Here is a 72089-nt window from a genome sequence, read left to right as displayed (position 1 = left end):
TCTGCCCTGTGCTCCATCTTTGGAGGAATACTCACACACCCTCCTCCTGTGATTGGATCTCCGCCCTTTATATCCTGGGCATTGGCACTGAACCAGTGCCGAGCATAACAAATCCTACCTTGAACGTTACTGTCTCTGCCACAAACCACCCAGGCCTCCTCCTAGTGTTCTACCTCTCTAGTTCCTGAGTATCCAGAGGCCTGTTCCTGTCTCCTGTGCTGAAGCGTGTTTAGCCAGCACTGGTATCTGCTGCATTCTGTCCTAGCAGTGGCTACCCTTGTTTTCCTGAGGTCTGCTGCTAATATCCATGCAGTGACCCGCCTTGGACTTCTGTGCTGAAGCGTTGGTTTCCCCGACATTGCCCTGCGGTGTACTTCAGCCAGCCTGCTGTGTACTTCAGCCAGCCTGCTGTCTCCTCTTGCTGAGATCGGCGTCATGGGCCGAGGCCGCTCCCCACGCAGAAGCCATTCCTGCGCTCACGCTCCTAAGCTGAAGCGGGGAACTCCTGACTACCTGTTGCCGAACTCCGTCTTGAATAACGACGATGCTGCCTTCTCCAATCCTGACCCTGCTACGTACGACTACGAACTGCGCACTCCGGATCAGTCTGTGCGGACTAAGGTCGGTGATTATATAACCCCACCTCAGCCCCGCGGTCCGGTCCCGGTTTGTGGCGAGCACCGGCGTAACAGGGACACAGAGCGGAATCACAATCCAGGAACAAATCCATCAAAAAGGAGTCACTATTGAAAATAGAAGATACTGTCACGCCTGTATGCCCGCAGACCTGGTTAGACCCCAGTACTGAGGTGGGAACGGTATGATACCACACACCCACAGCAGTGGGAGCAAGCCCGGAGTGTGGTATAGCGTTGCTGGGCCTGTTGGAAGAGTGTTAGTATATACTTGCAACGCTTGGGGATGTCCGTAAGAATAGTCGTGTCCGTGTGCCAATGTTCTGGGATCCAGAGGGTAGAGTCGTCAGAGGGCAAGCCAGGTCCTAGGAAGCCAGAGATCAGCGGAGTCGTATGCGTAGCCGGGTTCAAAGGGATACCAGAGAGCAGAGTAGTCCAGGACAAGCAGGGGTCAAAGCCAGGGAAATCCAAGATAACACAGGAGCAGGAAACAGCAGGAACACAGAGGGTGCACAGCATAGCACAGGTACACACAGGGAAACAGGAACTATGCAGAGCGGGAAGAAGTGGACAGACAGGGGTTATTAAGGAGGGCATACCAATGGGAGAGAGGGGAGGAGTAGAGAGAGAAGTGGGAGACGACAGGGAGAGAAGAGGAGGAGACAGAAGGGGCAGTCAGGGGAATGGCCTGTAGGGCTTGGGAGGCGGAGACATGGGGGACAGGATAAGAGAAGTATGTGCGCGCCCTCTGTAAGCTGGGGATGCGCATGCACAGGCTGCAACACAGAGACGGCCCACACGGACCGAGTGGAGGACGAGGGGAGGACGAAGGAGGGGCACGGAGTGCAGAGGAGTAGAACGCGCGCGCGACCTGCGACCGCGAGACGGCACGCAGAGGCAGAGAGGAGGGAGCAGGCAGGTCAGGGAGACCAGAGGAGGAGCGTCTGTGCGCGCCCTCCGTGGGCTGAGGGAGCGTACATACAGGACGTGTCACCAGGCGTGCGGAGCGCCGCGCCGCGGGCACCACACAGGGAGGAGGCAACGGGGTGGACGCCACAACTGGGGAAGGTAATGCGGGCACCGCGGGAGAGAGGGAGCGAGGAGGATCATGGCAGGGACTCAGGGACCGCGTGGGTATGCGAGACCTGCGGGGCACGCGCTGCGGCAAAGGGAGAGAGGTAGAAGGCAATGGAGAGGAGTGGGAAGGAGTAGAATGGGCAACCGGAGATGGGAGAGAGGGACAAGGAGGAGAAGGAATCTCCTGAGTCGTCACAGATACTAATGTCATCAACATTTCAAAATATCAATTATCACAGGCAGAACTTAAAGTATTACATCTTGGTCTGACTTTTGCCCCTAGCAGAGACTTTAATCTTTTCTCTACTATTGTAGATTTGTATAAATTTACTAGAAAATTATCCTTAAAAAGATTTTTCAAGAATAGACAAATACAAATGGGTCATAACATCAAAAGATTCACAGACTCCTATTTGCAAAAATGTCAAACACAAATTGCCAATTTTTGACATCTCAAACCAAATGACATTTCGCGATCAGTGTTTCCTTCGTGACATGATAGAACTATCAGAAGACCATACAGAATCACCTGATTGAACAATTAATTTTCTGGGCAAACAATCATCAGGACTATATAATAAATCCAAATTTTGTCCAGATACTACAAATGATAATGCTATTAATTTGTTCAAACAGGTGGTTGAAAGAGATCTATCACTCTTGGCGAAAGGTATTCAATTTACTGCTTATCCTCAGCACGGTGACAATCTGCGATCAGAACTGCGACATGCTATCTCTTCCCTCAAAAACAACACTGACATTGTGGTCAAAAATGCGGATAAAGGGGGAGCGGTCGTTATTCTGGATCGCACATACTACTGTGCTGAGACGACTAGACAACTGAAGGATCGGCTGTCGTACATCTCATTGGACTCTGACCCAACCAACTCCTTTCTCAGAGAGCTCTACGATCTGCTTGAAGAAAGTAAAATTCTCCAAGTCCTCTCTGACAAAGAGTATGACTATCTACACTGCACTCACCCTATCACTCCCATTTCTCATCACCTTCCCAAAATTCACAAATCCCTTCATGCACCACCTGGACGTCCCATTGTATCCAGCATAGGGTCACTGGGTGAACACTTGTCCACTTACATTGATCACAATTTACAACCACTTGTTTATGCACTTCCTTCACACTTACAGGACACATCTCACCTTCTCACTTTATTTCAACATTACCTCTGGTCTCCCAATTTTTTATGGGTTTCACTAGACATATCTTCACTATACATCATCATTTCAAACTCGGATGGTTTCCAAGCTACCAGACATTTTCTGGAACGAGATTCACCTTCATCACAGGCACATATTTCCTTTATCCTTGACAGCATACATTTTTTACTTAATCATAATTATTTTTCATTTTCAGGGGCTTTCTATCTCCAAACACATGGGACTGTCATGGGCACATGTTTCGCACCATCCTATGCAAATCTTTTCATGGGGTGGTGGGAAGAGTCCCACGTGTTTGGAGAAAAGAACTCTTATCGTCACCACATACACTTTTATCGTCGGTTCTGTTGAACAGCTGATGGCCTTTCTTGACTATGTCAACAGTAACTCACTCAATCTCACATTCACCTCACAACACCATTCACATCACATACACTATATTGACCTCAGGCTATTCATAGGCCTAAACCAAATGGTTCATACGGATGTAGCCAGGTCCCCCCCTGCCTGCCAAGCCCCCCCTCACCTTCCTGGCGATCGCAGGTGCCGCCGAGCCCAATGGCGGTCCCGTCGGCCGATCGGAAGAGTGGGGGGGGTCAGAGTCCTGCTCGGGGGTTGCCGGGGACACGTGCAGCCGGTTGTCAGGGCCGCGATCGCGTCGTTAGGGCTCCCGGCGCTCCTGAAGCAGGGCGGCGAGGGCGCCGCCAGCTTCTAAGTGTTAGTGCATGCGCAGTGCGGATCTTGGTGCGGTGGCCAGCCAGGGACATTGCGCATGCGCAGTGATAGCGCGCGAACCCTAGCCTACCAGGGACAGGCTCTTGGAAGGGACTACAAGTCCCATGAGCCTCAGCTGCGCCCCACGTGATGCCAGGGAGCCAATAGGGCTGAAGTATTGCCTTGCAGGCAAGAAAAGATACATTTCGCGGGTTTGCAGCTACGCAGTCAGTCAGGACCAGGACAAGCTAGGGGAAGGAGGTGAGTGCAGGGGTGAGTGACCCACTGCATTAGGCCAGCAGCCCCCTAGGTCCCAGTTAGGTCCTGAGCCACTGTGTAGCATGTGGTGCTATAGGGACAGGCCCTAGATAGGGACACTGCCCCATTAGCTATTTGGATAGTCAGGGACACAGCGCTGAAGCCTTGCAGCCCTGCGAGGTGGGTTCTGGGCTCGGAACGCCACCAAAGACCCTGAGACTAAGGTGATATTATCTACGCTGGAATTCACCCAACGTGGTGCGGAGGACGACGTCGGATCGGGTGGAATCCCTGTCGTAGTCTGCGGAACCCGGGGTGGGAGCCCCGGGCAGGTATCAATCTTCAAGTGCACCAACAATCCTACATTATACTCACACGGTACCAGTGGCTACGCAGTCACTCATATCATCTCACCCAAAGAGTGCGGGACATATTGTGTGGGGTTATTGGACACGGGGTGGGATCACCCGGTGTAGGTGGGAGCGTCCTGCGAGACGTAGTAGTTAGTGTCTCCTCCAGAGAGGGACACTTGTTATATATGAATACGTATTGCAACAGTAAAGTCATTGGTTATTTAACATACAGTGTGTTGAGTGAGATATATATATATATTTGTTCTGCAAGGAACCACTCCTCCTCTGGTCCTCTCTCCCCCTTTCTCTCCTGTCCCCTCTCTTCCCCCTTCTCTCCTGCCCCCTCTCTCCCCCCTTCTCTCCTGTCCCCTCTCTCCCCCTTCTCTCCTGTCCCCTCTCCCCCCTTCTCTCCTGTCCCTTCTCTCAGCCCTTCTCTCCTGTCCCCTCTCTCCCCCCTTCTCTCCTGTCCCCTCTCTCCCCCCTTCTCTCCTGTCCCCTCTCTCCCCCCTTCTCTCCTTTCCCCTCTCTCCCCTTTCTCTCCTTTCCCCTCTCTCCCCTTTCTCTCCTTTCCCCTCTCTCCCCCCTTCTCTTTCTCCCCCCCATCACTCCGTTTGCCCCCCCCACCCCACATCTCTCCGTTTTACCCTCCCTTCACATCTCTGTCTACCTTTGTCTACCTTAAATGCCTTATTCAATGATAGTGCTGCTGCCCATGAGTTGAGTGTACCAGGGTTCGATTCTTGGCTCGGATGTTTTTTTCCCCCCCATTTAATTCACAGTCGAGTGTAAATAGCTGCTTGGCTATTTCCACTTGAGTGCGAATAACCAAGCAGCTATTTGCACTTGACTGTGAATATCCACTGCCCACTGTCACCCACCCACCCAGTCAAGTCACCCACCCAGTCACTGTCACCCACCCAGTCACTGTCACCCACCCAGTCACTCACTCACCCACCCAGTCACGCACTCACCCAGTCACTCACTCACCCACCCAGTCACTCACCCACCCAGTCACACACTCGCCCACCCAGTCACTCACTCGTCCACCCAGTCACTCACCTACCCAGTCACTCACTCGGTCACTCACTCACCCACCCAGTCACTCACCCACCCAGTCACTCAACCACCCAGTCACTCAACCACCCAGTCACTCAACCACCCAGTCACTCACTCGCCCACCCAGTAACTCACTCGCCCACCCAGTCACTGTCACCCACCCAGTCACTGTCACCCACTCACCTAGTCACTGTCTCCCAGTCACTGTCTCCCACCCACCGTCATTCACTGTCTCCCACCCACTGTCATCCATCCACCCACCATCATCCACCCACCCAGCCACCGTCATCCACCCACCCCCGTCATCCACCCACCATCATCCACCCACCCAGCCACCGTCATCCACCCACCCAGCCACCGTCATTCACCCACCCAGCCACCGTCATTCACACACCCAGCCACCGTCATTCACCCACCCAGCCACCGTCATTCACCCACCCTGCCACCGTCATTCACCCACCCACTCACCGTCATTCACCCACCCAGCCACCGTCATTCACCCACTGTAAGGAATCGGGAGCCACGTCCCCTGCGACGTGACCCCTCCTTACCCACTACTAGTACTGCAGCTGCTGCCTCTGCCCCTCATCGCTACCCCTGCCGACGCGCGGCACTTCCTGCTACTCACGCCGTGGCCGCCATCTTGGATTCTCATGCTGGCGTTACAGAGCGCGCATCTATCCCTGGCACTTGTAACACGCGCACCATGCCTGCCTCTGCCCCCAGCTCAGCCCGGGAGTTCTTGCCACGCCTCCTCCACTCTCAGCTGAACCCTGTTACTCCCAGCCTCTCAGGAGCTGCTCCTCGACACGCCCCCGTCCGGATTGGTGGACACCGCTTTAAATACCCTGCTCTGTCACGTTCTCCTTGCTCTGTCACTTCCTCCTTGCTTCCTGTGTAGCCTGGAAACTGTGTCGTGCTCCTGTTTGTCTTTACCCCTACAGATTTGAACCGGCTTGTCTGACTTACCTCTCTGGCTCCCGACTTCGGCTTACCCATCACGATTCTTACCTCTCATACCCTTGGACACGGAAATTGATTTGACTACGGAACTCTCTATACTCCTGAACCCGGCAAGTACAACGACTATTCTAAATCTTAATTCAGGCCTGGCCACGCTACAACCACATCCCAGACCCGCTCCCTCTGCTGTCGGTGTGTATATTCAACATCCCACCTCAGTACAGGGGAGTGGCCTGGTCTGCGGGCTGCACAGCGTGACACCCACCCACTGTCATTCACCCACCCACTCACCCAGGCAGGCAGTCACATGTCTTTTGTTGAAAATCTAAAAATAAACAGGTTGCATTCTAATGTTTTTTTCTGTATCACAATAAGAAAACAGTTAAGTAAAAGTTGCGCGCTAAAAGATATTTTTTCATGGTAGGTGCGCTATGGATTTGGGGGGGAGGGGTGCGCTATAGATTGGTGGCGGGGGGCCAAGCTCCTTTCATTTGTCCCGGGCTCCATGATTTCTGATGGCGGCCCGGACAAACATTTTAAGCAGGCCCTTCCCCCCCCCGTCGTCGGTATTGCCCGCCACCCACCTCCCCATTTCACACCTCACGAGCCCCCTCTCTTCCCCCCCCCATCCCATGTATTTCTCTCCCTTCTGTCTCACCCCATCTCACTCTCCAGCCTCGCAAGTATTTCTCTCCCCTGCTTCTCACTCCTACTCCCTCTTTTCCTCACTCACCCCCTCTCCCCTCTCCCTCCGTCAATTACCCCACGCTCACTCATTCCAGCCATCCCCCCAACACACAATTCCCCCCACAAGATATATACCAAAAAACTTCCCACCCCAAAATATATACAACCTCACCCCCCCAAATACATACAAAAACCCCACTTACCCAATACATACATGTACACACATTCCCAGTAAGATAGATAGAGATATGTATATCTTACTGGGAATGTGTGTGTACATATCTATATCACACACATTCCTAGTTATATATATGTATATATATATATATATATATATATATATATATATATATATATATCTCCATATCCAATACATATAAAAAATACCCCAATACATATAAAAAATACCCAAGCCCCCCAATATATATAAAAAAAATACCCCAACCCCCACAACGCATATAAAAAATACCCCAACCCCCACAACGCATATAAAAAATACCCAACCCCCCCCAATACATATAAAAAAAAAAACAATAACCCCAATACATATATATATAAAAATAAGACTTACCTGCAAGGGGGGGGGGGGGGCATGGCGTGGTGGCGGTGCTGGGTGCCGATGCTGTGGGGGGCCTATGCTGTGGGGGGTGGCAGTACAGGGGTGTCCCGGCGACTGCGGGAGGTGGTGGGGTGGGCCCTGTCCTGCGTGGTACTGTGATGTGGAGGCACCCCTCCTCCACTGGTAACTTCAGTAGGAAGACTCCAACGTCAGAAGATAGTGAAAAAAGAACACAGAAGCGCACCAAGGCTTAAGGATACTGTATTATACAATGGATATAATAAAATGTAAAAACTTACACATAATGTTAAAAATGTCCAGTAGCGGCCAGTACAAGCATGGTGGATCCAGGAGGATAGGCGCAGGAGGTGTTGCCGGATGTTCACAGTTCAGTCCCGCGCGCTGGGGCTGGCTTGCTCGGCAAGGCTCAGATCTTAGTTCCGGGTTGCGGGTATCGCAGGACCCGTATGGAGCTGCCCTCCGATCGCCTGTGTACTTTACGTCCCACTCGAGCAGGTAAAACCAGATCTAAAGTGAACATGAAAAACATATACATAGACATAAAAAATGGGAATAATAAAGAAAATGTGTGGGGGGATAAGGAACATGAGAGGGGGGAGGTGGGAAGGGGTGAAAAAGAGGTTGAACAAGTGGGGGGGATGAGGAGGGGAAAGGAAGAGAAGGGAGAGGGTGGGGAGGGTGGAGGGAGGAACGGGGAAACAGTGGACGGGGGGAAGAGGGATAGGTGGGGAGGGGGGGTAGAGAAGGACGGGGAAAGGAGGACCAGGGGACAGGGGAAGGTGAAATAAGGGGGAGAAGAAGGAAAGGGGGGAGGTGAAGCATTTATTTAACACCTACAGGGACAGCCTTTAGCAATATGGGATTCCAACACTCCTCTCAATTAATCTACACTAGCTGATATACCCGGCGTTGCCCGGGCGTGGAAGGGCAGGGAGCATGGAGTGGAAGGGGCGGGTGGGGAGGGGCGTCGAAGGGTGGGGGGGGAGGGACGTCGAAGGGCGGGGGGGGTGGGGCAAGGGGCGTAGAAGGGTGGGGAGGGCAAAGGGCAGGGGGGCAAACGGCAGGGAGGGGCGGGGGGGGGCAAACGGCAGGGAGGGGCGGGGGGGGCAAACGGAAGGGAGGGGCGGGGGGGGGCAAAGGGCAGGGAGGGGCGGGGGGGCAAAGGGCAGGGGGGGGCAAAGAGCAGGGAGGGGCGGGGGGGGCAAAGGGCAGGGAGGGGTGGGGGGCAAAGGGCAGGGAGGGGCAGGGGGGGCAAAGGGCAGGGGAGGGAGGGGAGAGTAGGGGGCAAAGGGCATGGGGAGGGGGAGGGCGGGCAGGGGGCAAAGGGCATGTGGGTAGGGGGGCAGGGGGCAAAGGGCTGGGGGGGCAGGGGGCAAAGGGCTGGGGGAGGGAGGTCAGGGGGCAAAGGGCAGGTGGGTAGGGGGGCAGGGGGCAAAGGGCAGGGGGCAAAGGGCTAGGGGGGCAGGGGGCAAAGGGCTGGGGGAGGGAGGTCAGGGGGCAAAGGCCAGGGGGCAAAGGGCAGGGGGTGGGATGGCAGGGGGCAAAGGGCAGGGGGAGGGAGGGCAGTGGGCAATGGGAAGGGAGGGCAGGGGGCAAGGGGCAGGGGGGTAGGGGGGGCAAAGGGCAGGGGGAGTCAGGGACGCGGTAAATAACCCATTCCCCTGCGTGTACTCACCTTGTACACGGCTGCGCTCCTCTTCCTCCGGGTCACAGCCGCCCTCCTCCTCGGGCTCCTCCGCGGCGAGGCTGACATGCTCCGGTGAGGAGGTGCTGCGCCTCCTGCGGGGATTGGCAGAGACAGCCGGAGGAGCGCCCTCGGGGACGGGGAGCGGCCTGTGTGAGGGGAGAGCCGCAGAGAGCGTGCTGAGTGTGTGTGTGTGGGGGGGGTGAGCGAGGGGGGGGGGGTTGAGCGGGGGGTGAGCGGGTGAGGGAGAGCGCCGGGTGAGGGAGTGGCCTATGGGTGGTGAGAGCCGTGGGGAGCGCTTTCGGGGATGGTCAGTTGGGGGAGCGGTCTATGTGAGGGGAGAGCTGCAGAGAGCGAGGGGGGGTGGTGTGTGTGTGTGTGTGTGCGTGTTTTTTGGGCCGTCACTCCGCCTCAGGCCAATGAGAGGTGTGCGGGGGCGGGCGGCCCAAGGGACCAATGAGATTTCCCCTAGGGACACAGGCCATGCAGACATACAGTGCTTTCACAAATATATAGTAGATGTGGCACCTTTGTGTTGTGGATTTCTACAAACACCAGTAATTATTCCACCTCCTTAAGCAAGTGTTTACATACACCTATAGCTTGTCAAATACCCAGAGCATCTAATATATCTTACGCTCACATCTAGGTATTTAAATAATTAATTGGGTAACTAGCTCGGAGTGTTTGCATAAAAGCCCCCCCCATAGGTGTCTCTATACCGCCTGATGAAGAACTGAATAGTGTGAAATGCGTTGCGGAGTATATACAGTACTTGTTGGTGCCCAGACGCTTGGTTTTACAAGTCCCAGATTTATACGAACTTTAGAGCTGATTTTACCTGCTCGAGTGGGACGTAAAGTACACAGGCGATCGGAGGGCAGCTCCATACGGGTCCTGCGATACCCGCAACCTGGAACTAAGATCTGAGCCTTGCCGAGCAAGCCAGCCCCAGCGCGCGGGACTGAACTGTGAACATACGGCAATACCTCCTGCGCCTATCCTCCTGGATCCACCATGCTTGTACTGGCCGCTACTGGACACTTTTAACATTATGTGTAAGTTTTTACATTTTATTATATCCATTGTATAATACAGTATCCTTAACCCTTGGTGCTCTTCTGTGTTCTTTTTTCACTATCTTCTGGGGTAGGTATATAACTCCCGTGCATGGCGGGGATTACTGCAGGCAGCGTAGGTATATAACTCCCGTGCATGGAGGTGATTACTGCAGGCAGGGTAGGTATATAACTCCTGTGCATGGCAGGGATTACTGCAGGCAGGGTAGGTATATAACTCCCGTGCATGGCGGGGATTACTGCAGGCAGGGTAGGTAAATAACTCCCGTGCATGGCGGGGATTACTGCAGACGGGGTAGGTATATAACTCCCGTGCATGGCGGGGATTACTGCAGGCAGGGTATGTATATAACTCCCGTGCATGGCGGGGATTACTGCAGGCAGGGTATGTATATAACTCCCGTGCATGGCGGGGATAACTGCAGGCAGGGTAGCTATATATCTCCCGTGCATGGCGGGCATTACTGCAGGCTGGGTAGGTATAACTCCCGTGCATGGAGGTGATTACTGCAGGCGGGGTAGGTATATAACTCCCGTGCATGGCGGGGATTACTGCAGGCAGGGTAGGTATATAACTCCCGTGCATGGCAGGGATTACTGCAGGCTGGGTAGGTATATAACTCCCGTGTATGGCGGGGATTACTGCAGGCGGGGTAGGTATATAACTCCCGTGCATGGCGGGGATTACTGCAGGCTGGGTAGGTATATAACTCCCGTGCATGGCAGGGATTACTGCAGGCAGGGTAGGTATATAACTCCCGTGTATGGCGGGGATTACTGCAGGCAGGGTAGGTATATAACTTCTGTACATGGCGGGGATTACTGCAGGTGTGGTAGGTATATAACTCCTGTGCATGGCGGGGATTACTGCAGGCAGGGTAGGTATATAACTCCCGTGCATGGCGGGGATTGCTTCAGGCAGGGTAGGTATATAACTCCTGTGCATGGCGGGGATTACTGCAGGTGTGGTAGGTATATAACTCCTGAGCATGGCGGGGATTACTGCAGGCAGGGTAGGTATATAACTCCCGTGCATGGCGGGGATTGCTTCAGGCAGGGTAGGTATATAACTCCTCTGCATGGCGGTGATTACTTTAGGCAGGGTAGGTATATAACTCCCGTGCATGGCAGTGATTACTGCAGGCGGGGTAGGTATATAACTCCCGTGCATGGCGGGCATTATTGCAGGCAGGGTAGGTATATTACTCCCGTGCATGGCGGGGATTACTGCAGGCTGGGTAGGTATATAACTCATGCATGGCGGGGATTACTGCAGGCAGGGTAGGTATATAACTCCCGTGCATGGCAGGGATTACTGCAGGCAGGGTAGGTATATAACTCCCGTGCATGGCGGGGATTACTGCAGGCTGGGTAGGTATATAACTCCCGTGCATGGCAGGGATTACTGCAGGCAGGGTAGGTATATAACTCCCGTGCATGGCGGGCATTACTGCAGGCAGGGTATGTATATAACTCCTGTGCATGGAGGTGATTACTGCAGGCAGGGTAGGTATATAACACCTGTGCATGGCGGGGATTACTGCAGGCAGGGTAGGTATATAACTCCTGTGCATGGCAGGGATTACTGCAGGCAGGGTAGGTATATAGCTCCAGTGCATGGTGGGGATTACTGCAGGCTGGGTAGGTATATAACTCCCGTGCATGGCAGGGATTACTGCAGGCAGGGTAGGTATATAACTCCCGTGCATGGCGGGCATTACTGCAGGCAGGGTAGGTATATAACTCCCGTGCATGGCGGGGATTACTGCAGGCAGGGTAGGTATATAACTCCTGTGCATGGAGGTGATTACTGCAGGCAGTGTAGGTATATAACTCCTGTGCATGGAGGTGATTACTGCAGGCAGGGTAGGTATATAACTCCTGTGCATGGCGGGGATTACTGCAGGCAGGGTAGGTATATAACTCCTGTGCATGGCAGTGATTACTGCAGGCAGGGTAGGTATATAACTCCCGTGCATGGCGGGGATTACTGCAGGCAGGGTAGGTATATAACTCCCGTGCATGGCGGTGATTACTGCAGGCGGGGTAGGTATATAACTCCTGTGCATGGAGGTGATTACTGCAGGCTGGGTAGGTATATAACTCCCGTGCATGGCAGGGATTACTGCAGGGAGGGTAGGTATATAACTCCCGTGCATGGCAGTGATTACTGCAGGCGGGATAGGTATATAACTCCCGTGCATGGCGGGCATTACTGCAGGCAGGGTAGGTATATAACTCCCGTGCATGGCGGGGATTACTGCAGGCAGGGTAGGTATATAACTCTCGTGCATGGCGGGGATTACTGCAGGCAGGGTAGGTATATAACTCCCGTGCATGGCGGGGATTACTGCAGGCAGGGTAGGTATATAACTCCTGTGCATGGCGGGGATTACTGCAGGCAGGGTAGGTATATAACTCCTGTGCATGGCGGGGATTACTGCAGGCTGGGTAGGTATATAACTCCCGTGCATGGCAGGGATTACTGCAGGCAGGGTAGGTATATAACTCCCGTGCATGGAGGGGATTACTGCAGGCAGGGTAGGTGTATAACTCCCGTGCATGGTGGGGATTACTGCAGGCAGGGTAGGTATATAACTCCCGTGCATGGCGGGGATTACTGCAGGCAGGGTAGGTATATAACTCCCGTGCATGGCGGGCATTACTGCAGGCAGGGTATGTATATAACTCCTGTGCATGGCAGGGATTACTGCAGGCAGGGTAGGTATATAACTCCCGTGCATGGCAGGGATTACTGCAGACAGGGTAGGTATATAACTCTCGTGCATGGCGGGGATTCCTGCAGGCTGGGTAGGTATATAACTCCCGTGCATGGCAGGGATTACTGCAGGCAGGGTAGGTATATAACTCCCCTGCATGGCGGGGATTACTGCAGGCAGGGTAGGTATATAACTCCCGTGCATGGTGGGGATTACTGCAGGCAGTGTAGGTATATAACTCCCGTGTATGGCAGGGATTACTGCAGGCAGGGTAGGTATATAACTCTCGTGCATGGCGGGGATTACTGCAGGCTGGGTAGGTATATAACTCCCAAGCATGGCGGGGATTACTGCAGGCAGGGTAGGTATATAACTCCCGTGCATGGCGGGGATTACTGCAGGCAGGGTAGGTATATAACTCCCGTGCATGGCAGGGATTACTGCAGGCAGGGTAGGTATATAACTCCCATGCATGGCGGGGATTACTGCAGGCTGGGTAGGTATATAACTCCCGTGCATGGTGGGGATTACTGCAGGCTGGGTAGGTATATAACTCCTGTGCATGGCAGGGATTACTGCAGGCAGGGTAGGCATATAACTCCCGTGCATGGCGGGGATTACTGCAGGCAGGGTAGGTATATAACTCCCGTGCATGGCAGGGATTACTGCAGGCAGGGTAGGTATATAACTCCCGTGCATGGCGGGGATTACTGCAGGCAGGGTAGGTATATAACTCCCGTGCATGGCACGGATTACTGCAGGCAGGGTAGGTATATAACTCCCGTGCATGGCGGGGATTACTGCAGGCAGGGTAGGTATATAACTCCCGTGCATGGCGGGGATTACTGCAGGCAGGGTAGGTATATAACTCCCGTGCATGGCGGGGATTACTGCAGGCGGGGTAGGTATATAACTCCTGTGCATGGAGGTGATTACTGCAGGCAGGGTAGGTATATAACTCCCGTGCATGGCGGGCATTACTGCAGGCAGGGTATGTATATAACTCCTGTGCATGGAGGTGATTACTGCAGGGAGGTTAGGTATAAGAATTTCTTACATTCCTTGTTACTCAACCCAGATAATGTCAGTTCTAAATATGACAGGAAACCAATGTGGCATATAAAAGAAGGTGTTACATGCCTGAGTGCTTTCCCTGCATTGCAAAATACATGTATGTAGTGGGAGTGAGAGTATAAATTAGTGCAGTGTTTCTGGGTGCTGAGACCCCCCTGTGTGTGTCACTGTGTGTGTGACTGTGCTCCTGTGTCACACACTGCGCTCTCTGCTGCTGGTATATACAGTAATTACAGGACCAGTGCTGGTGACAGATGCAGGTCTCAGGGAGGGGAAGCCAGGAATCCTACAGATACAATGTGTCTAATGCAGGGTTTTCCAACTGGAATTCCTAGCAACCCCTGGGTTCCCGGGCATCCCTAAAGGTTTCCCTGCAATTTTCTGGTGATTTTGAAAATTGTAACATGCAGTAGACTTTAGAATATATCTGATCTCGGACACTATTAGAGAGGGTTGGGGATTCCTCATAATTTCACATAAGGTTCATTAACCAAACAAAGGTTGGAAAGCACTGGTCTAAAGTATCATCTCCTGTCTGTTTAACTGCAAATCTGTGTATCTGTATAGAGAAAGTGTGGGAGGTGTAAGCCCATAAAGATCACAACAAGCAGGGGGAGGGGACATAGAAGAGGGGAAGGACACAGCTAGGAGGGAGGGAAGGACACAGCTAGCAGGGGGAGGGGACACAGGAGGGAGGGGAGGACGCAGCTAGCAGGGGGGAGGGAACACAGGAGGGAGGGGAGGACACAGCTAGCAGGGCGAGGGAACACAGGAGGGAGGGGAGGACACAGCTAGCAGGGGGAGGGGCACAGGAGGGAGGGGAGGACACAGCTAGCAGGGGGAGGGAACACAGGAGGGAGGGGAGGACACAGGTAGCAGGGGGAGGGACACAGCTAGCAGGGGGATGGGAGGGACACAGAAGGGAATATCTGGTTTACAGGAGAGAGCCGAATAAATATGAGATGTCCCCTTCCCAGGTACAGACAGGGCTGTGTTATCATGCAGGAGAAATGAGCAGCTGCTGAGGGGCTGATAAAGGAGGGGCAGAGGATAAACGGGGCAGTAACCCCCATAAGGGTAGTGGGACTGTCCTCTTCTCCTGCACAATAGGAAGCTTCAGACATTCATTAGCTGCTCACATCCCGGCTCCTGAGACCTGCAGTCTGGGCAAATAGCCACTAATGTACTGGGCAGCAGGGGACTGGGACCAGTGAGGGAGGAATACAGGGAGTAATCACAGGCCGGCAGGACTCACTCACAAGCAGCAACAAGGTAATCATGAGATAATAGTAATATATCTGCTTAACCCCTATTTATGTTTTCATTACATACATACGTTTTCTGTCCAGATGTGACAAATGGGTTTGGTTAGTAACTTTATTTCTTCATTCAGCACTGAATCTTTGGGCTTTGATTTTTTTGTTTAATGCTTAAAAGGTTGGTGACATCAATAGTGATATAGCTGGAGTCATTGTCATTGTTAGGTTGGTGTCTTGTTTTTATTAGCTCTTTGAATTGATGGTGCAGTGTTAACTGAGGCAGTTCCAAAAAAAATCCCCAATACAATGGAATTATTATACAAGTGTAACAAACAAAATCAGACAACAGGAAACGAGATCCCTGCACCGCAGAGCTTACAATCTGTGTCAGTTTGGTCCCTTCATCACCTGACATTTCATGCTTCATAGTTTTACTTAACTACTTGGTAACAAACCGCTCACCATGAGACAATAAAATGATTAGGTGCACAAGGGAAAATGAATACATATAAACACTTGGGGCCTCATGCAGTAAGCAGCGAAAAAATGCATTCGCCAGTTTAGCAATTAGCCATGTTTTTGGCGTGTTAAACTGGCTGTATGCTGTAAGGGGCGAATCCCTGGCAAATGAATTAGCCACCACCATTTGATGAAATGGCGTGTAACCGGTGGCGGGACGGCTGCCTGGCGAGAAACTACCGAGAAGCCGTCCCCTGCCGAGTTGTGTTTGCAGCCGAGAGAGATCCGCTGCTCTCTCGGCGCAAACATCCGCACAATAAAAATTATTTTTAAAACAACTTTTATTCATAGTGTACATGTGCAGGGGGTCTCCGGAGCTGAACCGCATTGGTTTCAGGTCGGGGGACCCCCTGCTTCCCGAGATACAGGCCTCTTTATGAGGTGCCGGTATCCCTCTGCATTTAAAGGTCCCGATCACGTGACCGCGGCATGTAAACAAAGCAGAGGGATACCGGCACCCCCTAAAGGGGCCTGTATCTCGGGGAGCAGGGGGTCCCCGGACCTAAAACAAAAGCGCTTCAGCTCCGGAGACCCTCTGCACATCTACACTATGAGTAAAACACACATATCAATAAAGACTCGTTCCTTACCTTACAGGGTATCTGCTATGGTAACAAAGCAGCATGAATATTTATTTAATAATACTGTGTCCCCCGAGCTGAACCGCATCACTTTGTGGACCAGGGACCCCCTGCTTCCCGAGTTACAGGCCCCGGTATGTGTGATCGGATGGGCAGTGTCGCCACCATGTTTATAGCGTCCAATACGCTACGTGCCCGCAACAAACATGGCGTCCACACTGTAACCGATGCCCCAAACCGGGGCCTGTAACTCGGGAAGCAGGGGGTCTCTGAGCCACAAATAAATGCGGTTCAGCTCAGGGGGCCCCCTGCTCCCGCACAATATTATTAAAATACGTTAATGCTGCTTCATTACCATAGCAGATAGCCGCTAAGGTAATGAAGGGGTTAACGCATAATAGCATGTTTATTGGGGACAAATGCCCCCAATAAACATACAGCAATACACAACATACAATACAGTAATGGGCAACATTACTATTATCCACAAATGGATAATAGTGCAGTTGTCCATTTAAAATACATACACAGCAATAAAGACATTAAATACATATAGCACTCACCCATGTGCGGCTGCCACGATGAAGGCCATCCTCATCTTCATCATGCCCATGCACCATCCGCTTCTGCAAAACAGACACAAGAATTAAAACATCCAATGTAATGTCCCCTAACCCCTTAATCACCATAGCGGTTATTAACCGCTACAGTCATTAAGGGGTTATCCCACCATCACCCACATACCCTCCCCCACTAACCCCCCCAACCACCCTCACCCACTACCCACAGGGGAGTCCTACCAAATACCCTTGGGGCCAATACCCCCTCCCCCAGCACATACAGTACAATAATGTGCCAAATAACTATTATCCACATAGGGATAATACATTATTTGGCCATTATTAAACACATTAAATACCGTAATAAAGTAAAGAAAATTGTACTAACCTCATCAATAAGAAGGCTCCGTCGCCAGCATCATCCTTGGGGTCCGTTGCCAAAATAATAAATAGCCAATACATCTCAATTACATTAACATACCAAGGAACCCCTTAATCACCTTTTCGGGTACTAACCTCAAAGGTAATTAAGGGGTGAAGCCATCCTGCAATGGCAACACCACTTATGCATAACATCCTCAATGAATTAAAAAACAATTTCCTACACAAATCTCATGTAATCATTCAATCTGAAGCCTCAAATGCCACTTAAAACATTGCATTTACAGTGTATACATGTAACATAACATGTAAACTACATGTACACGCTGCAAATCAATGTTAGCAATACAGTAATCCAACTCAAATAGCCTGACATCACAAGAAGTATATTATGTCAGCAAATAAAGTCACCATCAATGAATTAACAGACATGAATTACATCCCTAAACAATTAAAATACCATCCATACCAATTACACAAGTAACTATAGCTATCGTAACAGAGAACAAGTTCAAAACATACAAAAAAGGACACCAACAATTACAATATACTATAGAAAGCCTCTCCATAACCTACAGTACAGCATAAAGCCCAAAACTTACATCTCTCTAATAATAAAATACATTTAACACACATCTATGCATAGCAGCATAGCCACAATCATTTACAATACAGAAAATCAAGCTTTAACAACACTATCATTTCTTACCCTGTATGTATATATCTCTCTAGACATACATACATACAGTGGCAAGAAATGAAATGCATAAAAAAAAATGAAGACATGAAAAAGCAAAAAAAAACACATTAACATTAAATACATTTCTTTATTTAACTTACCATTACTTGCCCCCACCGACTCCCGTTGATCAGCTTACTCACGAACCAATCACGAACAGGAACCCATAAAATAAAAAACCATAAAATAATAACATTAAAATAATAAAACACGACAATCCAGGGGTCTTCTAGTTGTAATCCATCTTCATCTGTATTCTTCTATCTTCTTCCGGGGTCTTCTTGCCGTCCGGTGCCACGCCCTGGTCTTCTTTCTTCAGAGGAGGTCCTTCCTCCTCGGCGTCTGGCTTCAAAATGAGACGACATAGGCTTTTAAAGGCCTATGACGTCACATTTTCGTCATATGGTTCCCACGGCCCTGATTGGGCCGTGAAAACCATGTGTTTTGGCCGATGTAAAAAAAAAATGATGACGTCACTTAAAGGCAATGACAGCACAGCCAATCAGAATGGCTTTGCTGCAATTGCCTTTAAGATGACGTCATGTGTGTTAAATGTATTTTATTATTAGAGAGATGTAAGTTTTGGGCTTTATGCTGTACTTACTGTAGGTTATGGAGAGGCTTGCTATAGTATATTGTAATTGTTGGTGTCCTTTTTTGTATGTTTTGAACTTGTTCTCTGTTACGATAGCTATAGTTAATTGTGTAATTGGTATGGATGGTATTTTAATTGTTTAGGGATGTAATTCATGTCTGTTAATTCATTGATGGTGACTTTATTTGCTGACATAATATACTTCTTGTGATGTCAGGCTATTTGAGTTGGATTACTGTATTGCTAACATTGATTTGTAGCGTGTACATGTAGTTTACATGTTATGCTACATGTATACACTGTAAATGCAATGTTTTAAGTGGCATTTGAGGCTTCAGATTGAATGATTACATGAGATTTGTGTAGGAAATAGTTTTTTAATTCATTGAGGATGTTATGCATAAGTGGTGTTGCCATTGCAGGATGGCTTCACCCCTTAATTACCTTTGAGGTTAGTACCCGAAAAGGTGATTAAGGGGTTCCTTGGTATGTTAATGTAATTGAGATGTATTGGCTATTTATTATTTTGGCAACGGACCCCAAGGATGATGCTGGCGACGGAGCCTTCTTATTGATGAGGTTAGTACAATTTTCTTTACTTTATTACGGTATTTAATGTGTTTAATAATGGCCAAATAATGTATTATCCCTATGTGGATAATAGTTATTTGGCACATTATTGTACTGTATGTGCTGGGAGAGGGGGTATTGGCCGCAAGGGTATTTGGTAGGACTCCCCAGTGGATAGTGGGTGAGGGTGGTTGGGGGGGTTAGTGGGGGAGGGTATGTGGGTGATGGTGGGTTAACCCCTTAATGACTGTAGCGGTTAATAACCGCTATGGTGATTAAGGGGTTAGGGGACATTACATTGGATGTTTTAATTCTTGTGTCTGTTTTGCAGAAGCGGATGGTGCATGGGCATGATGAAGATGAGGATGGCCTTCATCGTGGCAGCCGCACATGGGTGAGTGCTATATGTATTTAATGTCTTTATTGTTGTGTATGTATTTTAAATGGACAACTGCACTATTATCACGTATTAACCGCTACGGTCGTGAAGGGGTTAAGTGCACCCGCAACCCCCCCGCAAGCCCTAAACAAACACCAAGGGCCAAATACCCCCTTCACCCACCCCCGCTACCCACAATAAACCTGGCACGGCTCTTTAACCCCTTCATTGCCTTAGCGGTTAGCTGCTAGGGTAATGAAGTGGGCTTTAAATGCATTTTTCCTGCCTCGGATGCATGCCGGGGGGGTCCGGTGCTGATATTAATGGTATCGGCTCCGGAGACCCCCGGCATCAATCCCAGGCAGGAAAAAGGCCTGAATTTTTTCTAAGTGCCGATCCGCCGCTCATCCGCTGCCTCTGAGCAGCAACTTGCCATCTTTTTCTTGCGTGGCTGATCCGCCAGCGAAACGGTATTCTAGAGAGGCGAATAGCTCCGCTTAGCTACTCGCCTCTACTAGAATACAGGGTGGCTGAAAAAGTTGGATTTTTAGGCGGAAAGTGCCTTCTCGCCCCGCCATCGGCAGAAAAAAAAAAACGCCAGCAAAACTGGCGGTTTTTTTGAATCTCGACACTTTCTGGCCCCTTTCTGAATACAGATAGGCTTTTTAGGCGGAAAAGTGGCGAGAAGTTCCTTTCCGCCGCTTACTGCATGAGGCCCTTGGTGACCAAGAGGTCACAAAGTCCCTAATGAGATGCAGTCTGGTCAAAATTAAGGGAAAATGTAAATGGCGGGATGCTAATATCCCCGTAATGCCTGCAGATGATCCCAAGAAACTCTTGATACAAAAGTATTCCTAATCACACAAATAAACAATGTTTAACCTGTGTTTTCTGTATTACAATGAGGTGGCATATAAGCAAAATAATAAATGTGTATACGCATGAATCAGTCAGTCCCATAGTACCCTGTTTGAAGACATGTTCAAATACAGGACATAAGAGGTGAATACTTCTGTTTTATTGAAGTGTAATTACATGTAAATAGATGACGGAGAGAGCCTAGATATATGCATTGGCTACAAATAATGTCATGAATAATGGCATGGCAATAAGCTCTTTTTTATGAATGGTCCAAAGTCATCCATCAGTGCAGGTGTATGGCGGCAGGAGATATGGCGGCTACGGTGTGATTGGTGCGTTACCTGTGGATCACAGAAGGCCTGAACCTCCGCCGCTGGGAGCCTGGGGTGTACCTGATTCTTATAGTGTCAGCGCCTCCACCTGCAAAGGATCCCAACTTGGTGTGATGAGCCCCTTACAGGAACAATACCAATAATACACACACTCAAGTATATGCTAACAACCTTTACTGAACAAGATAATATTGGTACCACACAGTCATATAGGCCCCAACCTGATACCAACAGTGAGTGTCCCCAAAGTACATTGGGTGCCAGGCACCAATACCCTGGTGGCCCTTTTCCCAATGTCAAAGCCCACCCAGAGTGTTGGAGATAGCGCTATCCCTTGAAGTATTGGTGCACTTAGTTGGGTACCTGCCCGGGAGCTCCAGTACCCGGGTATTGCAGAATAAAAAAGATCCGTCTGATCCAACGTTGTCGTCCGCGATGGCGTCCGCCTCCACGTGGGGTGAATTCCGGCGTGGATAATATCACCTTACTGTCTATAACATGTAGGTGGTCTGGTCCCAGACCACAGTCATTGTCATCGCGTGGCGTCTCACAGGTGCTGTACCTGACTATATGCACCTACTGGGGGAAAGGTCTCTAACTATGGGCTTTCCATATAGCAGCCACAAGCTACAGTTAGTTGGGGCATAACTGGGGCCTAAGGGGGGAGATCTGGCCTAGTCCAGTGAAGAACTGCTCCCTGGACACTACCTGCTCCTCTGAGGTTCCTCTTCCGACTGGCGTGGTCCCTGGCGCGCCAAATGTATCAATAGCGGTGCAGGGGGAATACTGCAGCCCTATTGGCTGTGCTTGTTCACATGTCCGGCAGCCCCAGTGCATACCAGGTATTGTAGCTCCCCTGTGGATACTTGCTGCAATGACTGCAGCTTGCAAGGATAGTTGCGCATGCGCAAGGAGTAGCAAGATGACAGCCGCACTGGGGAACCTATTGATTCTGCGCAACTGCTTCGGCGCATGAACGAACATACACAATATTGCGGTGCCCTGCAGAGAGCCGCTGGAGCCTCCGGCGAGCCGATCGCCACTCCATACTCCCCCGCACCTGTCCCTGCCTCCGCTGTCAGGCGCGACTGCGCTGGGAGGTAAGCGGACACGGGGCACCCTGCTATACAGGTAAGACTATGACATAACATTCACGTAGTTGGTGAATTGCAAGCTCAGACAGGACAAATAGTATATGGTCATGATATCAGTGTACACCTATGTAGGAACATGGTAAATTATATGTAGAAATGTGCTAACCTGTTGGATCCGCCCATAAGATCAAAACAAATCCACTAAGAGAAATGACATTAGGCTATATACCTGAATCCCCCTACCCAATAAAGAATAGATGTGAATGTGTGTGTGTATAATCCTAATCATAACAATAGGGGAATAAATGGTATATACATAAGTGTACAAATTGTGTGTGTGTGTGTGTGTGTGTATATATATATATATATATATATATATATATATATATATATATATATATATATATATATATATATATATACTTCTGAAGCCAGGGTCACGATTGATGTGTGAATGGCCCCCGGTAGCATTAACTCAGCTCTCTTTTAAATCACTCCAAGTCCTATAATATTTCCTCCACTTTATTGGGAAAAGCAGCAGAATACAGATACTTGTGGATGGTGTGTAGTGGTGATTTTTAGTTAGAAACCGGTAGAAAGAGATGGCCTCACCATGGGAGATTAACAGAGATGGGTGCTGTACTCACTGTCTGCAGGGTGGAAAAGGAAGTGAGGGGCAATGTGGGTAAAGGGAATAGTCTTGGGACAGACTATCTTTGAACAAACAGGAGGGGCGGCAGACGCCCATTCTGGTGAGGATCTCAGAGGCTGCAGTAGCAGCTCACTGATTTCATGGCCAGAGGCAAGAAATGCAACATTGTTACATGTCACACAGGCACAGTATGTGTATGCAAACTCCATGCAGCTGAAATAAGAACTGACAGGCAGAAGCTGCAAAGGAAAGAGGGGGGTGAACCAGAGATGCAGTTCTTGTTCCATGACACTCCCCGTCTGGTATCTGGAGATACCACCATATTCTAGGTATATGTGGAACATATGTGCAATATAACAACATAACAATGCAAAGATGATGTCCACATAATGATGGGATACCGGCCGGTACCCCCAGCTAGAAATCCTTCGCCATCTCGGTAAGGGAAGTAGGCGGATGCACAGCTCTAGGTTAGCTTGATGCACAACAATGTCTTTGTGTAAAGGTCCCTTGCACTGTTTTCTTTCAACTTTGTGAGAAAACAGTCCCTTTGACTGTAGTTTTCTCTACAGAGTGCATCGCCTCGTGGATGTGCCAGTTGTGGTAGTTTGTCATCCTATCACCTGGCGTTTGGCTGAAGGAGACGGCCTTTGGCTCCTTGCAGAAGCAGATCAACGCCCCTGGAAGACTGGTTGTCAAGTCTGGTCCAGAGAGTAGTGCCCCGTTTGGAGAGACTTCCTGGTGCTGAGCATTGGAGCTGAATGTTACCCGGATCTGGCTGGGTTTCTGACGGTGGTGAACACCAGATGATGGGAGGTGCCCTGCATTTTTTACCTTCCTTCGGTGAAGGCGCTGGTTCTGCGTGTCCACTAAGGAATCTCTTCCGCGTGAAGACCACAATTTGATTCTTGGTCTCCGGCTCCCTTTGTGGGTTGCGGCGGAGCGAAGTGAGCCTAGGGATGGCAGGTTCTCTATTGTTCGGGAGGCGTCCCTTTGGTGAATGGAATGGTTGCGGAGTCACCCAACTGCTTAGTCTGTCTTTAGAGCGCTCCTTGACTGTTAACCTCGGGAATCCTCTATCTTCCCTCGATGGTGTTTGCTTGTCGTCGTTCCTTGTTGTCTGGAACGCTGTGCACCGTAGGTCATTGGTGCATTCCTCTTGCACTAGGACATCTCGCCGTAGTTTGGTGAAACGCTTTTGTGTCTCTTTGTTAACTGCCATCAGGAGGTTATTTTCTCCCTGGACGTAACGAAGAACAGTCTCTTTTGCCCTAGTAAATCCCTTTATGAAATGTCTCTGTGGCTGTCTCTTTTTAGACGTGTGAGAGGACAGTCTTTTTGACACTGTGGCTTCACCTGTAGGGCGCAATCTTTTGCGGCTATGCCAGCCGTGGCAGCTGGCTGCTTTGTCACTTGATACTCTGTGGAGAGGAACAACTGTACGTCTTAGTTGTGCCATTGCTCGCGAGAGGACTGTTTGATTGTTTATTGCCTTTTGGACGATCCCTTTGTCGGTCACCTTTGGGAGGTTACTTTCTTCCTTTGGTGGAATTGACTCATCATCCTTAGCTGTTTGGACTGCTGAGCATCCTAGGCCATTGTCACATCCCCCGATATGAGGATGTTTTTGTTGATCTCAGGGGTATGACCTTGTCTTTTCTCTTCACTTGGCCCTTTGGTCACTTGGAGATGGCCTAGACATGGTTCAGAGAGAGATGTGTGTCCACATTCTGTTACCACCGTTCTGCGGGCGTCAACATAGTCTTGCCCGTGCTCTTTGTCGGTGCACGCGTTGCACACTATCACCCATCCTAGGTCAAGTCTTTGGGCGTATGGCGCGTTGTGAGGTCCGTTATGCTGTTTACGGACTTTATGTACCCTCATGATGTCCCTGCCGAGCAGCAGCAAGATCTTGGCGCCTTGTTCTACCGGCAGGATGTTGTTGGCTATTCCTTTGAGGTGCGGGTAATGGTGTGCCATGTCTGGTGTGGGAATCTCGTCTCTGTTTGTGGCCATGTGGCTGCACTCTGAGTGTGGGAAGGGGCATGTTCACTTTGCCGTCTATTGAACATATGTTGTAGCCATTCACTCTTCTCCCTGTAGTCTCCATTCGCCCTGCGCACGTTCTGAGAGTGTAAGGAGAAGCACCGTCTTGTATGTTAAACATGTCGAAGAACTCTGACCTGACCAGCGATCGGTTGCTCTGGTCGTCGAGGATTGCGTACATCCGAATAGCCTTCTCAGGTTGTCCCTGGGGGTGCACTGCGACAAGGCATATTTTGGAGCAGGACATTTTGTCACCTTCTTTTCCGCAAAGATGTGACGGATGTTGGCTCTCCTTCTTTCTCCCCGCCATGCTCCGCTACGGAGGATGGGTTGTTGAGTTGGTGGAGTGTCAGCGCCTCTGGGTGTAACGATGTCACGTGCTTGTCACTTTCGCACACTGTGCATTTGATCTCTTCTTTACAGTCCCTGGCTAGGTGAGTCGTGGAACCGCAGCACCTGAAGCAAACTCTGAATTCTCCAAGTAACCTCTTGCGTTCCTCTAGGGACTTCATCCTGAACCCAAAGCACTTAAGTGGGTGTGGCTTCTTGTGTATGGGACATTCCCTGTTTGGGTCCCTCGGTTTCTCGTCTCCGGCAACCGACTGATCGGGAGTAGTTTGGGTCGTGGGAGTGTGGACCGAGATGGGTGTTTGAGTGTTAACGTATCTCGCCACTGGTCTCTCATTCCTCAGGCTGCTTGCACTGTGTGTGGTTTGCGCACCTAAGATGCAGCTGGGATTGTTCCTGGTCCTTGCCGCTACGCGGATGAAGCTCAAGAAGACTGAGAATGGGGGGAAGGCGACTTGCTTCTCCCTTTTGTATTTGGAGCCTTGTGAGATCCATTTTTCTTGGCGGTTGTAGGGTAGCTTCTCCAAGATGGGTCTCACTCCACGAGCTGAGTCCAAGACGTTGAGACCTGTTAAGGAGTGGTCTTTCCTTGCAATCTCCAGCTCTTGCAGCAGGTCCCCGAGCTCTCGTAACTTCGAGTAGTCTTTAGTTGTGATCTTGGGGAAGCTGTCGACTCTTTTGAAGAGCGAATCCTCGACTGCTTCGTAGCACTCTTCTAGCCTTTCCCACACTAAGTCAAGACCTACTTGGGGTTGGTTCACGTTTGCCGCCCGAAGTCTCTTCGCGTGCTCCCTGGATTCGTTCCCCAGGAGCTTGAATAGCAGGTTGAGCTCTTCCCTTGCTGAGAAGTCCAAGCTGTGGATTGCGTCTTTGAGCGTGAATTTCCACGTCCGGTAGTTCTCAGGGCGGTCGTCGAAGCTGATGAGCCCTGCTTGCACCAGGTCACGCCGGATCATGTACTTGGCTATGTCTGTCAGGCCTGAGGCATCGGCGTGTTTGTCCCGTTCTGAGGTAGTTGCTGGGAGGGTCTGTGCGGTCGCCTCTTTCTTGGCGTGGACGCGTGATGACTGCTGGTCAGTGTGAGGGGCTGTGTTTTCCCGTGTGGGTGTACCTGGATGGCGAGCCTGTTGTAGTGCATCCGTGTGCGCGCTGGCGTGTGGATCACTGTTGCGGCTGTGGCTATCCCAAGCAGCATGTACAGTACCACTGACGGAGCAGCGTCTGCTCCTCGTGGACCTAGCAAGTCTTCGGTGTCTGTGGAGTCACTCCCTCCATGTTGAGATGGTGCGCTGGTATTTACACTGAAGAGGCTCCTTACGTAGTCTTCAGTGCGTTGGGCTGGATCCTATGAGGCTATCCGTCTGTACGGTTGCTCCCCGCCGTCCTGTCTCGCAGCTGCTTCTAAGACTTCGGCTTGGGCTATGGCGGCAGCGGCGTCCTCCTCTTTGCTTAGAGCTTCTAGATCCGCGTCCAATTCGGCCTTTCTACGCGTAGCGGCATTGGTAGCGGCGGCGGCAGCGACGGCGTTCTGCTCCTCCTCTTCTATGCGCGCTCTTTCTGCCTTTACGGCTGCCTCTCTCCAACCATATTCGGCCCCGGCGCGTGCGGCCTCTGCGGAGGCTCGCGCCTTGGTAACGCTTGCGCTCGACGCGTTAGATTGCGCTGATCTTGCTGACCTTGATGAGTGCCTGGATGTGCATGAGCGCTGCGATTTGGTCTACTGCAAAAGGTTCTTTCTCTTATTCTCAGCTTCCGTGATGGCGGTTTGCACGATGCCATCACGTTCTAGGTCAATCGCCTTTTGTAGGTCGCGCTCTCGTATGCTATCTTCCGTGTTAGTTCTTGTTAGATAGGTGAAATATGCCTGTGACAGTGCTTGGTAGCGCGAGTGATCTATCTTCAATTGAGTATTGCCTGCTCGAGCTGTTGTACATAGTTACCAGCGCCAGCGACATTGCATATCCCAAGTGTGATGGTATCCCAGGCCAACTCTAATTTAGCGCGGTGCGCTTCAATGTCAGTCTCATATTTTTCGCTGGCCTTTTGTGTCAGTGTAACTGCCCGTTTAGTTGCCTGTTGCAGTTGCGCAGCGGTCTCTGTGTCTGAGTGATCTCTCTCCTGCCTGATGTCTGGTGAGGCTCTGAGTTCTGCCATGCTGTAGGTGTGTGTAGGCCTTTAGCCAGTGCGTGTGGCATGCGGTCTTTTACTTGTGTCAGCGATGGGCGTCTATCTCAGATGATGCCGAGCGGTGTCCTGCAGCGTAGGGGTAGCTGTACTCACAGGTGTCCGGTGGCTCTGACTCGTGTCCTGGCGGGTGTCCGGTAGCGTGGCCCTTGATGGCGCTAGCCGTGGGGACGTGCGCAGGGGTAGGTGAGATGGTGGCTCCTCACTATGTAGCTGTGCAGAGGGTGAATTCAGACAGAGAAAGGCAATTAGGTTTTGTGTAAGAAGCACTGTTTGTCTGCAAAGCTGCTGTGCAGTGTAAACTGTTTGCTGCTTTTCAGTCTGCAGAGACTGCTCTGTGTTCTTATTAGCAATGCAAGGCCGCTCACTTGTCTTTGCATAAAGCGGTAGTTGTTTGCTGTGTAGAGGCTGGTGGCTCTGTGTAGCAATGTGGAGCAGTATGCTTGTACAGTGGTGGTGAGAGACTGCCGTTTATTTGCTGTGTAAGCTGCTTGCTTGTTTCTTTAGCATAAAGGCTGTGGGTAGCAGCTCCTCTGTGTGTGTCCCCAAAGCACACGGTCCTCTTTCTACTATTCTGAAGCCAGGGTCACGATTGATGTGTGAATGGCCCCCGATAGCATTAACTCAGCTCCCTTTTAAATCACTCCAAGTCCTATAATATTTCCTCCACTTTTTTGGGAAAAGCAGCAGAATACAGATACTTGTGGATGGTGTGTAGTGGTGATTTTTAGTTAGAAACCGGTAGAAAGAGATGGCCTCACCATGGGAGATTAACAGAGATGGGTGCTGTACTCACTGTCTCCAGGGTGGAAAAGGAAGTGAGGGGCAATGTGGGTAAGGGAATAGTCTTGGGACAGACTATCTTTGAACAAACATGAGGTGGGGCAGACTAGCCCATTCTGGTGAGGATCTCAGAGTCTGCAGTAGCAGCTCACTGATTTCATGCCCAGAGGCAAGAAATGCAACATTGTTACATGTCACACAGGCACAGTATGTGTATGCAAACTCCATGCAGCTGAAATAAGAACTGACAGGCAGAAGCTGCAAAGGAAAGAGGGGGGTGAACCAGAGATGCAGTTCTTGTTCCATGACATATATATATATATATATATATATATATATATATATATATATATATATGTCATGGAACAAGAACTGCATCTCTGGTTCACCCCCCTCTTTCCTTTGCAGCTTCTGCATATATATATATTCACACACACACACACACATACCATGTGTGCTATCTCATTATGCTAAATGAATTTTGCACTGTTTGAAATTTAGTTCCTGTTTGTGGATAGACCATGTTAGTTTTCGTGCCTCTGTCTTCTCTCACTCTTGCGGTTTTTCTTTTGTGTTAATAACCTTAGGATGCGGCCATAGTATGCGTGACCGCGCGCTGCATGAACAAAAACATTATGTCAAGCTGTCCGGCCATACTGCCCGCAATGTGGTGCGCCTGGAAGCGCGACGGTGCGGCAGGATTTGGAGGAGACAAATCCATTAGAGTTTTCACGCGACTGCTGCGTCACGTGCCAAGTTTGAACCAAATGAGGGCGAACCTCAATTGTTCAGCCTTGTGACATCACAGCCACGCCTCCGTCGCACCTGGCACCTCGCAGCCTTGGGTTTTAAAGCAAAGCTTATACTAAATGCTAAAACAGATCATACTAATTACATTTCTTCTGTTTCTCGTTTATACAGGCACAGCTGACATCCCAAAAATATAAATCAAGGAACCTCCTACAGTGTCTCAGCACTGCCCACTAACAGCATGGATCCACACTTGTTAAGTGAGTAGAGGAAATATTTTGGTGGCTTTGAAATCTGCAAGGAGGGAATTTCTGATTATTTTGCAGTTATGTGAATCAAACACCCCAAAGAATTAGTTTTGTTTTCTTATAGAACCACCAGCAGGGAAGATATACTGTAATATGTCTTCGCCTCTTTAAGTCATTTTCTGTCTGATGTGCGAGTAACACATATCTTTAAGACCGATTTTATTATATTGTACCAATATCAGAGGAGATGATATCGGAAGAAGAGCCCCCACTCCCAGCTTTACATAATGGACTTTCCTTTTCTATTTGGCAGATTTTCCAGTGGTTGTAGATATGAAGTCAGAGAAAGAAGAGCCAAACACTGAAGATCACCAGAGTGCCATAAAGAGAGAAATAGATTCATTTCCTGTTGGGGGTAAGTACCCTTACATCATCAGTTGTCTTTATTCAATGTGTTTAAAAAATGGAATAAAATGTCTGCAATACCAGGGAAAATAACAAGATAGCATGAAAAGCTTCATGTTATTATGAGAAAATGCATACAGTACATGATTTGTCTAAGACAAGAAGAGACATTTTTATAAAACATTTTTGTCCAATATATTCCGAGAGCCACAACACATGCATGACAATTACACCCCTTCAAACACATCCATATACTGTACTATACACACTAATAGGTATATACTGTATAAGCATTAATATACAACAAACTTACTTTAATCAGAATTAGGGAAAGGAAAAAATATGTGGGGGAATAAAATGCATCTCACAATAGTAAGTCCCTTTTATTTAGTTTTTTTCATTGTTTTTCTGTGCAAAACTGTTTTTTGCACAAACTGTTTGTCATTTACAAATACACAATACATACATACACACACTACCTCCCCAAATACACACATTCACACTACCCCCCAATACACATACCCCCCTTAACACACACACACACACTACACCACCCAAAAACACACACACTACCCCCTCAAACACACACACTATCCCCCCAAATACACACACACACCTCCCCAAATACATATATATATATACACTAATACACATATATATATATACACTAATAAATACATATATATATACACACTACATACATATATATATAGAGAGAAAAGGGAAAGAAAGTAGCGCCAATAAATTAACAAAAATCTATGTGATTAGCAAAAATGATACTAGATACCCTAAATTAAAACCATTAATGATATAATATTACATACTAGAATAAATAATTACATAAAAAATAATAAATGACATAACAAATTCAAAGTCCAATTTCCAAACCCTAAGGTGAGTCCTGACAGGTAACAACAGGACAATGTACAGGATCCAGGGGTCCACTGCAGCTCTCACATGGAAAAAACAATTCCACAGCAAAATCTATGAGAAAAACAAAACAGAGAGCGCACGCCCCATAGTGTAATCTTCCCTACATTAAATGTTACAGTGTTACACTATGGGGCGTGCGCTCTCTGTTTTGTTTTATATATATATATATATATATTGTGGAAAGCGTAAATAAAAAACACAGTCTGAGGTTATTTTGAAACAGAATAACACGTGAATTTATTCAAGTCAAGTGCACAACGGAGACAGCTTCAAAACAAAAGCTCTCTCTAAATAATAACACGATATGCCATATATTTATACCCTAAATCCTAAAGCTCCACCCCTTTATGGGGGGGCTTGCACGTCACTAAACATTACCTCATTTTGTAATACATAACAATACTAAAGCTGATGTCATTTTGTAATACATAACAATATTGTATAACTACCTGTCAGCTAGAAACCATTCTGGGGTTAAATGGGATGTGCCTATTCTGTCGCCTAGCAATATGTTATGAGAATAAATTCTACTGCAAGAATCTAAACTTATCTCATGGGTTCTCATAACTTTTAGCCTGTTTACACTTTCAATTTGAAGCTGATTGGATGAGGAAGAGTCAATAAGAGCGAAAACATTCCTTCTCTGCTTCACACATTTGTTTATACAGAAATGAAACACAGAAATTAGACTCACAAAGACAAGACAAGATGGCGGATTGAAATATTCACACAAAATGGCTTCATCCTAAATGGTGTTATGTTGTTATGCCAGACCCCCTAATGTCTCAACTTCGTCAGTCCCCCCTCTGATTCTTTAAAACATTGTTTTTTGAGAATTATTGGTATGATTTTAGTCCAGAAACACGTTGGGAGGCACAAGGGTGCTCCATCATTTCATAATGTTGCTTGAGGGTGTAGGACAGTGCAAGAGGGTGCCTGCCAAATGTAGTCATAGTCTCGTAGTATGGCGTTATAGCCAAATTCTTTTCCGGAGTTAGAACATTGTACTTGGCATCTTCTTTCTTCAAGGGACTGCTGTAGATTGTTTCAGCAAACAATGGCATCATATCTGCAGAGGGGGTTGCATATTTGTGGATCATGCCTTTGACAAACGTAACACAAACATAGATGACAACGAGTATCACACTCGCACACATTACCGCATTCAAAAATTTCGCTCCTAGTGATCCCACCTATCCAGTCAGCCCCAAAAGGTCCCAGTCTGTGTCACCTTCCTTCCTAAGTCTTTCTTGAATTTCTCCTATCTTATCTAACTCATGTTGTACCTTGCCACTCTGATCTTGGATGAAAACACAACATTGTTCTTTAATTAGGGCATATACACCTCCTTTTGATGCTAAAATATAATCTAAAACCATTCTATTTTGTAAGGCCATAAGCCTGATCTGAACCTGTTCTTGGTTTAATGATGAAATTAAAAACTGCAAAATTAAGGCCACATCCTTCCTGTAAATTGTTATCTGACTGAACATACATTTTTACACAGGTTTCATTGGTTGGTGGAGACACTTGACCCATAAATTGATTCTTGTTCCTAGTGTGTGATACACCCTTTAAAGAGGTTCCCTTAAAAAATGGGAAAATACAGAAATTATACACATAATACTAAAAACCTTATTTTATGCAAGCAACCTTTCTTTGGATATGCAGTTGCTAGATAAAGGAAATTGCATCTTTCTCTATCATCATATACTTTCAGCTATTACTGAGAATTGAAGGGGTTTGGTATCTGTGGAAGCGAAATGCATGATCCTCACCCCTGCACGCATTGTATACATCATTCACTCTGAATATCAGAACAGACAATGTCTGCGATGGTCAACATGGCTGACTTATGATCCTATCCTTGTGGCTGACACACCCCCTGGGTGACCCCCTCCTCTCGTTGGAGGTGCAACACACTTCTGGATCAAAGTTTTGCTGCATATGACACATACATAGAGAGTGATGAGTACTGCCAAAACACATACAAGAGTTTTCACAAGCCTCACTTCCAGGAAACCAATCCTCCCATCAAGGCTCATTTCTACATACACCTTAAATTTCTAACTTAAACACACTCTAAAAAATAAAAATATTGAGTCTCTGAAAAATGAAATGTTCTGATAGAAATCAGGAATATTGAGTCTCTAAAAAATAGAATGTTTTGAGTCTTTGAAAAAATGAAATGTTCCTGATAAGACCAGGCCTCTGCCTGGTATCTTATTTTCCTCGTTGGTTAACGGTTAGAGTTTTGACTCGGCAAGACGTTAACTTGATGCGGCTGTGCTTTAGATGACTTTGGTCTTTGGTGGAGCTGGAATGAGCTTTACTGTACTTTGGGTCCAGGGAAAGAACTCTGCCACTTTAATTGCTGTATTGGTGGTTAGTATGGGCCCTTTCATCTGGGATGAAGAGCATGCTCGTTTAGGAACTACTTGACCTTTAACTTCGTCTCGTGTAGGTGCACTTTTATCATACCTTATGCCTAGAGAGACTCAAAAAATATATTAGTGGCATACAATACTTATTAATTGTTTTATTACCAATAGATGGTCCTTAATTTGTTCCTTTGAACTACTGATAGTCATAAGTCATCCCATAAGTGTCTCATAGGGAGATAATTTATACCTAGGTCTAAATTCTTGTATCAATGTGTTTACTCCTGTCTTAGCATCCACATATAGACAGAGGTATCTCCTATTAATGCTCCTCATATTTAAAACTAAGCAGCTAATGTGGACTTTACTGTACTACAATCTAAGTTCCTAAGGCTTTGGGCCTCAGTCATTGTCAAACCAATTGCTTCCATAATCAACTCTATCCTGTCTACAGGCCATATCCCTAAGACCTGGAAAACTACCAGAGCTGTCCCAATCTTCAAAAGTGGGGACAAAAACACTGTCTCAAACTACAGACCAATATCTCTTCTCCCAATACACACTTGCTCTCATTCATGCCTCACTATCATCTCCTCCGATGCAAATGGTATCAACCTTTTCATAAAATACTAACTAACCTTAAAACTTTCCCCACAAATTAAACATCCCAATAGCCTGCACTCATGGCTATTATTTCACACACAGTCACTCCTACCACACCCATTGTGGCCAAGCACTGCCATCTACAGCACTTATTCCCTCACCTGCTATCTCTGTAAATTCCCTTAAACCTTAGATTGTAAGCTCTTAAGGGCAGGGATTTCCTTTCCTATTGTCTGATTTTGCTGCACTTACTATTCTATCATAATTCCCTCTACTGTATTCTTTATGAAGTGCTGAGAACATTTTTGACGCTATATATATAAAGTCATACATTGCAATACACTACTATCCAAAGTCATGGACAAAAATGTGTTCACTCCCAATTAAACAATTACTATACTAAGACAAATACCCCTAGCCAATTCCAGTCAGGCCTCCACCCCAAACACTCCATTGTAACTATTCTGCTAAAATGTGAAATGCCTTGCATATAATATATACTCTGCTCACTTATGTAACTGTATTTGCCACTATATATCACCTGTCCTTTAACTCTATACCTAGAACATATCCAAAAACGAGAGGTGACTCCAAATGCACCACTTTGGCAAAACATTCTAAAAATATTTTAACAATAACTACTTCTTATAATAAAATAGAACACCAATGGAAAAATAAATGGTTAAAAATTATAAAATATATCACATATTCAGTTAATAGACAAATGATTTTGTATAAGACTTCACACTAATGTCTTGCTTTATATAATCTCTTTGCACAGTGCTGAGCACACGGTCAGCTTTATCATTTTAAAGACACTCTGCATATTCATCTGACTAAAGAAAAAATATTTTCTATAAGACTTGTTTCCGGGCAAAGAGCCATTTTGTTTCTGGGCGTTTCGCCAATTGACCCTGAAAAGATAAGATAATGACACACCACCGCTTCCTCCTAAAAATAATTATTATTGGATTGGAACTTTTGCTTAAAGTTTAAATACATGGAGCTTTATCCAGAGCCCTAAGGACTACATTTTTTATGACCTTTCAAAAATTAACCAACGGGCCTTTATATAGCTGAGGTTCATATAACTTCTTAACACACAAATAACGCCACACGCTCATGCTATCTCCCTCCACTCAGTTCTCTTTAATGCCTTCTGTATGAACTTTCATAGTTTCACTAATTTAATTCACTACAAATTTATGCTATCCTGTTGCAATTCTGTCCTTTCTCAAGCTACACAAACCTATTTCTTTCCATTAATCAACACTCATAAGTCTACCCCACACAAATTCTTCCTTCATCTCACCCCAGGACTTTTGCTGACTATTTTTAAGAAAGAGGTTTAATCCATACACCAGAACATTCCCTCTTCTTCCTCCTATCCTACTTTGCTTCCAACTCTCTACCTGCTTTCCTTGACTCTTTTTCCACTGTCTCAAAAGAGTGTCACCATCACTGTTGATCTCCTCTTCTCCCTCTAATCTGCTACATTTCCATTCTCCTTCAAACATGTAATAGTTATACCATGACTCAAAAATAGCAAGCTTGACCCTACCTCTCTTTCTAACTACTGAACTTGTCTTGCATTCTCCTGCTTGCTCCATTTTCTCACACCCATTCTCTCCTTAACCCTCTACAATCTGACTTCTGCACTGCTCCCTCCACGGAGACAATTCTCACTAAAATAACTCATGAATTACATGCTGCCCAAGACAGAGGTCATCACACTCTGCTCCTATTACTCCACCTCTCTGAAGCATTTGCCTCTGTGGACCACACTCTTCTCTTTTCTCTGTACACACTCTCTCTAGGTGACCTAATAACATCTCTTAGGTTTAAATATCACCTCTATGCTGACAACACCCTCATTTACTTTTCAACCCCTGACCTTACACCTGCCATACAAACCTAAGTTTCTGAATGTCTCTCTGTTATCTCATCCTGGAAGATCCTCTTTCGCCTTAAATTAAACATGGCAAAAACAGAGTTCCTCATACTTCCTCCCAAACCTGACCCTATTATCTCCTTCCACATTACTCTTGAATCTTCCATCCAGTAGCTCAAGCACGCTGCTTAGGGGTTACTCCCTCAACTCCTCTCTCATATTCTCCTCTTTCATTCAAAACATTTCTATAACTGTCGCTTTTTCCTCCACAATATCACAAAGATACACCTGTTCCTCTGTTGCTCAACTATTAAAACTCTGATTCAGACCCTCATTCTCTCCCCTCTTGATTACTGTAATCCCCTGCTATCCCAGCTTCCTGACTTTCACCTGTCTTCCCTACTATCTATCCCAAACGCTGCTGCGAGAATCACTCTACTCTTTAAACTCTGATTCTGCGTTTCCCCTCCTGAAATTCCTCTCCTGGCTTCTAATCAAGTCCTACTGTTTCTGTATGCTCTCCCTACCTACCAAGTAGATTGTAAGCTCCTCAGAGCAGTGACTTCTCTTTGCTCAACTTTTACTTTTATGTCTGGATCACTTATTCTATGACCTCTTACCTTTACCATTTGATAACTATATGATTACGACATGCACCACTCCTGTGAAGCGCTGAGCCTATTAATGGCGTTCTATACATGAAAACATACAATACAATATATACTTCAAACAATGCTTATGAGCTTTTACCCATATTTTTAAACACAAAATATTCCATGTGTTTTTACTGGTTACACACAATACAGAACACACACAATACAGACACCCAAAGAACATAGACACAAACTTCTCTCCTACACAGCGAATCAGCTTCTCATATAAATAACCTGCTTTTATTCTCTTTCTAGTTGCCATTAGAACAGAAGGAAAAAGAATATTTTCTGGTTCAAAAGACCTATTCGTGTGGCCAGTACGAACAAATCTTTTCAATTCCATTCTTTTTCTTCTACTCTCTCTCTTAGGGCTGCTCTGCAATTACTGGCAACATGTCCTACCTTTTTACACTTATAACACTTTATGTCCCTTCCAAACAATTTCTGTCCCTTCCAAACAATATACACACAGTCTCTAATTGTATCCCAATTTCTGCATATAAACTTTTCATAAAAATAACCCTCTACTTCCTCAACACCACATAGGCCTTAATTATCTATCGGCAAATTCACTTGCTATTTCTTTCCTATTCACTTTCTTTTTCACTTGTTATTATATTAACTTCTGTCCTGGCAATAGTAAAAATTAATACAGCGGGACCCTTCTGTCCCTCAACATAATTCTTTTGTCCCATATTAACGTAAGGTATGTTTCCCTGTGGGATTCAAAAACACACGAGACGGCGCTCCCTGAGCTTATCAATCCCACAGAAAAAGACCCCTCTTTCATTTAAACATCTGCGCAATTAGTTGATAATAGTACAAACAGTGCCATTCACTGGCCAACAAAATATTTATATTGTCTCTTTTCGTTCTCTGTATTCATTCTTCATTATTTTCGTCTGCAGACACACAATCCTTTGAGAATTTTTGGTTTCCCATTATTCCCCTGTTACAGAAATCAAATTTAATTGACCTGTACAATACTTCTTCGGTTACAGAAATCAAATTTAATTGACCTGTACAATACTTCGGCTACAGCAATCAACTGTTAATTGACCTGTACAATTTAGCGTTACAATAATCAACGCAAGCTGATTACGTACAACTCTTTTGGCATGTTATTGTTCTGAATAGTGTAAATATGCAGATAAGGACCTGTCACGAGACTGTTCCCCAATCACATTTTCTCACCATAACTATACCAAAGAAAAACTTGAATCACTTCAGCGGGTCCAACCCAGTCCTGATAAACCTTATACTTTTATAACATGGATACAGATAAGACCTTCTAACCAGATCTCCATGAATAACTCACTTGGTAAGTAAATGACAAAACAGAGCAAATGTACAATCAGGGACCCGTCCTGCTCCGACAACAAAAATATTTATCACAACCCAGGACGGTCTGAAAACAATCCCTTTAAGCACAAAAACACTCACTTTCATCACCAAAACACCAAAACCTTTAACGGGACTCTTACCTTAGCCCCCAACAACTCCCAACAACTCCTACACTCCAAAATGAACACAGGAACAGAGAACAATAAATTCACGTGAAACTGCTAGGGATTCTTACTCGTCACATCAGATAAGACACCGTTCAAAAATCAGCTCCCCGCACCACTCAAAACTATTTAATCAGGCTGTTTGTCTAAAAAATGCAGGTAGCCTTACCTTGATTCATATGTGAGCTCAGGTTTGAGTGATGGAGGAGTGTTTCATCCGGGTGCTCGATTCCGATGATATTGAGTCCCTATTCGGGCGCCATCTGTGGAAAGCGTAAATAAAAAACACAGTCTGAGGTTATTTTGAAACAGAATAACACGTGAATTTATTCAAGTCAAGTGCACAACGGAGACAGCTTCAAAACAAAAGCTCTCTAAATAATAACACGATATGCCATATATTTATACCCTAAATCCTAAAGCTCCACCCCTTTATGGGGGGGCTTGCACGTCACTAAACATTACCTCATTTTGTAATACATAACAATACTAAAGCTGATGTCATTTTGTAATACATAACAATATTGTATAACTACCTGTCAGCTAGAAACCATTCTGGGGTTAAATGGGATGTGCCTATTCTGTCGCCTAGCAATATGTTATGAGAATAAATTCTACTGCAAGAATCTAAACTTCTCATGGGTTCTCATAACTTTTAGCCTGTTTACACTTTCAATTTGAAGCTGATTGGATGAGGAAGAGTCAATAAGAGCGAAAACATTCCTTCTCTGCTTCACACATTTGTTTATACAGAAATGAAACACAGAAATTAGACTCACAAAGACAAGACAAGATGGCGGATTGAAATATTCACACAAAATGGCTTCATCCTAAATGGTGTTATGTTGTTATGCCAGACCCCCTAATGTCTCAACTTCGTCAATATATATACACATATATATATATATATACACATATATATATACACATATATATATATACACACACTAGCTGATATACCCGGCGTTGCCCGGAGGCAGGGAGGGGGGGCGTGAAAGGCAGGAGGGGGGGCGTGAAAGGCAGGAGGGGGGGGCGTGAAAGGCAGGGGGGAGGGGCGTGAAAGGCAGGGGGGGTGTGAAAGGCAAGGGGGGGGCGTGAAAGGCAAGGGGGGGGGCGTGAAAGGCAGGGGGGGTGTGAAAGGCAGGGGGGGCCTGAAAGGCAGGGGGGGCGGGGGCGTGAAAGGCAGGGGGGGGCGTGGGCGTGAAAGGCAGCGGGGCGTGAAAGGCAGGGGGGGCGGGGGCTTGAAAGGCAGGGGGGGGCGTGAAAGGCAGGGGGCGTGAAAGGCAGGGGGGCGTGAAAGGCAGGGGGTAGCGTGAAAGGCAGGGGGGGGCGAGAAAGGCAGGAGGGGGGGCGTGAAAGGCAGGAGGGGGGGCGTGAAAGGCAGGAGGGGGGGCGTGAAAGGCAGGGGGGGGGTGTGAAAAGCAGGGGGGCGTGAAAGGCAGGGGGGGGCGTGAAAGGCAGGGGGGGGCGTGAAAGGCAGGGGGGGCATGAATGGCAGGGGGGCGTGAAAGGCAGGGGGAGAGCGACACACACACACACACACACAGTGTCACACACACACACAGTGACACACACACACACAGTGACACACACACAGTGTCACACACACACACAGTGTCACACACACACACAGTGTCACACACACACACACACACACAGTGTCACACACACACACACACACACACACACAGTGTCACACACACACACACACACACACACACACACACACACACACACACACACACACACACACACACACACACACACACACACACACAGTGTCACACACACATACACACACATACACACACATACACACACACACACACACACACACACACACACAGTGACACACACACACGTCACCTAGAGCGACACACACGCGACACCTACCTCTACTTCCGGGCGCCGCCATCTTCTTACTCGGCGCCGCGAGGGAGGAAGGGGGTCCTTCCGGGCGCCCCGATCTTAGTCGCCGCGAGGGAGGAAGGGGGTCCTTCCGGCGCCGCCATCCTAGGCCTGTTCCCCCGCCGGGGATGGAGATGAGCGGAGCGCCGGGAGGGAGTGGTGAGCGGAGGGAGGGAGAGGTGAGCGGAGGGAGGGAGGGGGAGGTGAGCGGAGGGAGGGAGGGGGAGGTGAGCGGAGGGAGGGAGGGAGAGGTGAGCGGAGGGAGAGGTGAGCGGAGGGAGGGAGGGAGAGGTGAGCGGAGGGAGGGGAGAGGTGAGCGGAGGGAGGGGAGAGATGAGCGCCGGGAGGGGAGAGATGAGCGCCGGGAGGGGAGAGATGAGCGCCGGGAGGGGAGAGATGAGCGCCGGGAGGGGAGAGATGAGCACCGGAGAGAGAGAGGTGTGTGTGTGTGTGTGTGGCGCCGAGGGGGAAGAGAGTGGCAGTTGGGTGACGTCAGACAAACGAATCTGATTGGCCAGAGGCTGAGGACCAATCAGATTCACCGCAGATAGCACTAACCATTCGATTTTATATATATAGATATACACACATATTATATATATATATATATATATATATACTGAGTTAAGTTATGGTGAGTAAAAAAAGTGACAAAAACCCTCCACAGGAAAGCAAATATGCAAATATAACTGTATGCTCATCTGCATGTCTTAGGCAGGTCTGCAACCCCGCCTTTCCCCATTATCACCCAGCATACAGCACTTCCACTGCAGCAAGGGATTCTGGGAAATATATATATATATATACACACACACACATATACACACACATATACACACACATATACACACACACACAGATATTTTCTTTGTAAGTATCCATGTGATCAGGCTAGATCACCTAGAAGCCACAGCCAACTCCAAAGAATTAGTTTTCTGGAACTGGAATATACCACATTTTCACTGGGACTGGTTTGAACACTAACCAACATATTGTTGTTTCATTCATTTTTTAGTAACATAGGTGTAACACCTATTCCCTCTGTCCCCCCCCCGCCCCACCCCCCAAGGGAGATTTGCATGCTACTACGTTATGGTGTTAACCTGTAGGCTCCCAGGAGGCCTGGGCCTCCGTTAATTGGGAGCTTGGTGGTGCTGGGTGCAGCGCCGCCACCCGTGGGGATCCCAGCATAGGTGGGATGGCTCCTCACGGGAACATATACCTCAATAACCACAACAGCAATGATAAACAATACTACAGTATTTACCGGCAGGTCCCTCCTGATACAAATACAGTAATACAGTCAATACAACAGCACACAACCTGTAGTGTATCTCATATGCCCTTGGGTACCCCAGGAGGTTAGATGTCCAGCAAGGTAACCCCAAATGTATGCGAGGGCAGGCTACCCTCCCTGGTGTATTTGATGGTGCACGTTGGTACCTTCCTGATTATCAGCATCAGCTGCCCCTAGAGGTGCGGAAGACTACCCTGCCTCTCCCTGCATGAAAAACTATAGCCCACAAACTTTATATAATGAAAAACATAAACTTTATAACACAGCAGTTTTAAATGGCATTGTATACCTCTGTCAATACAGACATTATTGACGCAAATCTGTCCCTAGACGTCTGCTGAGACTCATAGTGAGGCTGCCCTATTGAGTCATAAGCCATTCTAATTGGGGGCCGAGTGCTTTGGCTTTTTCTCAATTCTGGAACCGGCCTGTTTATTAATCCTGAGAAGTCTTCATCTTCTTCTTGGTTGGAGAGGTTTCCAGCGGCTTGAAGCCCTGGCCTTCTCATAGAGCGATTCTCATTGTCACTTTTTGGGGTGAATACTGGATTTAGAGGCGTGTTAGCAGCACCAGACGGTGTAGGCATGGGATCGCTAGGTCCAGAAATAGGCCCTTGTTTAGCGGAAATCTGATCCTCTTTGGCACCTTCCATATCTTCTACTTGCATATTTGTGGGGGGATCTGATTGATCAGTCTCATAAATTTGAGGAATAGGCAGTAGATGGTTCCTATGCCAAACTTTTATCCTGCCTTCTGAATCCTTTATTCAGTATACGGGAATCCCAGGTAGCTGGGAATCGTTTTCGGAAGGACATTCACTCCATCTGTTAGCCAGTTTCTGTTTTCCTGGCACTCCCAGATTTCTCAGAAGGACCTTGTCCCCAGGGCAAAGCTCTCGATGGCGTACCTTGCAGTCGTATCGCCTTTTATTATTTTGATTCAGCTTAGCGGTGGTCCCTTCAGCTAACTGATACGCTCTGTGGAGATTGGCTTTTAGTCTCTTAATGTATTGGTAGTGTGCCACATTGGGCACTCCATCAGTAGAGATTCCCAGAAGGAAGCCTTGCTTCTCTGACAAACATCATAAAATATGGGGAGAAACCAGTGGACTCATGCGGGTGCAATTGTAGGAATGCACTAGGTGTTCTACATGCTTGCTCCAACTGATCTTTTCTGTGTCTCGTAAGGTACCCAGCATATCAAGCAGAGGTCCAATTGAACCATTCAGGTAAGGCATCACCTTCAGGGTGGTAAGTGGTCGTCTGAGATTTCTCGATCTGTAGCAACTTCAATAGCTCCTTGATGAGTTTGCTCTCAAAGTCGCGGCCCAGGTCAGAATGCATCCGGTTAGGCAATTCGTAGTGAATAATGTACCTTTCTCACAATACTTTAGCCACCGTTATAGCTTTTTGATCTTTAGCGGAGAAAGCCTGCGCATATCGGGTATAGTGATCGGTTACCACCAGCATGTACCCAATTCCTCTGGAATCTGGCATTATACACAGAAAGTCCATACACACTAAGTCCATGGGACCGGAACTTTTCAGATGGCCCATTGGGGCTGCTCGTGTAGGCAGTTTTCTTCTCTGAATGCACCTCAAGCATCTTTGGCAATGTTTCTCCACAGACTCTCATTTTCGGCCAGTAGAACCGGTCTCTTAGGAGCCCGAACATTTTGTCCACGCCCAAATGTCCATGGTCGTCATGCAACGACCTCAACACCAGATATTGCAGTTTTCTTGGGAGCACAAGCTGTCTCCTATCCGGATGGTTATGATAGGGGACCACTCTGTATGCAGACCATTGTCCATTTGAAATGTGTCCCATTCATTCCTTCATGAGGATAGCAATCATATTCCCAGGGGCACCCTTAATTAATGTGGAATTTCGTTTTTGAACTGCCCGGCACAGAGGACCACACACTGAATCGGCCATTTGAGCCTCAATGATATCCTTCCATCGTATTACAGATCCCCCTGCTATGGACAAGGCCTCCGGATAAACGTATGTTGCCGGAAGCGCATCGGGTTGACGACATCCCAGAGAATCCACCACTCGAAGTTCGGTGATGGCTACTTTCCCTTCTAATATGGCCGCTGTAGAACACGTGGCACGAATCCCAGGACCAGGGATTTCTTCCCATTCTTCATTCTCAGGGTCTGTGTTTAGTCCCGGTCTTCTGGACAGAGCATCGGCCCCAATGTTCTTGGGACCAGGCTTGTATTTTAACGTGAAACTGTAGTTCGACAGTGCAGCCAACCATCTGTGGCCAGTGGCATCCAATTTGGCGGATGTCAAGATATAGGTAAGATATAGGATTGTTGTTGGTCTTTATTTCAAACGATACCCCATAGATATAGTCGTGCAGCTTGTCAACGATGGCCCACTTCAGTGCCAGGAACTCCAGTTTATGTACCGGGTAGTTCTTCTCACTCAACGTTTATCTGCGACTTACGTATGCAACAGGCCTGAGCCCCGTAGGATATTTCTGGTGTAGCACAGCGCCCAATCCATCAAAACTGGCATCCACGTGCAACACATATGGTTGGTCTTGGTCGGCATAGGCCAGAACAGGGGCTTCGGTAAGTCTTTTCTTCAGTTTCAGGAAAGCCTCCTCGCAGGCGGGGGTCTACTTTGCACCCAAATGGTGTTTTTGGGTTCATAGCTCTCTGACGGTGATCCTCGGATAGATCTTCAGTAAACTATTCAGAGCCTTGGAGATGCACGCATATCCTTCGACAAATCTCCTGTAGTATCCGCAGAATCCTAAAAAGGAGCGGAGCTCCACCAAGTTCTCCGGACGAGGCCAGTTTACCACCGCTTTCACTTTGGTGGGATCAGTTGCCACCCCTTCTGCGGAAACGATATGACCAACGTAAGTGGCTGAGGACCGGCAGAATTTGCACTTATCGAGGGACAACTTCAAGTCCTCCTGTCTTAACCGGTCCAGGACCTTCAGGAGACGCTCCTCATGCTCTTCCAGCGTCCGCTGAAAGACGATAATGTCATCCAAGTAGACTAGACATTCTCTTGGATTCATACCGCCTGTGTTTTTTTTCCCATCAGTCGTTGAAAAGTGGTGGGAGCTCCACAGATGTCTTGGGGCATCCGGGTGAGTTGATGGAATCCTAACGGGCAGATGAACGGCGTTTTCTCTTGATGCTCAGGGCTCATGGGGACCTGGTAGTTCCCAAACCGCAGATCCAGTACGCTGAATCACTGACTTCCTGACAATGTGCTGAGGATCTCCTTAATCCTGGGTAGGGTATATAGGGTATATAGACAGTCCGGCGATTTAAGGTGCGGTAGTCTACACATAAACTTACAGACCCATTTTCTTCCACACCACCACTATGGGTGAGGCATAGGTGCTGCGGGATTCGGCTATGATGCCAGTGCTCTTTATATCTTTCAAGATATCCCGGACATCGTCCACGTCCCGAGGGGCTATTCGCCTAGATCATTCACGGAAGGGTGTGGTATCACTTAATTGAATGGTGTGGTGAGCGCTTTTAGTACAGCCCACGTCCATCTCAGTGGTGGAGAATACTTCCTTCTGTTCCATCAGTCTCGTATGAAGGCATTTCTTTCATTCCGCCGGTATGGATGAATCCCTGAGATTGAATTGTAGCACCGGGTCAGTCTCTTGCACGGACGCCACGTTCAAGTGGGCCAAGGGTTTTACGTCAGTCACAGGGTATATTTTACCCAGTTCTTGTTTGAAATCCAGATGGACAGGGTGCAGAGAGGCATTCTGGATGGACACGGTGAACTGAGGAGGAAACTTAGACTTCCACTCCCTTACCTCCGGCACCACCTTTCAGCCTTTTTTCTCATCCTCTTCGGGCGTGGACTCCAGCGAGATGTACCAAACACTTCCATCATCACTGGGGTAGCTGGTCTCGGCTATCATATGTCGTACTCCCCCTGGCGGGATTTCGGTCACTCTCTTTTCTAGATTGAAAAAACGGCCGCAGCGTTCTTGGGCTGAGATCCGGTGGCACTCCTCCATGAAGGCAGGATGAATCTTCATAGAGGACAAGGACATCTCTCCCGCTTCTTTAAGGAACGCCCGGACTAAGGATCGCACCACATCGGCATTGGTTCCCAATATGATGGATGAATTCGGGTGTTACCTGGGCTCAGGACACACCAGTGCTTCCACCTCCATGGGGTGTCATGTTGGTATTAAGTTGGGGTATGTCCATCCGCACCTTGATCACTCCGTCTATAGGGTAATCCTGGCTGCGTAGGCCCATAGAGTCATGGTCTTGGCTGATTCAAATGGCAGATGGTGCAGATGGAGACCGTAGAAGGATTGGTAAAAGATGGTTATCTGAGAACCGGTGTCCAATAGGGCAGAAGCATAGATCCCTTCTTTCTACTATGTCTTTGCAGTCTTCAGTACTTGGGAAGAACCACAAGACCCTTAAGGGTATGGATTTTAGAGCATATCAGAAACTTTATTATGGGTTTAGAAACCCATAATGTCTCTTTACATTTTAAAAAGCATCATAAATCTGATCCAACTGGTCTATCATATTTGGGGATAGAATCAATGTCTCCCAATTAGAGAGGGGGTAATAGGCTGATTGACCTCTCCCGGAGAGAATCCTTCTGGATATATAATCTTAACACTTTGTATCCAAATTGATTAAATATTTATATCAATTCCTTTATCAACTAACAGTGCCTTCACTTTTCTTTTTCCTCTATCATTAATGGTTCTTTGTATTTATTTTTTATATTAATTTTCATATTTTATGTATTTATTTTTTCTTTCTTGGTTTATTATGAGTATATTCATATATCACCAGTTATTTTATACTGCCATCTAGGGGTCATTTTATAATATTACAAGAGAGTGCTATTTACATTAGTTTTAACTATATATTAGTATTGTAGATTTTTTTATATGTATTTTTAAAATATTAAAATGGTGTTTTTACTAAATTTATTATATTTAATGTTATTTATGTTTAATTAGAATGTACATAGTGATTATTATAGAATTGGCTTAGAACCATAACATCACAGCTAATATATAAAGATCAATGGACTACACTAATCCACAATCCCTGAGGAAGTTCCAGATCGAACTAAATGCATTGGATGAGTGCCAATAGTTCCGGTGTCTATCCGAGGTGTGTAGCATCTGCACAGCTTCTGTATCTTTCCACTGAAAGTGATCACCCGGGTTCCAGAGCTCCGTCACGAGTGATGTCAAGTCGGACACTGATCGGATCGACCGGAGTGGTTGAGAGTGAAGGAGCAGGAAGCAAAATAGAGACACAGGACTTACCAGTTTTCATGGACATTCTGTGGAAGGTTGCATTTAAGACCAGGAGGGTCGTCACGCCAGATCCTCCATAGGTTTTATACCATACAGCTGTCAAAGAACATCCATTTGTGCGTTCCCGTCATCACGAATATGTTTTATACAATATCACACTATTGTTTTTCCTTTTTTTATTCCCCTTCTCTTGTGTATGAAGGGAGAACACATTTCCAGATACGCCGTTTGAGGGGGGACACCCCCCCATATCTCTTCCCTACCTAGCATAAGCCATTATATTCACTTGTATACTATTTATTTTGTTTGGTTTGTGTTTGCACCCCAAAGTTCTGTTTATGTGTTGTATATCAAGACAAAGGAACTTTGTCTTATTTTGGGATCTGCACCAAAACCTCATAATTTTTAATATCACACTTTATATCACATTGCATATTTGTTAATTAATGTGCGCTTATTTTTCTTCACTTCCAGGTCTACAGTACGTCTGCGGCCCACATACTAGAGGCCGTATGGACATTCTAATAAATGGCAAGAGCTCCTTTAATTAATAAACTGATTGGTATTAAATATGTTTTCCAGCTACATTTCATTTCAAACTTTTAGATAATCATTTGGAAGATGTACATGTCCACTTAGATAATCAATACAATAACAAATATAAAAGAAAAACAATGTTATTGTATCCTAACCAAATAAACGGGGTATAGTAAATAGATGTGTTCACTCTGGTGAGCAACAGCAAATAACTGTGCAGAATGATCAGTGGACGGCACAGGAACAACTCAAGGGACTGGAAAGAGGTAAAATAGAGCTATAAGTAAACTTCAATAGGCAACAGCAGATAACTGCAACAGCTGATCATCAAGTTAAACTTTCAGCTATGGTGGAACACCTCCAGTAACTAGCAGAGTGACAAAAGTGTACTGTATATACTCTGTGTTGCAGGGTACACGCAACCACACGTGGGTTTCTTGCAAAGACTTATTTATTGAGCCTTAAAAATACTTAAATCCAGAGACAGAACATGAAACGCAGACAAAGCTCAGTGCTACATCCAATTAAACTTATACACGGTACAGTGCCTAAATATATATTGTGACAAACGGCTTACTCCGGGGCTCCGCCGTCTGTCCGGGACTGTTAGAACACGGTCTTTTAGGGTAGGTTAAATGACGAGGCGTAACGTGCTGTTCCTTTAAACAGGCTATGCCTGGTTTATTCAGTCCCAGGCACTGAGACTTCCACAGTGCATACAAAAGAAACACAAGCAAAACAAAAGTCTGCTCACCTGAGCAATAACTTAACTAAGGTTTTCCCTGACTCAGGGTTGGAGTGGCTTTTCCACTTCCAACAACAAAAATAAGGAACTTTGCAGTTTTAGAAACAAGGAGCAGAATGATTTAACCTGTTTGGGGTAGAGGCTTTCCCCCTCTCTGCTTCCAGCAGTCTTCCTGCCTCCAGGCTCTTGGGGAGAGGGGAGAGGAACCAGGAAATCAGTCTTAAATACCTGATTTCCAACAAGCAGGACAGGTGACAGAAATCAGGCAGCAGACAAACTCTGGTCTGGATCCCTCATTTCCAGCACTTGCCAAACTGTGGGATGGAGTGCATGTATTATGAGGCTGCACTTTCCAGCCTAAACAGGATAGAAACTGTTCAGTATCCTGGGAGCCCTATATATGGAATTTATTACCATCCCCTGGTTTCTGTCACAATATATAGATATCGTTTGAATAAAATGGTCTTTTAGTTTAACTCTTTGGCCAAAGTGTTGTAAGCCCTTGAGCCCCTACACGGCAGACCACATCTCAAGTCTGATTGAAGCTCTTATTAACCTGTACATTACCAGAAAAAAGCACTCTGTATTAGATTTATCACAATCAAACTGCAAGCAAGCAAGTTCCCTTGAGAGTGGGAGATGCAATGGAGTGAGCTTTTAACCATTTGAAAGTGGTGGACACCTATAAGCTCATATTGAACCCCCAAAATAACCACAACATATATATATATAAGCGTATAAGTGTCACAGAGGAGTGCTACTGAGCATGGCAATATATATTTAAAACCAGAGACAGAACATGAAACACAGACAGAGCTCAGTGCTACATCCAATGAAACTTATACACGGTACAGTGCCTAAATATATATATATATATATATATATATATATATATATATATATATATATATATAAAATATCTCATCCTGTGCTGCCTGCTGCTGGGTTAGGAGCTGGGTTTGCTGCTGCAATAGTCTTTCATCTCTCTCTGCCTGTAGTTGGACCAGTCCCTGCTGTTTGGTTTGCTCCTGCATTAACAGTCCCTGCTGTTTGGTTTGCTCCTGCATTAACAGTCCCTGCTTGCAGGGTACACGCAACCACACGTGGGTTTCTTGCAAAGGCTTATTTATTGAGCCTTAAAAATACAGCACACAAAACCAAAAACAGCTTCTTTTCAGCATACAAAACAGAAATTAAGTCCTGAGCAGGGCTTGCCCTTTCCCAACAAGGGCTATTTAGATTCCAGCGTAACAGTGCACAAACAGTTCATCAAAATGTATCCTGAAGACAGACCTTATAGCAGTAATCCTCCTTCAGCATTTCAGTGCTCTTTCTTTTTTTTCAACTTAAATTTTTATTTTGTTCAAATGACATGTACATACAGTGAGTATGATAACGGCAAAATACCAGATCGACCTGCTTCGTATGCTGCTCCCGTATGTGTACGGTTTGACATTTACAGACATACTGGATAGACGAACAGACGAACAGGGAAGCCCCTGGACAGGTGGGGGAAGGGAAAAATAGAGGGGGGGGATAGGGGTGGGGGGTGGGTTTCTCCTGTGATTCCACCTCTGCCTCACCCTCGCTGGTTCTCTGCGTCTGGGGAATCATTGCTTACCCTGTAGGTCGGCCGCGTATCAACCTTTAAGGCCTGTTTGCCCTCCTTTAGGTCCTACCTGGGGATCTGAGGGGAGCTGGCAATTTATGTCCTGGGTGTTGCTCTTAGGCGCTCCCTCATGGGAGAACGCATTTTCCCCTATCAAAGCCAGATTGTGGCCCGTTCCACTGTTTGGGCTAGCCAGGGTTGCCAGACTTTTAGAAAATTTACACCAGTGTCGTTGACCAAACTTGTCAACTTCTCCATCTGGCAAACTGACCAAATTCGGTTCCGAATATTCGTAATTGATGGGATTGCATTCTGTTTCCAGCATGCTGCGATCTCCCCTCTAACTGCCATAGCAAAGTGAGCTATTCGTTTGTTTTTTCCTTTGATGAACCCGTCCGCTGGTCTGTTCAGGAGGAACAGCCATGGGTCTAATGGGACGGGTTTACCTGTAATCTTATTCAACCAGTCCTTAATTGAATCCCAGACTGGGACGATTTTGGGGCATGACCACAGCATGTGTAACAGATCTGCCTGCTGTCCACATTGTCTCGGGCACAATGGGGTGTAACTGGGCAGGAATTTAGCTAGTTTTGTGGGAGTGTGGTACCATCGCATCATTACCTTATATGCGTTCTCCCTTAAGGTTGTGCACATAGAACTTTTGGAAGTTGCCGTCACTATTTTTGCCCATTCCTCTACCTCTAACTCCTCTCCTAGGTCTGTCTCCCAGCTAGTCATGTATCTTGCCTTGTCCGTCACCGTCGTGCTAGAACCAGTCACCTCTTTGTACATCCGCGATGTGAGTCCCGCCGTGGATGTCCCTGATCGACAGAGCTTTTTGAAATTTGTCATGGGGGTCTGTGGCTGAACTTTTTGGTAGAACGCCCTGATCTGGAGGTATCTAAAGATCTCGGCATTAGGGATATTATGGTCAGATTTGAGTATTTCGAATATTTGTATACCTTGTCTCCCCTCCAGATCTACCAATCTCTTAATGTTTTTTAGTTTCCAGATAGTAAATTCTGTACTGGACTGGCCCGGAGCAAAGAGTGGGTTGTTCCATAGTGGCGTCATACCCGACGCCCTGCTGGTCAGTGTGCATTTGAGCCTAGTACCCTCCCATATCGAGAGCGAGTTGGTCATTGAGGATAGCGGCAATTTGATCCCTCTTCGCACCTTTTTGGGGTACCAAATCAGATGCTCCAATTCTAATGGGGAGCATGCCTTTCGTTCTAATGTGACCCATCTTTTGGAGTCTGAGTTAGAGTGCCACTGCACAATTTGACATAATTGGGCCGCCTTATAATAGGACAACAAGCAAGGTACCGCGAGCCCACCCGCTCCCGTTTGTTTGCGCATTATTTGTTTGCTCACCCTCGCCTTCTTTCCTCCCCAGATAAATTTATCTATCTCGGATTGGAGTGAGAGAGTATCCTTCAAGCCTATTGGCACCGGGAGGGTTTGGTATAGATACAGTAGGCGAGGGAGCAAATTCATTTTAACGCAGTGGATTTTACCAATCCATGAGATTTTGTGTTTAGCCCACCTCTTGATGTCCTCTCTCAGGGTCCGCATCAGTCTTGGATAATTTGCCTGATAGATTGTGCTATATGTCTTGGTGATATTAACCCCTAGATATTTAATTTGGTGTTGTTGCCAGCGGAAGTTGAAATTTATGGCAATTAGCTTTTCCACGTGTTTTGGGAGATTTATGTTAATAGCCTCTGATTTACCCTGATTAATTTTGAACCCGGAGACCTTAATGAAACGCCCAAGCAGATCAAACAGGTTTGGTAGAGAGGTAAGGGGTCTGGATATTGTCAGGAATACATCATCCGCATATAGTGCCACCTTATGCGACTGGTTTCCAATGTCAATACCCATGATGTCTTTGCTATCCCGTATCTGGGCCGCAAGCGGTTCCATACACAGTGCAAAGAGGAGGGGGGAGAACGGGCATCCCTGTCTCGTTCCGCTCTTAATTTGGAAGGGATCTGAAGCGAATCCCTGGTGGGTAACCCTTGCCGACGGGGCTGAATAGAGAGCGAATATAGCTTTTATCAATTTGTCTCCCATGCCGAACGCTCCAAGCGTGGCTTCCAGGTATGGCCAGTCTATCCTATCAAACGCTTTTTCCGCATCCAGACTGAGCGCCATAATTGGTATAGATTTGGAATTGGCTATTTCTAGCAGATCAATGATTCGTCGGGTATTATCTGATGCTTGTCGACCCTGGATAAACCCGACTTGATCTGGGTGCACTAGTCTGGGTAGGATAAGACTCAATCTGTTGGCCAATAATTTAGTGTAGATTTTGATGTCCGAATTAATCAGGGATATTGGTCTGTAGCTTTTACAGTCCTGCGGGTCTTTCCCTGTCTTATGTATGACTGAAATGGACGCTTGGAGCATCTGGCTGGGAAAGGGGGAACCGTTCAGCACTTGATTAAACATGCGAAGGAGATATGGAGCCAATTGTTTCCTGAATTTCTTATAGTAAAGATTTGAATATCCTTCGGGACCCGAGGCTTTAGAGGGTTTCAGGTTTTTAATAACCTCTGATAGTTCCTCCATTGTGAAATCTCTACCTATTACCTCTCTATCTGACCTCCTCAACCGGGTATGTTTGCGTTTTTCAGGAAACTCCGTAGGGCCTCCGTTGTCCCGGTAGATCGGGAAACTTTTTCCCCATCGTACAATTTTGCGTAGAAGGCTTTAAATTCCCCTACAATTTGTTTGGGATTGGCCGTGACCCCCCCCCCCCCCGATTCCCGCCGCAAGGCTTGTATATTATAATTATTTGTTTTAGAGTTAATCATATTAGCCAACAAGGTATCTGGTTTGTTTGCTTTCTCAAAGAATCTTCTCTTTGACCAACTTAACGATTTCTCGGCCTGGGAGGTGAGGAGTAGGTTCAGTTAGAGTGTCCTTAATTTGCTGGAGAGTCGCCGCATTTGGTGCTCGTCAATGTTGTTCCCAAAGCTGCTTTAACTCTGCTTGTTCTTTAATAATTTTTGCGTTGCTTTCCTTTTTCTTTTGGGTTGCCAGGCTAATCAAAACCCCCCTCAGTGTTGCTTTATGTGCCTCCCAGAGGGTTATATGAGAGCGAACGCTACCTTTATTTTCACTAAAGAAGTACTTGATCGCCTCTTTGATCGTTCCTTCTAAATCGGGGATCTTTAGGAGGGAATCGTTTAATTTCCAATTTGCTCTTGGTCTTTCCAGCCCTATCTGAGTGCACCTTAGCTCGATCGGTGCATGATCTGACCATGAAATGTCATGGATCCCAGAATGGGTGATCGCGGGGACCAGTCTACTAGAGACAAAGAAGTAATCGATTCTGCTAAATGAGTCATGGGGGTGGGAGTAGAAAGTGTAGAGCCTGTCTAGCGGATGTGCCTCCCTCCAAGCGTCTTTTAATCCTTGTTCTAGGGCTGAAGGTCGTGTTGTAGCCTTGTGTCTATGGGGACCTGATCTGTCCAGGGCTGCATTCAAAGCTGTATTGAAGTCTCCACCTAAGATTATAGCCCCTTTGCTAAATTTTTTAATAACGTCAAACGTCTTTGTGAAGAAGTCTGACTCCTGTACGCTTGGGGCGTAGATTCTTGCCACTGTTATTGGTTGTGCATTTATGGATCCTATGATCATCAAGAACCTGCCATCCTGATCTTTTTTCACCCTCTCCACCACTAGCCCTACTCTGTTGTGGATCAAGATTGCTACACCCCGCTTTTTTTCTGTGGCAGAGGATAGGTATACCTGTTTATACTGTTTGTCAAAGTATTTAGGAGAGCTAGTGGTGCTGAAGTGTGTTTCTTGGAGTAATATGAAGTCTGCCCCCTTTCTTTTGTAGTCGGTGAGTGCTAATTTACGTTTACAGGGGGAGTTTAGACCCTTAGTGTTGTGCGATATAAAGGTTAAAGGCATGATGATGTAGTGGACTGACCTTGCATCAAGAATGCTGCAGTCTGGGGTAGAAACATAGGGGACATGTAACACAGTGGGGAAAGAAAACACACAAAACACATAGAGCAGGATGGGAGAGTAGTCGGTGGCATAGGACCACTTCCTCCCCCGTGCCTGTGGGTTGGTGAACCTTTGGGTCGCGCCCTCTGTCTCCTGCCTCCTCCTCAGGGCCGCCTTGTTCCACCTCTTCCCCAGGTCTTCCTCAGGATCTAGGGCAACTGCCCCAGCCCGAGAGTGTAAGCACACGGCGACTGTGGGACCGCCGTCCCAGCCGACAGTCCATTATCTTTATTAGTCCAAACTGTATTGGTAGACATAATGAATCTTTAACAATTAATTTGAAAACCTCTAAAGCACAAACCTAACTTTTGAACTGTTAGTGCGTCATCGCAACCTTGCCTCCCCTGTATACCCTAACCCTTGTGCCCCTAGGATGAGCTGAACCTTCTCTTTCCCTGTGTTAGTCCCTTGGACCCCCCCGTAACCCCGCAGTGTGCCTCTGTCCCCTTTTAAACTCGCTGCTAGAGCTGCGAACCGCTAATGCTTATCCTCGCTTTCTCCTGTCTCTCCTTTCCTGGGGGTCTTTCTATTCTCTCTCCCCCTATCCCTCCTCCCTCTGCCCCTGAGCCCCTTCCTCTTCCTCCCCTTCTTTAACCGCCACCTGTCCTCTTCTTCCTCATCCTCCCCCTCCTGTTCCCTCGTCTAACTCTCATTTCTACCTCTCTACCTTCTTATCCCCCCGTCCCCATTCCTTCTTTCACCTGCTCCCCACGCCCCGTCCTCCTGTTCCCCCTCTCCCCTGAGGCCTGTCCTTCCCCCCACCTACCTCCGCTCTGCTATTCTTCCCTCATTAGGACCGGCTCCCTTGTCCCTTCTCTCTCCCTAGCTCTATCCCGCCCCCCTCCTCTATTGCCGCTCGCCGCTTCTTGTGCGCTATTCCACGTCATGTCCGCCGCGATCTGTTAGGGTCCGCCCCTTCCGTCCCGTCCATGGTCGTCGCCATCTTGGATCGGTCTCCACTCCGGTCGCCAGCTCATCTCGCGAGGTGTGATGGCTCCTCCCCTCCTACGTCATCTGCCTCCGCCTCTCTTTCAGTCGGTTTCCGGGGCTGCTCCAAGATGGCCGCTAGTCTCTGGGTGCTGCTGTCGGGCTTCAAGGTAAGCGTGGCGGGTTTTGGCTTGTAGCTGGGCACCTCAGGTCACTGCCAGGGTTGTAACAGGTGGGGATACCGCATGGGAGACCACAACGGGTGGCCTGTTCGGGCGGGGGGAGGTCAACTTTAACTGTGAACGAGCAGTATGTCTCTGTTAGTCTTTTCAACGGGGGCTGCGGGTTTGTCTGTGTTTGTCAGATCTACCTGCCTCGCGCCATGATGGGTCTGGTGCCGGTCTGCCGCCCGCCATTTCTTCAGGGATTTTATCCTGCAGGCCCAACTTTGCGAGGAAGTCTCCCCCTTCCTCTGCCCGCCGTATTGTGGTAGATGCCCCGTTTCTGGAGACCAGGAGGCCGAAAGGATAGATCCAGCGATATTTAACCCCTTCGTCGCGGAGGATTTTTGTAATGGGGGTAAGTTGCTTCCTTTTCAGCAGGGTGGTGGGGGAGATATCTTGGAATACTTGGATTTTATGGGCTTCAAATGTGGGGTTGTTGCGTGTCATCTGACAAAAGGATTCCTTTATTTTAAAATAATGAAAACGAGCAATTATGTCTCTCGGGGGATCTCCCTGCTGTGGCCTAGATCTTAGGGCTCTGTGGCAGCAGTCTAGTTGGATCTCTTGTGCTGACTTGTCAGGCCTGAGCTGTGTCAGCCACCTTCCCACAAAGTCCTCCGTATCGGATTCTTCCTCCGAGACCCCCCGTATCCTAACATTATTTCAGCGCTCACGATTCTCCGAGTCCTCTTGTTTGTCCATAAGGTCTCGTATGGTATCTTTGACCTGAGCCAGTTGCCTATCAGTTTTGTGTAAGGACTTGATGGTGGAATCCAGCTTCTTTTCCAGCGAGTCCGTGCGGATACCAATGCTGCCGATATCTGCTCTCAGGGTAGCCACCTCTGTTTGCAAGCATTTTTTTATATCGGCACAGAACTCTTGCATGTCTCGCCGTCTCATGATTTGGTTCCCCCGATCGTTATCCCCGTCCTCTTCTGACTCCGTTCCACTTGGCGGGGGGCCCTCGTGGCTTTTGGTGCGCGCCTGGTCTCCCCAAAATAGTCTGTGAGAACCGTGGAGGGGCGCTTTGATCGTGTCCCCTTCGACATCCTGAGGTTATCCGGTTGTTATTGAGGTAACTTTGGAGCTAATCCGTTAGGTTTGAGTGCTTTAATTATTTATTTAGTGTCGGCCGTGAACGGAGCTATCTGCTCACGCGTCCATTCAGTCCGTCGTTGCGCTTGCGCCTCCTCAGTGCTCTTCCTTGTTCAGACAGCCTGCATGTGTGTACAGCCTGGGGGTTTTAAAACTCCTTGATGAGGCAGCTGGGATCAGACTAATTAACTCAGCTGAAAGTTAACCTCGTCACTGCTGCACTGCAGACCTACACATAAGTCTGCCAGGCATAGGGCTGGTGACGTTTATTCACCCTGTCACATTCCTCCCCTGTTAGTGTTTGGCTGGGACCACACAAGGCTGAAGCCCGACCATCCACCCCTTCTCTAGAGAAGAAATCAGCATTCGCATTTTCTTTTCCAGGTCTGTGCTGAATCTCAAACGAGAAGGGTTGGAGGGCCATATACCACCTGGTCAACCTAGCATTAGAGTATTTCATACTATTTAACCACTTCAATGGAGCATGGTCTGTCACCAGGGTAAAATGGACTCCTCCAAAGCCTTGATTGCCCACTTTACTGCGAGGCACTCCTCAATCACTGAGTAGTTCTTTTCCCTCTGGAACAATTTCCTACTCAGAAAAAGGATCGGATGTTCCACTCCCTCAAACTGTTGTGACAACACTGCCCCTAGCTCTATCTCTGATGCATCGGTTTGCACTACAAAAGGCCTGTTAAAGTCTGGGATTCTAAGGATGGGACCCTCTGATAGACACCTTTTTACGTCCTCAAAGACTCTCTGGCACTCCCTTGACCATACCACTTTGTGTAGGGGCACACGTTTTTGTGAGGTCTGTTAATGGGGCTGCAACTTCAGAGTAGTTGGGGGTGAACCGCCAATAGTACCCTGCTAAACCCAGCAGAGAGCGTACCTGCGTTTTTTGTTTGAGGGGTCGGAATTTCTTTCAGAGCAGTTACCTTATCGACTAGTGGCCTTACTTTTCCACCTCCCACTGCATAACCTAAGTATTTGGTTTCCGCCTTACCCAAGGCACATTTCTTAGGGTTGGCTGTGAGCCCTGCCTCTCTTAGAGATCTGAGGACCACTTTCAGCCTATTTAGATGGGCCCGCCAGTGTTTACTATAAATGACAATGTCATCTAGGTAGGCTGCTGCATAATCCCTATGAGGTCTCTGAAATGTGGCTGGGGCTCCATGCAGTCCAAATGGCATTGTCACAAACTAGTATAAACCAATGGGCGTGTCAAAGGCTGTTTTGCATTTGGACTTTTCCTCCAAAGGTATTTGCCAGTATCCTTTTGTTAAGTCCAGCATGGATATATATTCTGCGTTACCAAGGGCGTCAATTAACTCGTCCACCCTTGGCATCGGATATGCGTCAAACTTGGATACCGCATTGACCTTTCGGAGGTCCACACAAAATCTTACCTTCCCATCGGGTTTAGGGACCATGACTAGTGGACTACACCACTCACTGCATGATTCCTCAATCACGCCTAGGTGTAACATTTCTTGTACCTCCTTTTCTACCAGGGCGTTACGGCTTTCAGGCACCCTGTAAGGATGAGAACGTACTTTCACTCCAGGTGCTGTCTCTATCACATGTGAAACTAAATTAGTTTGCCCTGGTAAATCAGAAAAAACATCATTGAATTGTATAATTATTTCTAACAAGTCCCCTTTTTGTTCAGTGGACAATTGTCTACCCATTGGGATTTGTTCATCACCAATGATGTTCCCCCGTGGGGGCTGAGGACCCAGGTCCATTTTCTCCTCCACCGGGTGGATGAATAGAGACCGGTGCACCTTCCAGGGTTTCAGCAAGTTTACATGGTAAATTTGTTTACCCTTCCTGGACCCTGGTTGAGCGATCTCATAATCCACATCACCTGTGCGGCGGAGTACTTCAAATGGGCCCTGCCATTTGGTTAGGAGTTTGCTCTCACAACTGGGTAACAATAACATCACCTGGTCTCCCGAATGAAACTCTCATGCACGCATTCTCATGCACGCTTCGGCAACCCTTTCAAATGTCAGTAGAAAAGCCTCTGGATCCTAATTCTGAGTTATTTTCCTCAGGAGGACCGGGGGTTTGTTCGCAAGTTCTGGACTGGCAGACCCCTGGAATTGGGTCAGCAGCCTGGCCATCCGCTCATCCTGTGCTGCCTGCTGCTGGGTTAGGAGCTGGGTTTGCTGCTGCAATAGTCTTTCATCTATCTCTGCCTGTAGTTGGGCCTGCTCCTGCATTAACAGTCCCTGCTGTTTGGTCTGCTCCTGCATTAACAGTCCCTGCTTGCAGGGTACACGCAACCACATGTGGGTTTCTTGCAAAGGCTTATTTATTGAGCCTTAAAAATACAGCACACAAAAACAAAAACAGCTTCTTTTCAGCATACAAAACAGAAATTAAGTCCTGAGCAGGGCTTGCCCTTTCCCAACAAGGGCTGTTTAGATTCCAGCGTAACAGTACACAAACAGTTCATCAAAATGTATCCTGAAGACACACCTTATAGCAGTAATCCTACTTCAGCATTTCAGTACTCTCTCTTGTTCAGACAGCCTGCATGTGTGTACAGCCTGGGGGTTTTAAAACTCCTTGATAAGGCAGCTGGGATCAGACTAATTAACTCAGCTGAAAGTTAACCTCGTCACTCTGCACTGCAGACCTACACATAAGTCTACCAGGCATAGGGCTGGTGACGTTTATTCACCCTGTCACACTCCGGAATAGTAACTGTTGGCAAATAGGTATGAAAAATGCTTGCCATAGGAGTTACTGTGAAGGATAATCACATGTCCATAATGGACCATACACTTCAGACTTTGTCTAGCAGTAGGTGAGTGAATGAAACTGAGTGCTGCAGAGTTACAGACAAGTAGCAACATGTGCAGATATATTCTCGGACTAGGAAATAGTAGCAAATACGCTAATTGTAAATGAGTCGCTACTGGTTAGTTTGGCTACATTTCCAGAGAAACTCCGCAGTTGACCACATAAAAGATGGTGTTACATAACAGAATAGTAACAAATAGGCACAGTGTAAAGGAAGAGAGCCTGGTAAATTGCTGATGTAATTAGACTAAATTGTGTGGCCTAAATGTCAATCAGAGACTGGGGAAAAGTCTGGAAATACCTCCCCTTTCCTTCCTCCATAGCTCCAATGTGTCAATATAGTGCTTTAAAGTGCACTAAATGGGCAGAATAGTTGGCACCCAAACACTAAACCCTACAATGAGGGACAAATCACAGTGTGAGCTGCCAGAAACCAATGGGGACAGTCATTGGGGTTCACTGGCTATCCAGCCACAATTTTAAAATGATGGTTATAGAGTAGAGAGACCATTTTGTTAATTAAGTAGTGATAAATTAAATTATGCTGCCTGTAACAGTTTGAAAACATTTGTGTTATGCATTTTATGTTTATTTCTCTTAGAAACCTGGCCAAATGAGAAGCAGAACTGGAGCTCTGATATGTCCAGAATATGTCTGTTTCCCCATAGCCCAGAAGTGCAAAAAAACAATGATTCTTGCCACATGTTGGACATTTGCAAGGAACCATTGCCACATGATGATGGTGAAATTACAGGCCTTGTACAGCACACAGCACAGACTGACTTGAAGTATAAGTCAAGAAAAAGATATGAGAGAGATTCAAGAACAAGCCATAGTGCTCACCTTTGTGTCCACATGCGAGAGCAACCCTTTCCCTGTACAAACTGTGGGAGAAGTTTTTCACTGAAGAGGAAACTCCTTTCCCACCAGAGGATTCACACAGCGGACACTCCTTTTAATTGTACAGAGTGTGGGAAGCAATTTAGTACTAACAGGAGCCTCCTCATCCATCAGAGGATTCACACAGCGGGCACTCCTTTTAATTGTACAGAGTGTGGGAAGCAATTTAGAACTAACTGGAGCCTCCTCATCCACCAGAGGATTCATACAAGGGAGAAACCTTTCACATGTGCAGAGTGTGGGAAACCATTCAGTAGTAAAGGACATGTCGTCAAACACCGAATGATTCATACAGGGGAGAAACCTTATACATGTACAGAGTGTGGGAAAAGCTTTTCACAGAAGTACGACCTCCGCACACATGAGAGAATTCACACAGGAGAGAAACCCTTCACATGTACAGAGTGTGGAAAAAGCTTTTCACAGAAGAAGCATCTCCACACACACCACAAGATTCACACAGGGGAGAAACCTTTCACATGTACAGAGTGTGGGAAACAATTCAGTATAAAGAGCAGTCTCCTCAAACACCAGAGGCTTCATACAGGGATAAAACCTTTCACATGTGCAGTGTGTGGGAAACAATTCAGCACGAAGGATTGTCTCCTCCTACACCAGCGGATTCATACAGCAGAGAAACCTTTCACATGTGCAGAGTGTGGGAAAAGATTTTCACAGAGGAGCAGCCTCCTCGGACACGAAAGGATTCACACAGGGGAGAAACCTTTCACATGTACAGTGTGTGGGACAACATTTTCTCATAAAAACAGCCTCCTCAGGCACAAGTGGATTCACTCAGGTGAGAAACCATTTGCTTGTTCAACGTGTCAGAAACGATTTAGTACTAAGGGAGACCTTGCCAGACACCAGAAAATTCACACAGGTTAGAAACCTTTCATATGTGCAATGTGTGGAAAACGGTTCAGTAAAAAATGGAACCTTCTGTTACACAAGGGAAGTTACACAGGGGAGAAACCATTTGCTTGTTCAGAGTATTGGAAACAGTTCGTCATTAAGAGCAGCCACTTGCAGATTCACAGAGAGGAGAAACCATTCACATCTGCAGTGCGTGGGAAAAGCTTTTCTCATAAGAATAACCTCTATGTACACCATAGGATTCATACAGGGGAGAAACTGTTTGCTTGTTTAGAGTAGGGTTAGGCAATATATCTATAGCATAGTAATATCATGATAATAAAAACGCCCGGCAACTCAATACTTATCATTATTTGATACTGTAGTATTCCTATATGCCGGCTGCAGAGAAATGAGTGGGGGCAGGTCTGGCAGGGAGAAGAATAAGGGTGGCTCTGACAGAGAGAGGAGTGGGGTGGGGTGTCTAGCAGAGAGAGGGAGCAGGTATGGGAGTGCCATGACTTTAACATGCTGTAGCTTCATGGAATCTCACTTCCCCACATCTAAATGCCTCTTAAACCCTTTTTCTCCGTTATGACTCAATCCCTTTTCAAACCCATTAACCCTCACTTCACCCTTGCCCCATAAATGTGTGCAAGAGAGGGGGCCTAATATTGTGCATAGCTTAGTGGGGTCATTTATTGTAAAATAATTATTGTTCAAAAATGTCTCATTTGTAAAATTTAAATATACTAAAATGTGCTGTTTTACATTTTATTAAGAATTACATTTATTTCTCTAAAATATATTTCACAATAAAAAACCTAGGTGTCATGAATAAACACGTGAAAGTGATCTCAAAGGCGTTTGTACACAGAAAGTGCTCACTATTCTTAAATTGACTGAAGTACAAAAAATATATGCAATTATTGTGAAAACAATTTGGTAACTAAAATTAATAAAGTTGTCACTCCCTGCTCAGATACCCTCTGGTGGGGCCCGTCTTCGCTGGTCCCAGAAGTAGAACAGTTTATACACAATCCAGGGGAGCATGTAGGAGATAAAGACAATACAAAACAGATCTACAGTACGTGCAGTTTTTAGTGCTATTATGTGGTGTAGCAAATAAGGTCTTGGCTCGTATGTGCAGCCTACTCACAGGATGTCTGTGGTAAAAAAGCATTTCCCATAAATTGTGGCAGTGATGTGTCTTTATATCAGGTATACGTCAGATGAGGTTATCCCCAAACAGGAGCATCAGGAAGGGTTTACCTCAGCAATAGGAATAAGAAAGCACAGCCATAGCACAGATGAATACAATAAAACATGTTTATATATAAAAAAATAGAAACGTGCACTTACAATAATGCAACAATAAAAAGGCATGTAACACTATCGTGTGTTGGTATAAGCTGCTGCTCACTGCTGCTCACTGTCATGATAGAGAGGATTTGGCCCGGGATTAAAGGGGTTACACCCCCATTTGGCCACCCTCTACTTATCTGGGAAGCAAGGGGTTAACTGGACTGAGGTCCAGTAATGTGTTTTGCCTTGCTTCAGTATCCAAATGTTTATTCCCCTGTGTAAATGTAATGTGTTATCCTGGTGGTTGCACTCACACAAACACTGGGATCCATCCGGGAGGGCAAGGGTTAATAGTTGAATAGTGATTATAGCCCTTTGTTTAAGTTCCCCTCAAAGATGCCTGCCTACTAAGGACTGCAAATGGTCAGGAGAGCGACCAAATGTTTAGGAAGCAGACCCCTGATCAAAGGCTCAGCCACTCTACCTGTTTGCATGAAGCTGGAATGGTTTGTGAGTGTTATAACTCACACTTACAAACCATATTATCCTGCCAGACACCCCATTTGGTAGACTGGCTGACACCCCTGATTTAGGAGTGGGGCTATAGAAATGAGTGACCTTATTAAATATAAGAATATTATGAGATGTTGTCGGCTGAACGTGCTAAAAATTACATACTGTATGTGTAACCAGGGGACCGAGCCGCAAATAACGATCACAGACACATGATGTCTAGCAGGTCCTAAGAGACAGATATTAATATCTCTCTTAATTTTAGTATTACACGGTAATATTTAGTCTCATTGGGAGTGTCATGCATGACGGAATGTATTAATATGTATTGTGTGCCAGTAAGTACTACTGAACTGAAGTTATGAAGTTATTTAAAGTGTATATGGGATTTTGGATCTGCTCTGAAAATGCAGACCCCATCTGCTATGCTAATAAGGCAGGAAGGGCATCCTGCAAGAATTAGCATAGCCCAGTGATCAAAAGGTAACTGCCCTAATTGTTTATACTGGGGGCAGGAACCAAGGAACTGAGTGTTTTTAATTGTGATACTTCACACTTACAAGGGAAGCCAAAATCTGCTTCAAAGAGATTTTTCTAGCCAAGTCGGCACCAAGGGTTGAGAGTAAAGGGTTGAAATGGTATATAAGTCAGAGTCAACCCTTACTCAAATGTCTTCATGTATGGTCTTCATGATCTTCATGTATTGCTGTGATGTCTACATCTAAACCTGAATTATGGAAGGAATGGCCTATCCTGTATCCTAATGGCTTTTCTTGTCCTAACCTTTAAGTAAGTGCTATATTTTGTTTGTTATTTGTATATCTTGTTGTGTTCACCTTTTTCAAGGAATAAATTATATTTGATCATATCTAAGCCTCATTCAGTTCAACCCAGTTATATTTGGTGTGTATTATTAATAGCCTGTCACAAAGTTACCGTCACACTCACCACACCAGCCTCTGTTCGAACGCCCCTTCACTCTCGGGAACCCCGCACTGTTTTTTTATTGTATTGATCTGTGCTATGGCTGTGTTTTCTCCTCTCTATTGCTGAGGTACACCCTTTCTGATGCTCCTGTTTGGGGATAACCTCATCTGATGTATACCTGAGCTAAAGACACATCACTGCCACAATTTGTGGGAAACGCTTTTTTACCACTGACATCCTGTGAGTAGGCTGCACATACGAGCCAAGACCTTATTTGCTACACCCTATAATAGCACTAAATACTGCACTTAGATCTGTTTTGTATTGTCTTTATCTCCTACATGCTCCCCATGGATTGTGCATATATTAGTGCCATGAATGCCACACCTGTGTGCACATGACTTGTGTATGTGAAAGGGGTTAAAACATTCAGTTGACTCACTTCCCTCCCCACAGGGCACTAAAAATGAACACTATTTCCCCAAAAAACATCACACTACACCTCAATTACACTGCCACCACCAAGAATATTTTAAGGTCTTACCTTCAGGATTTCTTGGTCTCATGTTTACTAGAAAAATAAAATGTAATTAACCCAGAAAACAATGGAGCAAAATATATCCGAAAAATTCAGTTAATCTCGTCAAAAAGGTACTACTGTAGGTTAAATTAAAGCTCCAAAACAGTACTTATTAAATGTTCTATTTAATATCTGAAATGTGGTACAGTGGTTGTTTACAGAAAAGGAATGTTACAAACACATACAATATATAAATGCAGACAGTTTCATAAAATAATTAAAAAAAGAGAAGCTATACATTGCCAATTAACAATATTAGTTTCCATCAAAGAGGTCTTGATGTTGAACATACAAGAATTCATGTGATATGGATAACACTCTGTTGCATTCTACTTTTGATAGTGAAATGCATTATTGCTATGCTCAAAACTTTGCCGCGGTGACCAGAACAGCTCCGCCTTTTTGTGAGTGTCTTATCTACCGCTCTTCAGTCTTTTGTGACATTAACGGCCAGGCGAGAGAATGATTTTAAACTCAAACTAATCTGAGAGTATAAAATACCCTATAGCTCTCTCGTTGTAACCCTTAGGCTGAGTCCATGGTGACTCAGCCCGTACGGAGGCGCGCTGAGGCTGAGGGAAAGTGGGTGCTTTCCCTGGCCTTGGTTAGCGTGCCGTCCGGGGGGCGGGCCAGTGACGTCATGGAGCTGATTTGCCCTCATTGGGCGAACCGCTCATGTGACCGGCCCTGCGCTCCCAATAGCGCGAAAATGTAAAATTTTCGTAAGACACACGCTTCCGCATGCTTACGGAAGCGTGCGCAAGCCCCTCCTAAAGCCGTTCTCATTGCGGCTGCCGGGGCTCACTGCCGAGCAGCAGCGCGCCTCAGCACGGATCAGCGCCTAGGCGGGTAAGCGACCATGCCCGAGGCCTTAGGATAATGCTACACTCACCATTGCATTCATATGATTTTAATGCACTCCGGGAACATCTGTCTTGACAGGGTTAATTTTAATCTGTGAAGAAATAAATATCTGACACATGCAACCTGTCATGTTTGATATTGTGACACCTGCCTAATTTTACAACAAAAGACAGAAATGCCCAATGCTACATCCAATGTGACAGAATACATAGTAAAATACTTCAATGTTAGTATTCTTGTAAGGGTCATTTAGTTATACCCTTTGGCCAAAGTGTTATAAGCCTGCTGTCACGTCACGGTATGACCAGTAAGCATGTCCTAACACTACCTGTGAGTATTCCCACTTACCTCTGCTGGAGGAAGAAAGACTGCAGTGGGCCTGTCCTACACAGGAACATGAAAAAACCTGCTACTTTAAAAAGTGGGGTGGGGTGAGTTTAAACCCTGGGAGGAGGGGCCACTAACCTCCAAACAACTGATACCAGTTGAAAATTAAAATTAAACACACAATCCCAGCAAGATAGCCCGGATGAAGTCAGCATCACAGCTGAGGAAACGCGTAAGGCGTCATCAAGTCTCCACCAGTGCATCAGCTGCTTTGAGAGTCCCGTCGGGAGAAAGTGCAGAGTTTGAGTCTTCACGGAGCGTCTCTCTTGAAAGTATTAGAGGAGGTAATTCCAGCTAAACTGCAGTAAGCAGACTCACACCTTGAGATGCATGGGATTCCACCTTAATGCTGGACTTCTGTGGGAAATACCTACTGAATAAGGTACTCTGGGGGTTAAGGGTTCACATTTTGCAGCAGCAAGAAGTGCATTGGATCTTACGTTAAACACACTGCAGCCCAATGGATTAAATATTGAATGGGACTTGCGATGTTTCTTATAAGATGTTTTTTTGTAAGATATCCAATCTGATTTGCCCCTCTCATTTAGTATCTGGCCATTCGTGATCTCTATTTATAAGTATTGCGAATGTATTTAATGTATTCTTCCAATTTTAATCAATTGAATATGTTAGTTTTGCCTATGCCCGTGTTCATCTTTCACCTCTTCCCCCTTCTCCCTTTCCCCATTTTCCTCCCCCCTTCCTTTCCCAGTTTCCTCCCTTCCTTATCCACTCCCCCTTCCTTTCTCCCTCCCCCTTTCCCTCCCCACTCCCCTTCCCCCCCCCCCTCCATTTTTCCCTTCCCCTTTCCCATTCTGTCCTGTTTCCTTAGATCCTCAATAACTATTTCATAGTTCCTTTTCCTGATGTAATTTTCATCAGGCTCATAGTCTGGAACAGCTTTATGTTATTGATCATCCATCTTGCCAGGCTTATGGATTATGTTACAACTGTTTTTATTCATTTATCTATGTCTCATACTGCATCTTTAGATATCTCTGACAATACTGATAGCAGTGCATATGATAATATCTCCCACTGTATACAGTATACTTTAATTATGAGGGATATAAATGCATATATTTGAGTGCTTTAATGTATTACAAAGATGGCTTTCTCTATGTATTTAAATAATGCTTTGAGCCATCCAGATGCAGATGAATGACGTCATACTGTACAATCAGGTCCGCTTTCGCGGGCTTTTTTATTTAAATGTTTAGGTTCAGACCTCACCTCCCCACTCCAAGACGAAGCGCTGCTCTATAGCGTGAAACGCGTTGAGGGGGAGGTTGTGGTATAACGTGGGTTCTTTGTGTATGCTGCTGAAATAAAGTTTTTTTTTTCATTACCTACCGGAAGTTGCCTGGATCTTTGCCGCTGCAGTGGCGCCGGAGTCTCCTTCACTCCACTCCGGGGGTTAACACTGTCTGCATATATAGATTTCAACACATCCGGTCTGCTACACGTACTACCTGCTCTCATTCTATCTCTGTGGTTCCAGCTGACAAGCTCACGTTATGTGTTAATCCCGAATCAGTCATATTGGTTTTCTCCCACAGTAGTAAGAGGGACATTAACACCTACTTTCTGTATTTTCCGTGCTGCTGGAGTTAACCCCACCTTTTTTTCATTGCATTGAACCACACAGGACTCGATTGTCTATTTACATTCATCTGCACATTTTGCAATTGACATTAATTTGATCCTCAGAGACATTTAGCCCTCAAGGCTTTCATATATCAAATCATGGTATCATCTCCACTGGGTTGACTTTGTATTTCTGTATGTCTATTGTGTTTTATATTTTATATTGCTAGTGGACCTTGTTGTCCATATTTTAATAAATTGTTCATAATACTCTATATGCACTATGAGTGTGCGTTCTTCATTTTTCTGTTTTATGTGTATTGGGATTAGTGTTCCCTGAAGAGCAACATCTCCCCTGTTATATGCACACCTCATTCTAGTTATCACTAGTTTACACCCTAGTAATCTTTTAGTTCTTTATTGTTGAACTTTCATACTTTTTGTACCATCATCCAATCAATATTTTTATTAGTATAATCCTGTGCGCTGGTTCTTTTCCTTTATACCATCATGAATAAAACGGAAATAGCCGTGTTAGCCCAATTGCGATAGTGCAGAATAAATGAGTTATTCAGTATTAGGTGATACCTTTTTTTATTTGGACTAACAATTTATGTCATAGGACTGTAACGTTGCTGACTGCAATACAGGATACGAACCCGCAGGGCAGAGGTAGGAAGTAGTACACTGACCTCGGCCTGGCATCTGAGGCCTGAGATGCAGTGATAGTCAAGTTCAATTCCGGGGTCGAGGAAAGCTGCAGGCAGGGTTGGTCAGGTCCAGGCAGGGGTCAAGCAGAACAAGGTACAGTACTTTGCACGAGCACTGAAGGGAGCAACTGACTGCTATTTAAAGCCCAGAAGCAGCTGCTGGCAATGAGGACTAGAGCGAGGCTGACTTTCTGTCAGGAAGTGAGGAGGAGGAATTGCCAGGAAGCAAGATGGCGACGGTAGCTTCAGTGAGGGCAAGAGCTTACTTCCTGTCGGCAGCCATCTTAGGTATCCAGACACATCCCTTATAAGGACAAGCTTTAAAGAGTTCTCCTCTCTTCCTCAGGTCAGCAATACTGATATACAAAAGAATCTATAGCTAAAACAGAGGTTGGGAAAGCAGGGGGAAAAAACAGATGTACTGTAGATAAGGTAGGGTGAGAATGATGTGTTTGAAGACATTTTGTAAATCAGTATTGCTGACCTGAGCAAGAGAAGAGAACTCTCAAAAGCTTATCCTGTGACATAAATACATAAATTGTTAGTCCAAATAAAAAAGGTATCACCTAATACTGAAGTACTCACTTATTCTGCAGTATATATATATATATATATATATACAGTGTTCGACAATCCTATACATTAACACACCCGGGGCGTGTGGATTTAACCCCCGGGCGAGTAAATATTGGCAAAAGCAGAACACGTGTTTGTTTTTTTAAATTTCCCTGCTCGCGCTGAAATTTTCCCTGCTCGCGCTGAAAAAAAAAAAAAAACTCCACCTACCTGATTGCTGATTGGCGCGCGCTCCCATGCTTTGTGGGCACACGGCCAGGCTCTATATGAGCCCGCCCCCAACGAGCGGCCATTCTTTCTGGCCGGAGATCTATTGGAGAGTAAGTACTCTCCAATCTCTGCATGCTACGGCCCCTCTGATCCTTCCCTGCCTCCTGCAAGCCTCCTCCCCGCGTCCCGCGCGGGGCAGGAGATGGTAGGGGGGTGTCCCCCCTTCTGTCCCTGTCCCCGCTTACCCCGACTTCCCGCCGAGCCCCGCGCGGGGCAGGAGATGGTAGGGGGGTGTCCCCCCTTCTGTCCCTGTCCCCGCTTACCCCGACTTCCCGCCGATCCCCGCGCGGGGCAGGAGATGGTAGGGGAGAGGCCCCCCTTCTGTCCCTGTCCCCGCTTACCCCGACTTCCTGCCGATCCCCGCGCGGGGTTGGATATGGTCACGGGGGGGGGCGAGCGGGACAGTGGTGGTGGTCACGCGGCCTTTCCTCTTCTTCCCCCTGTCGTGTGTATGCATGGGTGTGTGTCTGTGTGTGTGTATGCATGGGTGTGTGTCTGTGTGTATGCATGGGAGAGTGTGCCCAGCTATCTTCATGACGGCGCAGCATGAGATGTGGGGGAGGGGGCCCATCCCGGCGAGGGGAGAAGGGAAGTGGCGGCCACGGCGGGGCTGACTGTCCCCTGGGGCGCCCGCTGGGGGATACCTCACAATGTGCCTTCCACCTCCCCAAACTACGCCCGCGTGAGGTATGGGGGGGATGTCGGCCTGCCCCCCCCTCCCACGAGCGGTAGATGGGCACGGGTGGGTGGGAGAGGAGCGTGGTGGTGGTGCTGGTCGCGGCCTTTCCTCCCCCCCCTGTGTGTGTGTCTGTGTGTGTCTGTGTGTCTGGGAGACTGTGTGACACACCAGAGGTACCCCCCCAATCAGTCACCCCCCACCCCCAGTCAGTGTCAGTCACCCCCACCCCCAGTCAGTGTCAGTCACCCCCCACCCCCAGTCAGTGTCAGTCACCCCCCACCCCCAGTCAGTGTCAGTCACCCCCCACCCCCAGTCAGTGTCAGTCACCCCCCACCCCCAGTCAGTGTCAGTCACCCCCCACCCCCAGTCAGTGTCAGTCACCCCCCACCCCCAGTCAGTGTCAGTCACCCCCCCACCCCCAGTCAGTCAGTCAACCCCCCACCCCCAGTCAGTGTCAGTCACCCCCCCACCCCCAGTCAGTGTCCATCACCCCCCCACCCCCAGTCAGTGCCAGTCACCCCCCCACCCCCTGTCAGTGTCAGTCACACCCCCACCCCCAGTCAGTGTCAGTCACACCCCCACCCCCAGTCAGTGTCAGTCACACCCCCACCCCCAGTCAGTGTCAGTCACACCCTTGCCCCATCAGTGTCAGTCACACCCCTGCCCCAGTCAGTGTCAGTCACCCCTGCCCCAGTCAGTGTCAGTCACCCCTGCCCCAGTCAGTGTCAGTCACCCCTGCCCCAGTCAGTGTCAGTCACCCCTGCCCCAGTCAGTGTCAGTCACCCCTGCCCGAGTCGGTGTCAGTTACCCCTGCCCCAGACGGTGTCAATCACCCCTTCCCCAGTCGGTGTCAGTCACCCCTGCCCCAGTCAGTGTCAGTCACCCCTGCCCCAGTCAGTGTCAGTCACTCACCCACCCAGTCACCCCTGCCCCACCCAGCCACTCCCCAGCCACTCACCCAGCCAGTCACTCACCCAGCCAGTCACTCACCCAGCCTCTATTTCTCTGTGTATCACCCACCCTCTGTGTGTGTCTCCCACCGTTTCTCTCCTCTGTCTCCCCCACACTCTCTCTCTCCCCCCACACTCTCTATCTCCCCCCACACTCTCTCTCCCCCCACACTCTCTCTCCCCCCACACTCTCTCTCTCCCCCCACACTCTCTCTCTCCCCCCACACTCTCTCTCTTTCCCCCACACTCTCTCTCTCTCCCCCACACTCTCTCTCTCCCCCACACACACACTCTCTCTCTCTCTCTCCCCCACACTCTCTCTCTCTCTCTCCCCCACACTCTCTCTCTCCCCCACACTCTCTCTCTCTCCCCCCACACTCTCTCTCTCTCCCCCCACACTCTCTCTCTCCCCCCACACTCTCTCTCTCACCCCACACTCTCTCTCTCCCCCCACACTATCTCTCCCCCCACACTCTCTCTCTCTCTCCCCCCACACTCTCTCTCTCCCCCAGACTCTCTCTCCCCCCACTCTCTCTCTCTCTCCCCCCACACTCTCTCTCTCCCCCCACACTCTCTCTCTCTCCCCCCACACTCTCTCTCTCTCCCCCACCCTCTCTCTCTCTCCCCCACACTCTCTCTCTCTCCCCCACTCTCTCTCTCTCCCCCACTCTCTCTCTCCCCCACTCTCTCTCCCCCACACTCTCTCTCTCCCCCACACTCTCTCTCTCTCCCCCCCCCACACCCTCTCTCTCTCTCCCCACACTCTCTCTCTCTCCCCCCCACACTCTCTCTCTCTCCCCCACACACTCTCTCTCTCCCCCACTCTCTCTCTCCCCCACACTCTCTCTCTCTCTCCCCCACACTCTCTCTCTCCCCCACACTCCCCCACACTCTCTCCCCCACACTCTCTCTCCCACACTCTCTCTCCCCCACACTCTCTCTCCCCCACACTCTCTCTCTCCCCCACACTCTCTCTCTCGCTCTCCCCCACACTCTCTCTCTCTGTCACTCACACTCTGGATCTCTTATTTACCCTATATATCTTAACTGCCCTATACTACACTGAATTCTTAACTGCCCTATACTGCTTTCTTCCAGATCTGACTCAAGCTTCACACGGAATACATCGGAACCCCCCCTAACCCAGAAGACAGGTAGGGAACACCTCCCCTCCAATGTATAACATTGCGGGAATGAGGGTACCTGGACATTGAGGGACTGCGGATCAGGTAAGATCCCAGGTGGGATTGCTGCTTTAGATATTGTGAAGTGTGGGCATCCAGACACTGGTTAAGGGGTTCAGGAAACTAGTCATTCACACCTGGCTTTTAATTCTAGATCTGACATTTACACACACACATACACACACACACACACACACACACACACACATGCAACAAGGACTAATTGTAGTATAATGTAATACAATAAATACATTTGTCAAAAACGAATGTTGTTCTGACTAGGAATTTATTAAATGTATTTTATTTATATATTTTATCTTAAAGCGGGGTTGGGGGCGGGACTAGGGGCGGGGTTGGGGGCAGGACTAGGGGCGGGTTGGGGGTAGGACTAGGGGCGGGTTGGGGGCGGGACTAGGTGGTGAGTAGATTTTTTGGTTGGGCGAGTAGATTTTTGGGTGATTTGTCGAACACTGTATATATATATAATGCTTTGGCCAAAAGGTTTAACTAAATGACCCTTACTCACGAGAATACTACTATTGAAGTATTTTACTATGTATTTTGTCACATTGGATGTAGCATTGGGCATTTCTGTCTTTTGTTGTATACATTTGGCCACGGTCAGTAGCACTCCTTTTGACACATATATATATGTGTGTGTGTGTATATATATATATATACATAGTAAAATACTTCAATAGTAGTATTCTTGTGAGTAAGGGTCATTTAGTTAAACCTTTTGGCCAAAGCATTATAAGCCTGCTGCCACGTCATGGCATGACCAGTAAACAGGTTCTAACTTGAACTGTGAAAGTTCTCATTTACCTCTGCTGGAGGGAGCAAATATAACTTCAGCATATGTAAGCCAATGGAAAAATAAGTCCTGTGCAGGGCTTTGCCCTTTTCCCAGAAAGGGCAGTTTAAGTCCAGGGTAGAACCCCACAGCAAGGGTCAGTGTCCCAAAAAACAGACCTTGAGTCAAGCTGCTTTCCTTCCAGAGTTCCAGTGTGTTTCTTCCTGGTTCAGACAGACCCAGACACAAGTCAGAAGCCTGTGTTTTTAAAGCCCATTAATGAGGCAGCTGGTACCTGGCCAAATACACACAGGTCTGCCAGGCATAGGGCTCGTGTCTTACATTCACCCTGTCACATTCCTCCCCTGTTAGTGTGTGACTGGGGCCGTGCACAGCTGAAGCCCAACCATCCACCTGTTCCCGAGAGAAGAAATCCACATTTGCATTTAGGTTCCCCGGCCTTTCTGAATCTCAAATGAGAAGGTTTGGAGGGTCATATACCACCTGGTCAACCTAACATAGGAGTTTTTCATTGAATTTAGCCACTTTAGTGGCGCGTGATCCATCACCAGAGTAAAAAGGACTCCCGTCAGATAATGCCTCAAGGCATTTTGCTACTCAGAAAAAGAATCGGGTGTTCTACCCCCTCAAATGGTTGTGACACACTGCCCCTAGCCCTATCTCTGATGCATCTGTCTGCACAATAAAAAGCCTATTAAAATCTGGGCTTCTAAGGTTCTGGACCCTCTTATAGACACCTCTTTACCTCCTTGAATACCCTCTGGCGCTCCCTAGACCAAACCATTCGTGTAGGGGCAAACTTTTTTGTGAGGTCTGTTAGTGGTGCTGTAACTTCAGAGTAGTTAGGGATGAACTGCCGATAGTACCCTGCTAAATCCAACAGAGAGCGTACCTGTGTTTTTGTTTGGGGGTCGGAACTTCTTTCAGGGTAGCTACCTTGTTGGTAAAAGAAAAGGAACTGGGCACTTCTATAATGTGCAGTGAAAAAGTGTGCTCATAAATGATAATATATATCACCAAATGACTGTGCAGTACCTAAATAATCATTCTTCAAATAAAGTGATAAAATATTAAAACATTCACCCAATGGTAATTACTAAAGTGCTTATTTATAAAATGAAGAAAAAGCTGCTCAACACCCTTATTTGAAATGTCCCCCAAGCGGCAAAATTTCAAACCTGCCTGTCTCTTCTGATTTTCTC

General features: G+C 47.1%; 1 protein-coding gene across 1 annotated transcript; it reads left to right on the top strand.

Moving 5' to 3' along the window:
• Nucleotides 1-14948: 14948 nt before the first annotated feature.
• On the top strand, nt 14949-62437 carry LOC142488361 (uncharacterized). Its single transcript, XM_075588792.1, has 4 exons — nt 14949-15328; nt 28861-28949; nt 29251-29352; nt 58388-62437. The coding sequence occupies exons 2-4, from the start codon at nt 28931-28933 to the stop codon at nt 59572-59574; spliced, it is 1308 nt and encodes a 435-aa protein (XP_075444907.1). The 5' UTR covers nt 14949-15328; nt 28861-28930; the 3' UTR covers nt 59575-62437.
• The last annotated feature ends 9652 nt before the right edge of the window (nt 62438-72089 follow it).

Source organism: Ascaphus truei, chromosome 2 (assembly GCF_040206685.1).
Source record: "Ascaphus truei isolate aAscTru1 chromosome 2, aAscTru1.hap1, whole genome shotgun sequence".
NCBI classification, from domain to species: domain Eukaryota; kingdom Metazoa; phylum Chordata; class Amphibia; order Anura; family Ascaphidae; genus Ascaphus; species Ascaphus truei.
Note: the sequence above shows the minus strand (reverse complement) of the source record. Positions and strands in the feature narration are given on the sequence as shown.

Coding starts and splice junctions, on each gene's coding strand:
- LOC142488361 (XM_075588792.1), top strand. Junction 29,353..58,387: donor AGATTCATTTCCTGTTGGGG/GTAAGTACCCTT, acceptor TATTTCTCTTAG/AAACCTGGCCAAATGAGAAG.